The sequence below is a fragment of the Thamnophis elegans genome, chromosome 2 (genome assembly GCF_009769535.1).
Source record: "Thamnophis elegans isolate rThaEle1 chromosome 2, rThaEle1.pri, whole genome shotgun sequence".
Taxonomy (NCBI): Eukaryota; Metazoa; Chordata; class Lepidosauria; order Squamata; family Colubridae; genus Thamnophis; species Thamnophis elegans.
This window is the reverse complement of record NC_045542.1, coordinates 42015526-42087614: the sequence shown is the minus strand read 5'-3', so window position 1 is coordinate 42087614 and position 72089 is coordinate 42015526. Positions and strand designations below refer to the sequence as shown.

Sequence of the window (72089 nt, the reverse complement as noted above, 5' to 3'; positions counted from 1 at the left end):
TAGGAACCTACCTTTGGTGGAAGCAGCTGTCACTTGTTAGCAATGAGGGGGAGGGGGAGTCCACACCTCTTCCTGATCCAAGGACATGTAGAGCAGAGAGGAGACAGGCCCAGTGCCAGTCAGGCTACTTGTGAGGAGGCAACCTTGCCTCTCACGAAGGGCTGCACCTGCCTACTGAAGGAGGACTTGAGTCAAGTCCCTGAGGGACTTGAGTGTTGCTGGAGCAATGTGCCCAGTTCTGTGCCTTGTGTGATCATGCTGTGTATCTTGGCCAGTTTGATTCCTGGACTTTGCATGTGCCCATTAGACTTGCTTACCCAGTGACTCTTGCTGTACTGAGCTTGAAATTCAGACCTGTGCAATAGTGCTTTCCGAGGAATTTTTTGTGGAGTTTGAATAAACACCTGTAGAACTCTTGCCATACTTGGGGGAGAAGGAACAGGGTGGCACAGTTGCTGAGGTTATCAAAAGGCCCTTATAAATGCTTGGGGAAAATATAAATATGAACATGGGAAATGGGTATGAATAAATGGGGACAGTAGGACAGGGACGGTAGGCACACTGGTGCGTTTATGCCCGCCCCTTACAGACTTCTTAGGAATGGGGTGAGGTCGACAGTAGACAGGTTAAAATTATGGGGGTTTGGGGATGTAACAACAGAGTCAGGTAGAGCATTCCAGGCACTGACCACTCTGTTGCTGAAGACGTATTTTTCTGCAATTAAGTTTGGAGAGGTTTATCTTGAGTTTGTATCTTTTGTTTGCTCGTGTATTATTGTGGTTGAAGCTGAAGTAGTTTGATAGAGAAGAATTTGCTTTTAAATTTAGATTTTTCAGGCAGGAAACAATTCCAATGGATTTCTCATGGATTTCGTGAAGAGTTTTAGCTATGCAAATCCCAATGTGCGCGTGGAGAAAACGAGATAGATAGATAGATAGATAGATAGATAGATAGATAGATAGATAGATAGATAGAGAATGTGTGTGTGTGTGTGTGTTTCATTGCACAATAATCTGGTAAATTGCAGCCTCTCTGACTTTCCATAATACAAATGTATCACAAACAAACTTACCCCCCTGAGTCATATTCAGATGACTCAGAAATGTGGGCAGCCGTGGAGGCCACAAAAGGATGGAGAGAGTGTAATTAAGAAACAGGCATCACCTCCCCTCTTCCGTCCCATTACTTCACAATGAAGGAAGCTCAAGATGACTGCAAAAAAGAAATTGAGAGTAAAGCAGAAAAAACACTGTCTGTATTGCAAACTTTCAGGGCATCTGAAAGACCAAACTTGGCCTTGCAGTTCTGTAGGCTGCACAGCAAGCCAGAACTCCTCACTACTGAAATCACCCTGAAAAGATAAGTGCATCCCAGAGTACCAGGTAAAACTCAGAGTGACATTTTAACCGATTCATTTCTCAAAAGATGTTGACCCTCCCAGGTTACATGTCCGCATGTTTATGAGACTCAGAATTTGGCAGCTTCTCCTTCACTCCCTCCTTCATCCTGCTGTGAAATTGGTCACACACACACAGACTGACACATAGAGACTCAGACACAGATGTCTGCGCACACACACACATACATAAAGATAGGCAAAGAACTTGAGCGAAACTGATACCTTAACTGCTCTAAGGGTAAATGAGCAAGATATAAATGTTAGCTATGGAACTTCTTTGTTAATGACAAAGTTTGACACATTGCCGGCTTAAAGGCAGCCAGATGCATTTCCTCCCCACCTCATTTTCACATGTGGCACCCACACAGGTCAGCCAGAATATTTTGGCTGTCCAAAACAGTAGGGCAGTTAAATGGGGGGGAGGGGAGAGAAAGCTCTGTTATTGTTTAATTTTGGGAAAGAAGGGGGAGGGGATGCTAAAGCCTAAGTCAGTCTAAATGTCTGAGGCAGCAAAAAGGGTTTCCAATGATTTTCAACCAGTCCTTCCAAAAGATACAACATACATTGCAACATTCCTAGTCGAAATTCCTGCACTTGGGTGGCAGGCTCAAGAACAGCTGCAGGTAGCTGATTCATTGGCCAAATCTCGACTAAGGAGAGAAAAAGTTGCAGGGCCCCCTGCCAAAAATGAGCAATAGTTTTTCAAGCTGGAAAAGGCTTCCTGAATGAGATTGATAAGGGAGTGAGGTTGGGAGTGGGGAAGCAAAGTTCTGGAAGCCGGTGCATATATAATCGGATTAAAGTCCATGAGTTTCCTCAGCAAGTTCTTAAACAGTTGAGCTGCCAGCTCCTAAAATAAGGACAAGGGGAGGGAGGGGAGTTGGGAGTTGGACTGGCATTGTAAAGCAGGGAAGAAAGAAATCTGATTCAGAGTTGAAACCCAGGGTGGAATGTCTGTTTTTCAGACATTCCATCCCCCTCCCCTATTTTTCTATCCTCTTCCTTGGTTGGTTAGGCTAGGGGTCGGCAACCTTAAACACTCAAAGAGCCACAAAGATTCTAACCAGAAGCCCCTGTTCAATTCTGGAGCCGACAGGAAGTCCAGTTCCCCCACCATAGAGTCTCCTCCTAGCGTGGCATCCTTTTTCCTCTACCTGTCCTAACTGAATGCCCTATCAATTGTGGAGCCAACAGGTGACAGGGAGCCGTAGCAGAGGGATGAAAGAGCCACATGTGTCTCCAGAGCTGCGGGTTGCGAACCGCCGGGTTAGGCAATAGGCCGAGCCAAGACTCCCAGGTTCTAGAGCTAAATAATTGCATATAGCAAAGAAGATCTGGGGACAGAACAGCATCACTGCCTGCATGACAATATGAAACACTGCCACAAATTAAACATTTCATCCCACAGCGGAAATCTGTAATTTAGAAAGAGCAAAATGAGACAAGTGGATTGCAAAGCCAAAGCGTTAAGAGTTCTTCTGACACATTGAGATAAAATCTCCTTCAAAATCAAACCCCTCCCTCCCAAGAGCAATCTTCAGAACAATGCTGTCTCCTCTGTAACAGCAATCCCATAGCTCTAAAAAAAAAGATCATTGTTTGACAGGTTGGTTGGTTTATTGGCAATATAAAATATGGCTTCCCTTTGAATCATTCAAGAAGGGCTGTGCAAGTACAAGGTTAATAACGAACATAAGTATATTTTCTGGGAAAAAATAATACTAATGGTAACTGAATATGAGTTGATGAGTTTATCCCATGCACTACTTGCCCCGCCACATACATCGGACAGACCAACAGAAGAATAAGTGTACGCATTGAAGAACACAAAAATGCAATCAAAAAAGAAGAACCAACTTCTTCCCTGGTCCAACACCTCAAAGCCACAGGACATAAAATTGACTTCAATAAGACAAGAACCATCGCCAAGGCCGAACACTTCAACAACCGTATAATCAGGGAAGCAATCGAAATAGAAAAACACCCACATAGCATGAACAGGCGAGATGACACCTCCCGCCTGCCAGCCCTTTGGAAACCCGCCCTCATTAACAAACGAATCCCAAACATGAAGAATGAGACCAGGCCCACACTCACAATAGCCACACAGAATACTACCAAAAAACATCCACAAAGAAAACAACCAAAAACACAAACTGATGAGGAGGCACGACCCAGAACCAGAAGCCAGACTGCTAAAGCACAATCAGCCTCTTCAAAACCCCTCCTACCCTCACAGGAAACACAACTCCCCAAACAATCAGAACAGAACACCCCTCCACCAAATAATGACACACTTCCACCTAATCAAGACACACCCAAGCCCCCATTCAATCAGTTTTAATCCCCTACTGGCAGTTAAAACTTAATCCCCTACTGGCAGTTAAAATTTAATCCCCTACCAGCAGTTATAAGGAACAAACAGCCAAGATCCCACACTACTCCTGGAAACACCAAACCTGAAGTAGTCAGCAGCAGCCTGAAGATGACGAATGTGACTTCGTCGAAACGTCGCCAAGACATCTCCAATTCTACGCGGGAGAAAACCCGAACAACTAGAGACATATATATATATATATATATATATATATATATATATATATATATATATATATATATATATATATATATATATATATATATATATATAACAGAGAGATACAAAGTGTGTGTGTGTGGGAAATATAGTTAGGATAGATTAGCACAGGTAAGGGAATAAGAAATGATACTAAATTATAACCTATTAAATGAAATAATAAATGTATAAGAATGATAAATGTTAAAACACCTGTAACCAAACGACATGCTGTATGTGATTATGTTTTTTTCTTTTTTGTGTTTTTTTCTCTTTCTTGTTTTTGTTTTTTCATTGTTGTGTGTATGTGTTGTCTATGTAATATATATATATATATATATATATATATATATATATATATATATATATATATATATATAAAAATAAAGAAGGGCTGTGCCGTTCACTGCAGTAATTAACTGTTACAGAAATCTTCATCTTCATCATTATCATCTTCATATTCATCAAAAACAATATTACTTGCAACCTGGAGTGGGTTCCAGTGGCCTGCCTGGACAGGACTGCTCCTATGCATTTTCTCTGTGTGCCGATCCTAGGGTGCACCTTGGTTTTCTGAGGAACTCCATGACATGAAACCAAGAAGTGATGCTCGGGGCATAAAATGAATTCAACCAAACATGAGTAAGAGCCCATATTTGAGCCTACATCATGGCAATAAGGGAGGGCAAAGGTTATTTCTTTGTCCTTACTGTATCTGCCAATAGCCCTCCAGCAATCCTGTTTAGGCAGGAGATGAATGGTGTAACTGTCCTTTGATTTCTTGATCGTTCAGCAACTTTTGATATGGATGACCACAGTTCCTTCTGGGGTGGCAAAAGGGGTTAGGAGTAAGAGGTAGTAGGTTGCAGTAGTTCACCTCCTTCCTCAGTGGACATTTCAAGTTGTTATTGATAGTAGGGGAGAGATCAAGGCTGCAGCCCCTTACTTGTGGAGTGCCTGAAGCTTCAACATTCTCCCTCATTTTTATTTAATATCTTCAGAAAACCATTGGATCAGGGTGTCCATCAGTTCAAGGTTCAATAACCATCAGTATATCAATTACATCCAGTTTTATATTTTAGCCCTGGGCTGTGCAAGTGAAGCTATCAAAGTGCTGCAATGCATATAAGTGTGAAAAATGGTCATATCTCACTTTTTTCAGTGCCCTTATAACTCTAAATGATCATTAAAGATTGGTTGTAAGTTTACTACCTATGATTGGCACTCCCACTCGAAGAGAAGGGGAAGGCTCCAATCCCTTTGCACAAGCCAATGATAATTGTTACATCACCCTCTTGCCTAAAAAAAAATCAAAACTACAAAAAGCTGTGGGCTGCAAAAAGATGGTCACCCTTTGTTTAACAAAGGCAACCTTAAACACTCAAAAAGCCACAAAGGTCCTAACTGGAAGCCCCCATTCAATGGAGCCGACCGGAAGTCCGGTTTCCTCACCATAGAGTCTCCTCCTAGCGCAGTGTCCTTTTTCCTTTACTTGTCCTAACCGAAAGCCCTATTAATTGTGGAGCTGACTGGAAGCCCCCCCCCCTTGCCATAGAGTCTCCTCCTGACTTGCCCTGCTTACCCCACCCCCCAAACTGGAAGTTCTTCTCAAAATTGTCATGCTGACTGACAACAGCAGCAGAGGGATGAAAGGGCCACATTTGGCTCCAGAGCCTGCAGGTTGCTGACCCCTGGTTTAACTCAAGAAAAACAAAAACACCATATTAAAAATGATAATAAATAAATAGAAAAAATAATAGAAAAAATAAAAATAAATAAAATAAATAGGCAGTACTACAGAGTCTGATAAAACTGGTTTGACCAGAGCAGGACTTTAACAAGTGTCCATACTGCAGTCAGAGAGAGCTCCACAATGCTGGCTTTGTGTCTCTGCAAAGCTAATCTCCAATATAGCCTAAAATTGAAGGCATGCAATAAAGCGGAGGAGGGAGAGTGGAAGAGGCAATGTGCAGGGTACAGTTAATAAGGGAATTATGACAAAATTATTACCATTCCTTCTCCTTCCCCCATTCCTGTGTTTTTGGTTTAATGCACAAAATAAATGGATTTTGACATGCTCACTTCATTGGGATGGAGAAAAACATCTGTGTGCAGCATGATGATGTCACTCACAGGATGATATTGTGTAAGTCACACCAAGTTCAAGTAGAAGCAAGGTGCAACAGAGGCACAATGGCTGCTGTTTCTATCTTGTAATCACCTAAAATTTCCCTCTCTCCATTAAGTTAATGACCAATAGAAATAATCTGAGAAAGTACATTAGGCCAATTTTGGGATTTTACATTCCAGTGAACCCCTTAAACCTTTGATCGCTTCAGATTTTTTTTAAAAAAACCACTGAGCTGGTCTAAGTTCACAACATAAATAATGCAAACTTGTTCTTGTGAATCTGAACCTTAGTTATGCATTTATTTTGTTATTGAACTAAAGTTCCTTGTCCTATTTAGCTACCACCATTATTTTCAGCAAAGAAACTACATTTAAAACTAATTTGGAACATTGGCTGTCTATAGCTCATTTCACATCGATGTCTAAATTGCAGATATATGTTGGCATTTCTTTGTCATGTGATCTAAGAACGAAAGTTTTGTAGATATTACACACTACTTGAGCACACCTCTAGAATGCAACAAAGTGGGCATGTACCATTTCATCTAAATTAAAGCAGGGGTCTCAAAACGTAAAGACTTGTGCACTTCAACTCCAAGAATTCCTCACACAGTATTGCTGGCTGAAGAATTCTGAGAGTCGAAGTCCACAAGTCTTAAAGTTGCCAAGTTTGGAGACCCCTGAATTAAAGCCACCCCTTTCCCCCATGGTCACTGATTGAAAATGGGTTTATTGATGCTGATTAACAAACGCATCCATATCCTTGGATATGGGAATATAGTTCAGACTGGCTACTAATGTAGCTGAAGTTAACAGATGCTTATTTCCCCTTTTAAAGATTAAAGATACCACAACCCGATTTTTCTCATTAAAATACAAAAAGGTATTGGAAGCAGTACTTGGGTTGAAATTCACACCTCTTAAAGTTGTTGAAGTTGAGAACCGCAGCTCTAGAGGAATATCAACCAATTTTCCAGCAACATTATACATGCACACCATGTGTTATAATCTGCATGTAAGAAATGACAAGAACCCTAACTCTCATGACATGAATCTTGGGATGCAATGCATCTCAGAGGAGGTACTCAACTCTTAAACCTAATACTTAATCCTATCCCTTTTTGATGAATCTCCCTTGCCAAGGCCCCTATTTTTAGTTATCTTTTCCTAGATCAGGCTTTTGGATTGAAAAGTGGTCCAAACAAAAGAAGAGGTGTGTCCAAAGACCTTGGTATCCTCTGATCTTGTATTAGGTTCTCACCACAAACCCATATTTTGGCTTTCTGGCCTATCATCTACAGATGTAAAATTGTGACTTGAAGGTTTGTGTCCGTGATTTCATCTGCTCGTCTTCTCTCCAGGAACTCATCATAGAAGGGGAACCTGAAGGCTCTTGCTCCATTTCATACCAGAGTTGGACTAAGTAGTCCTTCAAACAGAGACCTATTCTGTAAAATAAGATCTACAGTCATCCAAATGTTTCATTTTCTCCCTAAGATACCTTCACATTCCTTCTTTTGAGATGGAGAAGGAACATCAAACCTGTCTTTATGAAGTTATCTCTCTGTGAAGTCACTGCTGCTTCTCTTTTTTCCTTTTATTTCAATTTCTTCTGTTCCAAAAGCCACATTCTGGAAGTGGTTAATGGCACATTTTCTGTTCCTCTTAGTTGATGAAAAATCTGAGCCCCTCTTTCTCTGTCTCTCTCTTTCTGTTTCTGTCTCATCCTACCATGTGACTATGGCTACTAATGCTTTTCTGATGTTGCCACTGTCTTCTAAAATACAATCGATTTGGTGGATTTTCCAGGTGCTTCTACTGTTCTGTAGCTGAAGCAGAAGGTTCATCAGCTTCTTGTGCCTACTGGCACAAATAGAAAGGCTGCAAGGAGCTATTTTAATTCACCAGCTGCCTGACAGTGACTAGCTCTCCCCCAGTCTCCAGGCAAATATGGGCTTGAAATATACTAAAACCTTTGCTATACTAAAGTATTCTGTTTGCACACTAAACGGTGTATAATGTTTGTTTCTAGTTTATGTGATTTTAACCATTATGGATTGTGTTAGGTAAGAAAAAAGTGAAATATAGCTAACTGGCAGCATCTAATTAACTTTGGTCTTGAAAATGAAAACAGTCAGATCTGGTTAATTTTTCAGTGGGAGATCATTAGGAAGCAATAGATTATAGGCTAGGCTAAAAAATAAATACTTTTTTTTTTTGGAAGAAGATAATGACTAAATTATTCTATACTGTTGCCCAGAAAATTATACACATTCATGAATTCACCAAGAATCAAGATTGATTTTTTAAAAAACTTTATTAGCCTATAAAGCAGACAGCTACCAGATGGGGGCAAAGATTTGCATCTCTAGTCATCCTCTAGATCGGTGTTTACTAAGGTTGAGAAACTATGAACTAGATTTTTTTTCAACCTAGATAGGGTAGTCCTTCCTTTATAGTTCATTCAGCAAATCATATAGTTAAAACTTTCTGATCTTGCATCATGTTTAAATCAATGGCTAGCCTGAAAGTTATCTGTTCTAAAAAACCATAATTTGTCAAGATGTTTGGAAATTAAATTAAGCAATGGACATAAATGAATGATACTACAAGTACTGGTAGACTAAAATGTTATTTCTCCAAAAGCAACAAAAAGGACTGTGATCTGAAACTCATATCTCAATTTTGTGACAAAAGGGTAGAGGTCTGGACAGGGAGGAAGTATGTAGGATAATAGGAAATTCCTAATTTTACCTATTATGAACCACTTCCTCTCCCACAGTTCCTTTTAATTTTAAATTAGTTCATCAAACACTAAAATTAAATTTCAATTTACCGGGAGCTTTGCATGCTATATTTAATGGATTGCCTGACATTTCATTTAACCATTATTTAACTTCAGGGTGATACTTATATAAGGCTTTTAAAATTAGCACCGCCTTTCAAGCTAAGAGGGTCAGAACAGAGTTTGCATGCCATAAAAAGCTTCTTATCAAAGCTTATTTCCTCAGACCTACCTTTCATCTTTTATAATATTTACTTTGCAAATCCTTGAACTTAAAAGCGTTAAACAGGTTAAGGGAGGGAGAGAGAAAGAGAAAGAGAGAGAGAGCAGAAGCAGGAGCTAAGATACATTCAATTTAGATTGTCAGTGGCCTGTAAAAAGTTGTAGATAAGGATAAAACAATTTAGGGCATTTTCAGAATGGTGAAAACACATAGCAGGTTGGAAATCCTCTCTCCTCCCTGTTAACTTCAGAGGAGAGAAGGTGCTCTTGCCTTAATGCTCAGGCATGAACAGGGAAAGGCAAATATTTCTAACTTCTTCTCTCTACATAAACGTATGGCAGGGAGAAAAAAATCCACTTAAGACTTATATACAGCTTCACAGTGCTTTACAGCCCTCTCTAAGTGGTTTACAGAGTCAGCATATTTTCCCCAACAATCTGGGTCCTCAGTTTACCAACCTCGGAAGGACGGAAGGCTGAGTCAACCTTGAGCCTGTGGGATTTGAACTCCCCAACTGCTGGCAATCAGCAGTCAGCAGAAATAGCCTGTAATACTGCACTCTAACCACTGTGCCACCACGCAGTGGATCAGTGTACTGATGTGATATAACACAATTCATATATTTTCACGAGACCATTTAGTCCGGTTTGTTTGAATTGTTCAGGGGAGTCTTGTATTGTAAATTTGCCAGCAGGTTTTCAGGTTTCAATTCTACTACCATTAGTTCCCCAATGGTTACAGTTAAGATCCTTTAAGTCACCCTCAGTAGGGCTTTCCAACCTCTTGCTAATATACTGGATCATGCGGCTTGGAATAATCCTCCAATTGCCTCTCATGTAGAACCCATTTTTGGCCACACTCCTTTGGCTAAGCAGTTGCTATTCCATCCAGCTGTTCTTTTGATATGTCATGTATCAATTGACCTATTTTGACATTCCAATTGTGTTCTATCTTGCTATGCTTGTTTCCTCGTATGCCTATGGGTTTGAAGCTTGACAGTATGGTTTATTTAAAATATACTCTTCCTACTAAAATTTGGCCTATTAGTGCTTGCCCACTTTTCTATTGTGCCATTGTTTCCCATAAATTGTTTTTACTGCTGTTTTATCCAAGTTGGCTAAGGATTCTGAATTGACAATGAGGTGGATTTCTCTCCCCCCCCCCCCATGGCTTGTTTGTTTGAGCCATGGTGCCTGCTAGTCCTATAATGACTTTCTCTTTCATTCTTTTTAATCAGATTTACACCACCACCTGTAATCCTTAAGGTTGACAGGATGCAAAGTGCATGAACTGATGTTTCTGAGACATTGACATTTTCCATCACTGAATTATATATTTGCAGTAGGCCGAAATCTGCCTGCAAATTGCTATTACTTCAGAATACATGGTGTCTTCAGATTTCACAAGGAAAGCACTCCAGATACATCTCTTCCAGTACATAAGAGTTGAAAGCTACGTATTTGTGAAAACAGGATTTGAGATTGGCTAATTTTTAGGAAAATAATATTTGCTTCCCCAAGTTTGGGAAGCACCATGCAGTGACACTGCACCGATTGGTGTACTTGCACCTGTCTTTCATTAAACCCTAAACACCTAGACATCTAGATTACTGAAGCTGAAGCTCAAATGTTTTGGCCCAGAAATAAGAAGAGAGGACTCATTGGAAAAGACCTTGATGCTGGGAAGGATCAAAGGCAAAAGGAAAAGGGGATGACAGAGACTGAGATTGTTAAATAGTGTCATCAACACCAATGAACATGAATTTGGGCATATTCCAAGAGACAATGGAAGACAGGGAAGCCTGGCATGCTATGGTCCAGAAGATTGCAAAGAGTTAGACATGACTTAGTGACTGAACAACATCAAGCCATCTAGACACCTGGACCTACCAGAATCTTATATGTCCAAAAATATTTGAAATATTTGAGGATCATCCTACTCTAATGATGACTCTTTATATTATTTAATATACATACAAATTGATCTAACTATTCTTTTATTTTGGATCACTGCCTCAAAGAACTTGGGACAAACATGATGTTCCTTTCCCTTAAAAACATCAACAAAAATATTTTTTTTATTGAGCACCTTACTCTAAAAGTCCTTCCACCATCATCTTTTCTGCAACAACAGGTGTGATAGCTGACCCATATTTGTTTACAGACATGGGTGGAGGAAGCTAATTCTAGAGAGCTTGGCAAGGTGCTCTGGATTAATCATTAATCACAAACTCTATTCTTCAGCTTCTCTGTGGATTTATCGTCTCCTTAAAGAATGTTTTGAAGTAGCCGCATTTATAATAACGGGCCAAGTGTGGATGAAGAGCAGACAGAGTACAATTACCCAACACTGATAGGACATGTTACTCACTGCACGTGGGTGGTCAGGAATCACTTTAGGCATATGCACAACTGTCAATCACACATGTGTTATTGATCAGACCCCCCAAATTTGGGGTAGACTTTAGCCTGGGCAATCCTGTTAACACATGATATTTGGCCGTGCAACTGGTTGTGCCCTGTTGAAATGAAAATGTGCACAGCTGCTGTCACATGGTCCCACAGTATCTTTGATCAAGAATTCTTCACTCACCGGGGCTAGTCTCTTAACACCTTTTCCCATTTAGTAAACCATGGCAGTATATTTATTTAAACTGAGTATTCCTGTTTTACCCTTATAATTTAATAAAATTTATTTATTTATTTATTTATTTATTTATTTATTTATTTATTTATTTATTTATTTATTTATTTATTTATTATTTATTTATTTATTTGTCTTGTATGCCGCCCACTCCCGGAGGACTCCCGGAGGACTCCGGGCGGCTCACAAAAGACAAGGAAAAGGGGGGGAACAAGACAAAGACAACATATTAAAAACAAAACCAACATGCACAATTTCTATGGAGGTAGATGCTTCTCCAATTTCTATGGAGGTAAAATGCCTGAATCAGCGAACATAGTAGTGGTGAAACACTCGCATTAAAAAAAACAGAAAAACACGTTGAAAATAAATAGCAGCAGCAGCTAGAAAATCTAGCCACCAAATCAATCAGTCAATCAAACTCCAGGCTATCAGAAAGCTTAGGAGCCAAACCATCAACAGAAGACACTGAGTTATCATCAGGGAAAGGAATGGATCTCTTAGGGTTAGAAATAATTGTAGCAGAGAAGGTCCTTTCATTTCAGAGGATATGCAGAAGGCCTTGGCTGACTTTGGTGGAATGCAAAACTCCTGTAGTCCAACTTGCCAAGTTGTTGTACTTACAGTACATTGTCAGTTGCACTTTGCAGTAGAAAGCCAAAGGGTGGGAGGTTAACCCAGAGTCATCTTCTGCTTATTTTATAGACAGTCCTCCTTGAGTTCTTCAGAAAAACTGAGCAACGCTTTTCCTGTCCATAATAAAATTAATGATGGAACAATGAGATAAAAAGTTGCCCAACCTTACTAATTCCGCGCAAGCTGACTGCAGATTTAAAAAGTTAACCTACTCTGTTTTCCTAAATGACTCATCCAGCTACAGTAGGTAGAGAAAGAAAAGTGAATGAGATTGTGGTCTAGACAAAGATCCTTTCCCCTTCGGAAAGTCATTGGCTGAAAGTGAGGCTTCTGGTTGCTTAACTGACGGTGGGGATGTACTTTCCGAGCAGGATGGTCATTTGAATGAATTATGGTGAAAAACTCCTTGGTCCTCTAATGCTGATTGATTGGTCAATTGATTAGCTGACAGAGGAAACAGATCCATCAGTTTGTGTATTAGTTACAGCTACTAAAAATATCCATCTAGTAGCTGTTAAATGCAAGGGTGAAAAATGAGGGGCTGCTTTGAAGTGAACTGCCTTTCTGCCCAGCCCTTGTTGATTCACAAGTGTTTTCTTCTCCCAGCCTGTTCAGACAGAGAACAAGCACTTCCTATGTCCTATTGCCCTCCTCCCAGCTTTCTGAAGTTGTATCCCTAGGCAAAACACAGGAAGTTGTGATCACCATGGACATCCAAGGCCGAAAAAGGTCAAAACCCAATTCTGGCTGGAGTTCCCCAGTGTGTTTGCTTTGCCTGCCCCATGGACCTTCTGACCGAAGGAAAGTCAGGCACTGACCTTTCTACTGACCCAGAACTAGCTCATCGAAGCTCCTGATTGCAACCTTCTGGGTGACATAAGCAATTTTAATAAAATCCTGTGGAGATCAGACACTTAATATGACATGTCCAGAATGCCTCAGTCTCCAGAAAAACTCTGTTCCTTCCATGAACCAATCAATCAGTCCATTTAATTAAATGTTTCAAACCTATTGGTGCTCTAAAAAGCGAAGTACTTTGGTTGCAATTCTTCTGGAGCATATTCTTCTTTAAGCTGGAGTTGAAGCCACAGTCATTTATAGAGTTAAAGGAAAAGGCACCTTGATTTGAGCTTGACTCCTGGGGACCTTGTAGATTCCTCATGTTTTCATGGCAACAATTTGAAAGTGGATTGCCGTTGTTTTTGTGGATTTCCCTCCATTTTTTTGTGGGGGGGATCCACTATCCTTCTGTTCCAAAGGTTTTATTTCTTTTAAAAAACACAAATATTTCATCATTCGTCAATCATTAAAACATTGAAGTACAATTTTTTTGTATGCCCCTCCCTCCCTCCACCCCCCAACCCCCCTCCTCCTCCCCCCCCGACTTCCCAGAACCCGTACACGGTATGGATTTTTAACTAACACAGTCTAAAATCTATTGAGAAAAAAGAAATAAAGAAATTAATGACATTCTACATTGACCTTAGCTTCTTCTTGCTGAACTAACTTTAAACAATTTAAATCATTTCTGATCTTAAGCATAGGCTAACTGGAATTTCTTGGTCCCGTATTTATTTTGTCCTCCATTTTTTAAAATTACAGCTGTGTTATTTCTGAGCAGAATCCATCCAAATGCTATTCAGTTTTGACTCTGTTTGCGTTTTTCAGTTCAGAGAAGGTTGCAAATTCAAGTAATTTTTAGGTATATATTTCAATTTTTACAACAGATAACGTTCTTGTATTCACAGAATATTACCAACTTGTTACATATCCAGTATTTTCTATTTCTACTGAATTTGAATGTGACTATAATACACTAGGGTTGGTTGATAGTCTTAGATCTACACTGATTGGGAGGTTATGGGGTTAAAGTCCAATACATCTGGTGGATGCCCAGTTAAACTAGGTTGGGCAATTCTGTACAATTGATTGCACTGCATACACCTCCCATTTGCCAGGATGTATACATGTTTGGAGACACATTTTTACCAGCAGCTTTTGACGTCATTGATGTCAAAAGCTGCTGGTCTTATGGTTCAAACTTTCTGCAGCTAATTTTTGATAAAAGATGTTGCCACATCACATAAGCTGATGATGATTTGGAGGATGCCGAGGTTCATTTAGGAAATGCTGCTAAATCAGAGAGTAGAAAATTCAAACGCAACCAAATAATCACAACAATATTTTATTTCCCTTGTGGTTAAAGTTTTTTTTTCTATTCACTGGTTCTGGTACCTTTTTTTTTCTTTGCAGCTAGTAAGATCATACTTGACCATGTTTCCATTTATTTTTCTGTTTATCACCTGAATGTAAGAGAAATGCTAGCCCTTTCACAATTGTTTTGGATTTAACCACCCCATCTCTTTTAAAAGATAAAATATTAAACCTCTGGGCTATGAGTAGCATTAATTGCCATTGATTGCAGGTCCATTTCAAGGTGCTGGTGATGACCTATATAACATGGGACCAAGTTATTTGAGGGACTGTCTCTCCTGAAGGCTCCTGAAGGTCCCTGAAGGCTCTGGAGGACTAAAAAACGTCCCTACGGACAAACCGGAAGTGACTTATGGTTTGCTTGTAGAGTCGATTTTTGTCTTGCGAAGCCTTCAGGGAAGCCTCCTGAAGGTCCCTGAAGGCCCCCGGAGGACTAAAAATGGCCCTTTGAGCAAAATAGAAGTCTGTTCCTGAACTTCCAGTTTGCCCATAGGGTCATTTTTTGCCTTCCGGAGGCTTCTGGGAAGCTCCTCAAGCCTCTGGAGGACCTCCGGGCGAGGGGGGGGGAGGCTGTTTTTGCCCTCTCTAGGCTCCTATAAAGCTTCTGGAGCTTGGGGAGGGCGAGAAAAGCATGCAAAAAATGGGGGGGGGGAGCGCTGGTCATGTGTGCATGCGTAATGGGGTCACACATTGCATTATGGGTGTGGCACACTTGCGCATGACCCCCCTGCACTCCCCCCTGCACTCCCCCTGATTTTGACACATGAGCCAAAAAAGGTTCGCCATCACTGGTATATGCTCTATGCTCTTTTACTGTAAGTAGTTTCTTGTTTCCTGTTACAGCTATATAGTTGAGTAGTAAAGCACATGGTGACTGTACTCTGTGCTCTGTGGTGCTTTATATAAACAGAATCTCTAACATTGGGTCAACATAATCTGATGATAAGTGGTTGAAAAAGTGGCAGTCCAATCTTGGTAAAGCAAGAGTCAATGGATGGGGGTTTTCTTGTAGTTTAGTGTATCTGGATAAAGGAAGAGAGAGGATGAGGAAGCACAAGGTACCAAAAACAAGTTGAAAACTCCAATTCCTTCCTTCCAATAAGGTCATTGCCTGTCTGTATCAGCCTATGTCAAATAACAACCACCATAACACCAGTAATGATATCCTCTTTTTTTCACTACCGGTTAAGTAGCGGGAGAATGCGCATCTGGGCATGCGCAGAAGGTTCATGACGACATCTGGGTGGGTGGCAGAGCCTCACACCGCCAACACTACCAGTTCGCCTGAACTGGTGTGAACTGGCATAATACCACCTCTGCATAACACCAACTGGCTGTTGGGAAGCTTCCAACCTTGCTAAGTGGGTAGAGGAGGCAAAATATAATTAGTGAAACGATCCTTTGTTTGTGTATTTGCCCTATCCTCCTCACCTAGTGACCGTTGAAGAAATCTGTAATGTCAATATCTACAGTCTGCTGATATAGAACATGTTTGCATGGTGAAAGTCCCAGATTTAATCTTCATCATCTTTAAGGAATTTCTTGAAAGATTCTTTTGAAAGTTACATACAGGCAATGTAGTCAATATTGACTTAAATGAGCTTGAGGCATAGAAGTTAACTCTATTCCATAATCAGACGCTAATAATGTGCTAATCTACTCCAGTCAAAGATAGGCCTCTGTATGGCCTTCCCATCTGGAATAGTCCCAGGGGTAAACTTTCTTCCTCTTTGTAGGTGGGCAACATAGGACGTTCCCAAGCAGCGGTCCTTGGTTTATATGTGCATATTTGTCTGAAACGGTATATGGTTTCCTGCCTAGGCAGGGGGTTGGACTAGAAGACCTCCAAGGTACCTTCCAACTCTGCTATTGTATTGTATTGTAAAATAACCCAAAGGTAAAAATAATTGGATACGGCTCTAGCTGATAAGAGAATAAGGAGAAGCAGTCTGATTTGTTCCCTGGTATCTGCATCTACCTTAGGTTGTGGACCCCTCAGCCTTTCGTGCAGTCTCAAGCAGGTTAAGTGGGAGTACTAAAAGCGATGGGTTTAAACAGTATGTAGCCTCATGCTGGGCTGATTGGCAAGTGTTGCAATACAGAATGTCTGCCCTGGGGAAGAATCAAAGGCAGGGATGCTCCTAAAGGTCACCTTCAAAGTTTTCTTTCCTCTCTGCTCTAGCCCCTGATGTCCCTTTTCTGTTGTTCCACAGGATGGATGACTGGAGAGAGGAAGAAAGCAGGCTTCCTGGTGTGCCTTCTTCCTGGTTTGCAGCCTTAGTTGAGTGCACCTGTTTACCTCTGAACTCGGTCTTCATAGTTGGTGGCCCGTATTCTTCAGTAGGATGGGAATATGGCTGGGGGAGGGGCTCTATTCCCAATTTGCTTTTCTCGTTATTTTAGGAGTTAACTGACTAATAGACAGATGGAGGAAACGGGCCTGCCACTCTCATGCTGATAAGGACCTTCAGAGTTCACATCTCTATTAGATTGCTTTTAGATTGCTTTTATTTATAGGCCGCCCTTTTCCCTGAGGGGACTCAGGGCGGCTTACAACCTATAGGGAGGGGATACACGTAATGACATTTACAGACAGTACATAATTAAAAAATAGAAGCAATATTCATTCATCATTCGGGTGGGGACGGATCCTAATCTTTAACCCCAGGCCTGGCGGGATAGCCAGATCTTAAGGGCTGTGCGGAAGGTCTGGAGGGTGGTGAGGGTACGAATCTCCACGGGGAGGTCGTTCCAAAGGGTCGGAGCTACTACTGAAAAGGCTCTCCTCCGCGTAGTTGCCAGTCGGCACTGGCTGGCAGATGGAACTCGGAGGAGGCCTAATCTGTGTGATCTAATCGGTCGTGAGGAGGTATCTATTGCAGATAGCCTTTTCAAAGAAAGTGCAAGATTTTTAGAAAAATGTTTTACCTCGGATTCTTTTATATATTGCGTATAAAAATGCAGATCTCTGTGGATGTAGTGGCGATCGACTGTACTGTCTAAGAGATCTGCATTTCCATTCTCCAGCGATGAATGGGCGAAAAGCTAGCAATTTCTGCACTCCTTTAATGGGAGTTTTATCTCCTGTCTTAAGAAATGAGTGTCTTTACACATCTAACACTCAATCAGTTAAGGACATTACTTGCTTCCTATATTATAAAGATAAAAGGTAATAGCAATAGCAATAGCAGTTAGACTTATATACCGCTTCATAGAGCTTTCAGCCCTCTCTAAGCGGTTTACAGAGTCAGCATATTGCCCCCAACAACAATCTGGGTCCTCATTTTACCCACCTCGGAAGGATGGAAGGCTGAGTCAACCCTGAGCCAGTGAGATTTGAACAGCCGAACTGCTGAACTGCAGTCAGCTGAAGTAGCCTGCAGTGCTGCATTTAACCACTGCGCCACCTCGGTAAAGGTTCCCATAACACATATGTGCTAGCCGTTCCCGATTCTAGGAGGCAGTGTTCATCTCCGTTTCAAACCCAAAGAGCCAGCGCTGTCTGAGGTCCGTGGTCATGTGGCCGGCATGACTAAACACCGAAGGAGCATGGAACGCTGTTACCTTCCCACCAAAGGTGGTTCCTTTTTTCTACTAGCATTTTTACATGCTTTCGAACTGCTAGGTTGGCAGAAGCTGGGACAAGTAATGGGAGGTCACTCTGTTATGTGGCATTAGGGATTCGAACTGCCGAACTGCTGACATTCTGATCGACAAGCTCAGCATCTTAGCCACTGAGCCACCAATTCCTTCATTATACAGCTTTACAATGTGTTAAAACAGATAGGGTCTGTAATTTTAAGTCCATAATGTCCTTAATGCAACAAACAATTGTTCTAGCAGCAGCAGCACAACACTATTAGCTACATAAAACACAAATATGAAATCAGAGTGGTTAAATGAAGAGTTCAGAAAGTAATAGCTAAATATAGATCTATATATAGAACATCCATTAATGCCATCTGGGAATAGAATATTTTTCAAGGTATGCTTAGTTGGGAAGCCTAGAGGAAATGACATTTGTTGGAATGGCCTGCCAACACAAAATGATTTGTCTAGAACATCACTAAGTTAATATTTTTTAAGGATAGGACCACTTCAGAACTTGTGGTACACTTGGATGGGTGCAAATCGTCCAAAGTGCTAGGCCTTTAAAAATAACCACCAGAACTGGATATTAAGACCAGAAAGTACTAGGAGTTGATATAGTAGTACAATGATGTTTAAATGCTTGACCTTCAAAAGCATACGGACTATTCTGTTTTTTGTATTTTAAAACGTGTTGAGCAATAACTCATGTAGATCCATTCCACTAATCCAGCCTGGATGTGAGCAGACTATGTATAATCATGCTAAGACTGATTCTTTCTAGCTACTCATGAGGCTTTGCAGAGGAAAGCCAAGGGCAAAGATATCATGTGCACCATGAATTCATCACACAGATTATGTGAATTATATCCTGTACTTTATTTGCATCAAGAATGATGTGACTGATGTAGATTACATCACCTGTGACATTTGTGTGATGCTGTCACGATGGTTTCTATTGGACATTCATGCTTTTATTTCTCTTTGTGTTGGTTCTGGATGTTGAACAGAAGGAATGAAAAAAATGGTAATAGACATTTGGAGAAAGAGCTTGTACCAAAAGCAGTGGCAGTGTCACATTTGTGAACCGTGGTTGGTAGCAAAGGTAGCATTAACTTCTATTCATTACCTTCTGGATGGAGGCTGAGGTTCCTGGGCATTGAGGTTGTTGGATGGAATGGAGTACTTTAATTTCCCATCTGCTCTGATCACCATGCAGCTGAGACAGGGAGAGGTTAGTAAGGATAAATTTTGAGCACTTGTATATAAAATGTCTTTGTGTGCATGTATGGATGGGTAGACCATAAAAATTTCTCCAGCTTGGTCCCACAGCATCCTAAAGGCCATCCATTCTTATTGCATTTGAATAGAATCAGAGGAAGGATGAGAAATTTCTTTCTCCTAAAGTTCAGAGGCCTTTGCTCTACTTAGCTTGCATATTGTGTTTGATTATGGTTTTGAGTGCCTTGGAGAGTAAAGGGATTATGGAAGCCAAGAAATTGTTGTCTCATAATGTATCCCTTCTCAAGTGTTTGCCGTTCCTCTAAGCAGAACATTGAAATTCAATATTGCCTGCCCCAGGTTCTCTCTGATACAAATGCCAGTAGAGTTTCAATCAGATGTCATTCAACTGGGCTTAGCGCAATGTTATAATCATAGTTATTTGCATTGTCCTGACCTGGAGGGAACTCCTCTAAATCTCGTGATTCATCAGCCATCAGAAATTACCAGGAGGTTTTTGAGGTAAACCTCTCTCACCCCTATGGTTTTGGCAGCAGAGGCAGCACATGGAGCTCTTGATATTCAGCAGTGAAACAATGTCATGTTTTCATCAGAGCAAGTTTGGCCGAAAACATATTTATCCATCTTTCAACTGAAACTCTCTTTTGTTAACCACTCTGTGGAAGATGAATTAGAAGAATTCCATCCCTATGATTGTGAATATTTAAGCACAAATCCCCAAAATATTCTCTTCAGAAGCATGCACATTCCCACAAAATTGGGTCAAATCAATTTGGAGTTGCTCTGGTCTTCCATCAGGTTTGAGAAAATGCCTTTTCTTTGCTCCCTATTTCTGCTGCTTTCTCCTTCTCCACACTCTTCCTCCTATATGACTTTCTCTCCTCTCTGCTACCTTCTCCATAAAGCTTTCTTCTCTGATCTCGCTAATTAGGATCCAGAAACAAGAAGTTTGAACTGCACAGGGACTAAGCCTATCACTTTACCAAAATATGGAGAGTGACACTGGAAAGAAAGGAAGCCAGCTTAATACACAGATCACACAGGGCACTAAGAAGGAACAACTTAATCAGTGCAGGGGAAAATTTGCTATTTCCACTGTGTCTGGATTTCAGGGGCAGTTATGAACTGTACCTCAGCTAAGTAGCAACATGTAGTTGACTTTGGCTGTTTTTGAAAAAGCTAAGCAGGATTAAATCTCATTGATACTTGGATGGGAAACCAAAACCAGTCCCAACAGAAATAAATGGGAAACCACTTTGCCCATAAAATAACAGGAAGTCAATAGGAGTCAAGCTTCACTTATGGAAGAAGCTTCCCAAGAATTCTAAATTTTGATGTAACATTGATGGAAAGAACATTAATTTGGACAAGTGCCTATTCATTTGTGATGTTATAACCTTGCCTTCTGACTAGTATGGATTGGATTGGGGGTGTCATTTTCTGTTGGTTGCAGTTGGCTACATTATTTGTTGGTGGATTCTAGAATCCTGCCAATATTGGTAAAGATCAGCTGTGAATTAATGTGTCCTCTACAATAAATGGATAAGAAAAAAAAGATTTATGGTATGAATAGAAATAAAACTCATGCTATTCACCATGACTTTGAGTATTATAATGATTCTATATATTAGATCCATAACTTTATTACTCTTTTGTTCTAAAAATCATTTAATTGCCTTATATAAAATGTATAATATCTTAGCTATACTAATGATATGCCCAAAATTCTTAAAGTTAAATTTACAATTTTACTTTATATGATATAATTCTGTAGGTTGTTTTACCTTAGTTGATTTGTATGCTATATAGGCTGTATTCATAGTCAGCAAGTTAAATGTTTTGCTGGTAAATGACTGAAAGAAAAGGACTGACAGACATTTTCTGCTAGAGGCAAAAAAAAGTCTGAGTTGAAGTGTCTAATGAAAAGAAAGCAAACCTGTCTTTCTTGAAAGCTTTTTATGCCAATTCCAATAATAATTTTCTAGGATCCCAAATTGCAAGGGGAGAATTCACAGAGAGAAGGTGCTTTCCATTGGAGAAAAAAACCCTTTTACCTGAAGAAAGGGATCTAGGTAGTTCAAATTATTATCCTTCTCTTACTTTTCTTCCTCGGTTCACCGACAAATGCACGCTCGACAAAAGTGCGACCGTCGAAACCGTGGCGAGAAAACCGTGAGTTCTAAATTGCGCCGACGAATGAGCGCAGAAGCGCGCCGACAACAGCGCGCCAACAAAAGCGTGCCTTCAACGAACAAGTAATAACCGCGAGTTCTAAACCTAACCCTAAACCTAACCCTAAACCTAACCCTAAACCTAACCCTGAACCTAACCCTTACCTTAACTTAAATCGTGCTTCTGTCGGCGCGCTGTTGTCAGCGCGTTGTTGTGGGCACGTTGATGACATCACAGTTTTCTCACCGCGGTTTCATCACCGTGCTTTTGTCGTGCGCGCATTTGTCGGGTCACGCTCTTCCTCAAATGTCAAATTGAACTTTGAGAGTTAGAACTGGGGATAACTATGTTTAAATTCTTCCTGAAACTCACTGCTAACATTGGGCCAATCAGATTGAAAGCAGAAGTGGGCAGATCCTTTCAAAGTTTGGCCAGGAAAGATTGCAGCTTTATGAGTGCTTCATAGAAGGTCTTTCTCATTTCTTCCTTTCAAGATGTCAACCATATCCATGCAATGGTTGCATGCTGCATGCATGCAACTTCAATTGCAGCTCTGGTCACTCCCCCCACCTTCCACAGATCCACCTGGGGAAGACAAAGTTAAGGGTATGGTCCAATCACTACCTTAACCTTGCCTACTACAAATCAGTAATGCTTTGTCAGCCACCTTACTGTGGCAGAGTGGGGGGACCTGGCCATTAGGGCAACACTGTTTTTGCCAGCAAAGTTTTCTGCTGGCTTAAGGGCTGATGCATAATACTTGAATGTGGCTATCTAAGCCTTCAAACCCTCAGAAGCTTTGCTTTTCCTCCCATGGGGTGGGTGGTTCCTTTATCCTGGACTTGATGGACAAATAGCTTAATTTGCATAAGGCAGCTTGTTATGATTTTTGTTTTAAGGGGCAAAGAGAACTATTCTTTTTTTTCTTGCAAGATCTTTTATTCCTTTGAGACAGAAGACAGGATTAAAAAAAATAAGGACTTAAAAAAAAAGTTTTTATTCTCTTCCCTTTCCTTCACACGCAAAGAGACATGCACAGTAACACAAATACACCCTGATCTGTAAAGAGAGTCCTTTTCAGCAGCTGGGATCGGAAGCGTGCCACGAGTGGGTGCAAGAGGATCCAACTGTCCCCAATTAATTAATTTTGAAACTATGCAGAGTGCCAGTTTGCATTGGCTAAAACTGTGTGAGAAAGTGTCTCCCAGATTTCTGTAGTTGTCCAGGATGCAGTTTTGTCATCTGAGGCTGCTTTGCATAACAGTGCATCGAGCTCTAATTATGCACAAAGGATGCTAATGGGCCCCAGGCATGTTGGAGCACCCTGGGAAAAGTATCTCAAGGGAGGGAGAGGGAAGGAGGAAGGGAGAGAAAGAAAGAGAGGGAAAAAAGAAAGAAAAAGAAAGAGAAAAAGAAAGACACAGGAAAAAGAGGGAGGGAGGGAATCTACCTCTTGAGACAGAGTGCTATATGCTATAAATGCACAAAGCAAAACATCATTATTATTTAATGACAGACTATATGGCCAGTATGATAAGGTATTATAACAGTCTATGGCTTCTTTAACATCAGACCCCTCGAATTCCTCCTTTTACAACCTGTATCATCTGAATTGTTGCTATAAGAATCAATTATGGAACAAGATTGAGGAAATGGTATTTTTAGTAAGAGATGAGCAGGAAGACAGACAGTAAGGGAGTTATGGAGCTAACTGGTTTTGGTGGTAAGATTGCATTAATCACCACAGGATCCTTCAAACTGAGCTCAGTTCCTGGTTACTTCATGTAATTCACTTGGCAGCAATCTGGAAATGGTTTGGCATGGTCTTCTTCTATGACGTTCTTTAGATTTTTAGCCCATGGCTGTGGGATTCCCTGGATCTCCCAGCTAGGTACTAATCACACCCAACCTCATCCAGATCCTGAACCCAGACCAGGTGACCGAGGCTACTTCTTCATGAGGCTGAAACCAAACATAGTGCAAAATGCTGAATTTCATCTAGAGGAGTATTTCCCAATCTTAGCAACTTTAAGATACAGGATGTAGACTTCAACTCCCCAAATTCCCCAGCCAGGAATTCTGGGAATTGAAGTCTGCCTAAAGTGTCCAAAGTCAAAAGTGATCTAGAGTAACAAGGGATCAATGTAAGCAATTCTGTGTCATATTCCTATCCTAAGCAGACCCATGGACATTAAAAAGTGTCATTCCTCACCCACACATTACAGTTATGCAACAGAATCAGTTGTGCTTCAACCCATGAGTGCTTGGAAACCTCTCTTCTCTCAGAGCCCTAAGGATAAGCCAATTTTTCCACAAAGCCATCCTGTGATTAATCTAGTGATTAAAATTTGGCAGCTCGGCAGCTATCAACATGGGCCATTTCTTTGGGCCGGTGAAAAGATTTCATCATCTTTGACTGCTTAATAATACGATTGGCTCTCTCTGCTTGGTAGCCTCCAAAGGATTACAAAGGCTGTGGTGAAACCGTGGCACTTGAAGTTGGGTATGGGAAGAAGGAGGGAGAGAAAAGCCAACAGTGAGGATTTGAGAAACGGTTGAATGTGGTGATGCTGACTTTTTTCTTCCTGGAAAAACAACAGCCCGACTCTGTATCCCGTCCTGCCTCCTCTGCCAAAAGATGCTTATTGGGCTGGGAGACAGATTAGAGGCCCCAGGTAGAAAGTCATCACAATCTGCATTTAAATGGGCCAGTTATAAAAGGTAGGGAGCCCAGGAGCCCACACCATTATTCTGCCTTCTCTAAGCTCAGTAATCGCTCTTTATTTTCCCTGTAGTCTGACCTGGGAACAGAGTTTCTAATTGCCAGGTCACTGCCGCTAATATTGTCATTTCCAGCCAGTGTGGGTGAAACCATGGCAACACCACATTTTGTTCCAAGTATTTTGAAGAAAGAAATTTCTCTCTTCATCTTAGAAAATAGCAGGGCATTGTTGTTGTTTTTTTAATGTGCATTAATTTTAGAGGGATTGAGGGTTATTTTCAACATATCTTCCATTCTGCCTATCTCAGTTTTGCCTTTTATTAAATCTGCCCCGATTAATTATTTTCATCTTTAGAGGCTAAAGAAATTCTGAGAGAAGTAATTTTCTCCCCCTGATATGATTATGGGGCTTGATCTAGCGATAGCAGTTTCCTGTAGAAAAGAAACATCACAATACGTTTTAGATAGTTTTTAAACAATAATGAAAAGAAAACATGATTGCATTATCATGTCATTTGATACTGACCTACAGAACCATCTATGGGTCAGTCTGGGGAGGTGGAAATCTGCAACCTTGGAGAAGAACTCCCACACTGAATATTTCTAAGGTTGGATCTGGGACTAAAGTTCAGGGTCTTCTTTAATGTCCATTGAGTCTAAAGTGACTATCGGGAGATTGGCAGGTCATGTGGATAGCAACAACAACAACAAAAAAAGACCAGGGCAGTTGTTGGAATGAAAGGAACCCTAAGGCCATTGACACTAACTGTAGCATATTCTCATACAAGAGAGAAAAAAAGTTTTAAAAATATTTTCAAAATACTAGTTTTACTGTGTTTAGGTTAAAAATAGATTGCTCTTTTCTGCAGGAAAGGGGCACAATATGATGAATTGCCCTGGCCTGCCAAAGACAACCCTCCTTGGCAAATGTAGTTAAACTATTAGATTTAAGTTCTACAATTCACCAAGTGCCCCAATGGAATGGATGAGTGAGGTCTATTTGTGCCGAAATATCACTAACAGTAATAATTGCTTCATACACTTGTCAAGATAAGGACTTTGTTATAATTGACAACATAAACCAGAAGCCTTTACTAAATCTTTGCCTAGGGTGGATATTAAACATGGTCACTCAAATGGAAAAGCAGGGAGTCTGATAAGAATATATATTAGGATTTTTTTTAATTCATCATTTCTTACTTTTATAAGCAACTTAAAGTGGCAAACATACCTATAACTCCTTGTTCCTCCTCTTTTCTCACTACAACAACCCTGTGAGGTGGGTTGGGCTGAGACAGTGATTGGCCCAAAGTCATTCATACCTCAGGCAGGACTAGGCCAGCACCTAAACCTCTACATCAGACATGGCAGATATCTCTCTATTTATTAGGAAAAGTAAAAAGAGAAAAATGAAACAAGTTGAAAACTTCTCCCATGAACAACGGGTAGAAATAGAACAAGCACACAAATTCTATCCTTTGCCCACTCTTCGACGTGTAGGAAGCAGATATTTATAATAGATCTTCAATAGTTGGAAATTCTGCATATGTTAATATGCATATGCATATGAAAAACCCTTAATACCAAATAGGTACGGGTATGCATTTTCCTTTGAAATTACTTATAGCAATAGCAATAGCAGTTAGACTTATATACCACTTCATAGGGCTTTCAGCCCTCTCTAAGCGGTTTACAGAGTCAGCATATTGCCCCCAACAACAATCCGGGTCCTCATTTTACCCACCTTGGAAGGATGGAAGGCTGAGTCAACCCTAAGCCAGTGAGATTTGAACAGCCGAACTGCAGAACTGCAGTCAGCTGAAGTAGCCTGCAGTGCTGCATTTAACCATTGCACACGGTAATTTTAAGATACACTTTTATTCATTCTGATTTTTTAATATCTAAAAACCATTTTGACAAATCACATATAGTAAAATTGTTTTTCCCCAGAAAACGGACCTAACAAGTTGATCCTATAATGCTTCCAGGAAGTTATAGGACAAAGGCCCCACGCCTAGCCTTGGCATATGACTTCAGTAAATGGCAACTGCATTTAAAGAAACAGATGGCTTCAGATCTTACCAAATACTTCCCCCAAAAAATCAGGGAATGGGCTGGTGTTACCGAATCCACATAAGTTGAATTTCTGAAAATAAAGGGGAAACCATTTCTGTCTTCTTATTTCCCCATTTGGTATAATATTTTGGTGAGTGGGGAATCTGCTCAATAGCATATGCCTAAAACCTGAAGGCACGTAACTTCCCCTTCCTTTAAAAACTTGTTCTTCCAGTAATGTAAGTGGCAAGTAGCAAGGGAATCCATAGTTCTGAACAGAACTGTAAGAGTTCAAACACTTCCATAGCAGCAGTCACATTAGGAGACAAGGAATTTGGGTCAGGTTACACAATGCACTGGGACATCTGCAACCAATTTTTCCAGTAGCAGCTACAGTTGCTGGGTTTAAACAATGGGCAATCATGCGATTTGTTTGGTTTGGGCTTAGTTTGATGTCTGAACCTTGGGCATTATAGTTTAAACTATAGTTTATAAGAGCAGTACTACCAGAGGCCACTACATCTTTTCATATGGTCTTAGAAATCTCCAAAATGTAGTGTAAAAGTCATCCTTATATAACTTGTAATTTTAATTTCATTATGTAAAAAAAATGGTGAGGTTTTTTTCTTAAATCTCTTCCTTCTTTTGGGATTTTGGCACCTGGCTGCCACTCAAAAGCTAACCGTGATAACCAGCCTAATAAAAGTGCATCAAGATTATAGCTTTGCCTGTGTGAAATAAGTCATTATACATCATTTAACAGATAATATAGTTCAGTGCAATTATGAACTAGTATGAGCCAAGAATGTTGGAATACTGTTGATTGAGTTAAGAAGCAGTATGGCAGCTGAGAGTGGTCAACTTTCAACATTACCTTGTCATCCAGAAAGGTAATGTTATTTGCTCCATACAGGGAAAAATAAAAGCATCATGCAATCAACTATATTTTTCACTCCCATTAGCACATAAGGCCATGAACATTGAGGACAGCAATTGAGATCAGGAAAGTAGCACCAAGCAAAATTTAAATTCAGCAAACCCCTCTTACTGTTTTCTTCATCAAATCAGCTATCCCTTACTTCCCACGATTGCATTGATTGAGAAATCTGTCATGATCCCCCAGCATAACAAGGACTTTGGATCCATGTCCTAGCGACTTTTGGTCACTGAGCTGAGCTCATAATATGGATCATTACATGGAGATTCTGCCATGCCCTTTTCAAGGGGTGCCATGGGAATCTAAGCGATTTAAGAAGCAGAGCTGGAATCACATTGGTTGTTTTTTCCACCGAAAGGGAGTAAGTTAATTTTAAACTGCCTACTGAAGCTTTAAAACTTCTGTCCAGTCCTGTTATTAGCAGCTTAAAATTTATGAAGTGAGACTGTGTGTTGATAGCGGTTTGATGGTCAAGCAACTTGATGTAATTAGTCCCCATATCTAGGGGGAAAGCCCAATTTCACACTTATACCATCTGTTTCTTAACATTTTCTCCAGAATGAGCACAGCCCTAGGATTACTATAAAATATCAAGGAGTGAGGGGAACTAAATTCTTTGTATAAAGTGTTTCCTTCAGCAGGAACAAGGATACTAGGTAGGCAATCTAATGGCACAAAGTTGTTTCGGAGTACTGCTGAAAATCAGAAAGTGAATACAAAAGCTAGGAAGGTCACAGGAAGGCTATCTCTGCAATATATGTATTATTTAGTGGTAATGGTAGCTTTGTACTCAGGTCTACTCTGGTGTCATTCAGATGTAGATGTGTACTAGAGCAGTCTCTGGTGCATGCTTACATGCATGCTTACAACATAAGCATTAGCATAGGCCACATTTCACTCTGATGTTGTCCTTCTGAATCCATTGCACTCTTAATATCTCATCAAAGTCTCCTCCCAGTTGGGTCTGAAGGTAATCTCAAATGGAATCAGCCGACAGAAGGGGTGTCAAACTCAAGGCCCGGGGGCCAGCTCCAGCTCCCGGGGTGCTTAGATCTGGCCTGCGCTGGAAATGGGCTGTGTTGCTTTTTGCCAGTGCCCCCCCTGGAAATGTAATGGCCTGAGGTGCCCCTGCCATGGAAATGGTCCATGGTGCCTCTGCCAGCAAAAATGGAGCTCAGGAGGGCTGCCAGTTCTCAGAAAGGGTTGTAGCATGGTCGCTTGCAGGGGGTTGCAGGAGGCTGTTGCAGCTGAAAACGGAACTTGGGAGGGCCATTCCCAAGATGTTTAACTTAAACAAATAGGTAATTAGAATAGCAGGATTGGAAGAAATGACAACTGAAATGAAAATAGGAGTGTGTGGTGTCATCTACATATGACTTGGCTACTGGAAAATAAAGAACTCCTAGAAGCAATCATGAAAGTAAATTGATTTTAATGTTAAATATATATGAAATTCCAATCAGCCTGCTTAGTGAATTTACAGTTGACAGCAAAGATATGAAAGTTATATATCATTGTTTTGGGAGCTTAAAAATAGATTTGGAGAATACTTGGAGAATAAAGAGATCAATTCCAGCGAAGAAGGGATTAATAGATATACAAAAGATCATGAACAACAATGATAAGTCTATGACAACAAATGTAGTGATACACACTTGTGAAAACTGGAAGCTCAAGATCATTGCACATTTGCAGGGATAATTTGAAGTAATTGATATTTGTTCATAGAGTTGTTAGTCCAACTCAATATACCTAACTAAATGGATTGTTTTTACAATGGAAGGATGAAGATTGCAATTTTGTTTGAGCAGTTGAAGCATATGGTTGCAATAGAGCAGAGGTCTTCAAAGTTGCCAAGTTTGAAGTCCACAAGTCTTAAAGTTGCCAAGTTTGAAGACCTCTGTGATAGAAAGCTTCTGTTGTAAATTGTAGTAAGTCATTAAGAGCCAAGGTGGCGCAGTGGTTAAATGCAGCACTGCAGCTACTGCTAGATCAGCAGGTCAGCGGTTCAAATCTCACCGGCTCAGGGTTGACTCAGCCTTCCATCCTTCCGAGGTGGGTAAAATGAGGACCCAGATTGTTGGGGGCAATATGCTGACTCTCTGTAAACCGCTTAGAGAGGCCTGAAAGGCCTATGAAGCGGTATATAAGTCCACTGCTATTGCTATTAAGAAAAGGACTAAGGAGAAATTGTGGGCAGCTATGGGCAACAGCTGTAGAAAAGATATTTCTATGATGGTATCTTTGGGGAAAGAAATCAACAAAGGACAATATCATAACACTTTCATACAGATCACTGAGGTAATTTTATCATTGTGCCTAATTCTTGCTAGTGCATCCCACTTTGAGATTTTTTTAGAAAAAATAAATAAAAATTTAAAATATATAAGCAAAAATAAATAAATAAGAGACTTGGAAAATGCAGAAAAGAACTGCAAACAGGATCAAGAAAATAATGCATAGATGTACAAATTGTGGTTCTATACCTATTATAAGCTTCTCAAATTATCTCTAGAGGTTCAGAGAAAAGGAAACAGGATGATTACGGTACTAGAAAACTGTATTTGATATTGATTGAAATATCTGAGTAATTCTGCTCTTGAGAAAAGAAGACAAAGGGCATATAGCAATGGTGGGATTCAATATTTTTTTACTACAGGTTCTGTGGGCGTGGCATGGCTTGGTGGGCATGGCAGGGGCAGGATACTGTAAAATCCCCATTCCCTCCCCACTCCATGGGAAGGTTACTGCAAAATCCCCATTTCCTCCTGATCAGCTGGGACTTGGGAGGCAGAGAATAGATGGGGCGGGGCCAGTCAGAGGTGGTATTTACCAGTTCTCTGAACTACTCAAAATTTTTGTTACTGGTTCTCCAGAACTGGTCATAACCTGCTGAATGTCATCTCTGACATATAGGGTAGCATTCTTCAAATACAGTGAAACCGCATTTTAGCAAACTAATTTGGTGTTTGGTGTTTTTGATTAATATCCATTAAATATAATAGTACAACATTGTGGCAATATACTGTACATCATTACATTCTTTGGTATCAAGGGCTGATAAGGGTTTACTGTACCTGAAAGAATGTTAGAAGAAGATAAAACCTGATCCCACTAGTTCCAAGTTCCGCCTCAGGCGACTTATGGACCCTTTGGGGTTCCAGACGGAACTTGGGGTTACTCTGATACTCTCGCCCGCAGTCCGGCGGAGACTCTGGTTGCTACCTGGAACTTGGCAGCGACGAAGTCTCTTAACCGGATTGCGCCACTACGGCCGCTCCGAGGCAGTGGATCCCGGAGGACTCCTTGGTTTACTGAGGAACTCCGGGAGAGGAAGCGCCAAAGGAGATGCCTAGAGCACTTATGGAGGTCCAGTAAATCCGAACCGAACCGAGCACGTTTAACAACCTGCACCAGAGAGTACATTCGAGCAATTAGGACAGCTAAGAGAACATATATTGCCTCTCTGGTTGCGTCTGCTGAGTCACGCCCAGCCGCCCTGTTTAGGATAACCCGTTCCCTCCTAAATAGGAGGGATATGGGCGATCCGCTGCAGGGCAGGGCTGAGGATTACGTCCAATTCCTCGCAGACAAGGTTGCTCGGTTCTGGGCGGACCTGGACTCCAATTCTGCAGAACCAGCCGAGGCACTAAGGGATGATCTGGTAAGCCATCGCTGGGTTGAGTTTCAAGCTGTTACCCCTGAGGATGTGGACAAGGCGATGAGAGCTGTAGGAGCCTCCACATGTGTGCTGGACCCGTGCCCCTCCTGGCTGGTTGTAAACAGCAGAGAGGTGACACGAGGCTGGATCCAGGCGGTTGTTACTGCCTCTCTACGGGAGGGGGTCTTTCCCCCCGCTTTAAAGGCGGCGGTGGTGAGACCCCTCCTGAAGAAACCATCCTTGGATCCAGCTGTTTTAAATAACTATCGTCCGGTCTCCAACCTCCCCTTTGTGGGGAAGGTTGTTGAGAAGGTGGTGGCCTTTCAGCTCCAGCGGTCCTTGGAGGAAGCCAGTTATCTCGATCCTTTCCAGTCAGGCTTCAGACCTGGCTGCAGCACAGAAACCGCTTTGGTCGCGTTGACCGATGATCTCTGGAGAGCCAGGGATGGAGGCCACGTCTCATCCTGGTGCTCCTTGACCTCTCAGCGGCTTTCGATACCATCGACCATGGTATCCTTCTGCGACGACTGCGGGAGGTGGGGGTGGGAGGCGCTGTTTTACAGTGGTTCTCCTCTTACCTCTCGGACAGGTCACAGTCGGTGTTAGTTGGGGAGCAGAGATCGACCCCTAGGCCCCTAATGTATGGGGTGCCGCAGGGTTCGGTCCTGTCCCCCCTTCTTTTCAACATCTACATGAAACCGCTGGGTGAGATCATTCGACGGCACGGGATAAAATACCACCAGTATGCGGACGATACTCAGTTGTATCTGTCCGCCCCGTGCCAACTCAACGAAGCGATGGATGTGATGAGCCAGGGTCTTGAGGCTGTTAAAGACTGGATGGGGGTCAACAAGCTTGTGCTCAATCCGGAAAAGACCGAGTGGCTGCTGTGTTTCCCTCCCACTAATTGGCCAAGTGTTCCATCTCTCAGGCTGGGGGGTCAAACTGTACGCCCCTCAGACAGGGTTCGCAACTTGGGAGTCCTCCTGGACCCACAGCTGACCTTCGAACATCATTTGTCAGCTGTGACCAGGGGGGCATTTGTCCAGGTTTGCCTGGTGCACCAGTTGCGTCCCTACCTGAACCGGGAGGCCCTCACAACAGTCACTCGTGCCCTTGTGACCTCTAGGCTGGAATACTGCAATGTGCTCTACATGGGGCTGCCCTTGAAGAGCATTCGGCGACTTCAGCTAGTCCAGAATGCGGCCGCGCGAGCGATTGTGGGTGCACCTCGCTTCACCCACGTAACACCTATCCTCCGCGAGCTGCACTGGCTGCCTGTTGATCTCCGGGTGCGCTTCAAGGTGCTACTTATCACCTACAAAGCCCTTCATGGTAGTGGGCCTGGGTACTTGAGAGACCGCCTACTGCCAATTACCTCCACTAGACCGATATGATCGCATCGATTAGGCCTCCTCCGAATTCCATCTTCCAGCCAGTGCAGACTGGCAACTACCCGGAGGAGAGCCTTCTCGGTGGCTGCTCCGACCCTCTGGAACGAACTCCCCGTGGAGATTCGGACCCTCACCACCCTCCAGTCCTTCCGCGCCGCTTTAAAGATCTCGCTGTCCCGGCTGGCCTGGGGTTAAGACTCTAACCCCACCCGAATTGTGTGACTGTTGTGCTTCTTTTAATATGTTGTATTGTCTTCATGTTTGGAAAATTGTTTGTCCTTCCCCCCTCCCCTTTTTGAACTGTGAGCCGCCCTGAGTCCCCCCAGGGAAAAGGGCGGCATACAAATAAAGGGAAAACTAAACTAAACTAAAGTTATGGAATAATGGATTTAAATTTCAGGATGGCAGGTTCTGACTGAATGTTAATAGAAACTTCCTAACACTAAGAGCAGATCAGCAGTGGAACCAATTGTCCAGACAGGTGGTGAGCTTCCTTCCTTACATAAGTTGCAACAAAAGCAGACAGCCATCTGTCTGGGATATTTTAAGTTGGTTCCTGCACTGAGCAAGCAGTTGAAATTGTTAGCCCAAATTTCCCCATCACACTCTAGCATTCTGTCATACTATTGGGCAAACCTTGGTGTTATATACTCCCCACCCCGTCTCCTATCCCATTTTTTTCAATATATCCCCTCTTTTAGAACAAGCTTCCCAAAATGATTTTTCTTAAAAACAAAATCTTTGTACGAGTTGCAAATTAAAATGCAATAAGCTCATAAGCTATCAAAGCAGTAAACATTTTGGTCAAACAGGTTCTGAGGAAGGTTTGTGACAATTTGCCATGGCCAACTTGCTGCAGGACAAGAGTTACACTAATAGAAAAGAAATAATGGAATACAATTATTAAAGAAAGGATGCAAAAGGAGGGACAGAATGATATATGAATGGCCAAAATTAAATAGAATTGTTAAATTGCCCTGCACTGAGTTGTCCCATGTCGAGTTGGCCATGGAAAGTTGTTCTGCTAGTGAATTAGCCATGGTGAGTTGGCTGTAGCAAATTGGCCACAATGAGTTGGCTGTGGCACGTTGTCCCATTCCCTCTGAAGGATGTACTCAAAAGCAGTTAGCAGTTAGACTTATATACCGCTTCATAGGGCTTTCAGCCCTCTCTAAGCGGTTTACAGAGTCAGCATATTGCCCCCACAGTCTGGGTTCTCATTTCACCCACCTTGGAAGGATAGAAGGCTGAGTCAACCTTGAGCCGGTGAGATTAGAACCGCTGAACTGCAGATAACAGTCAGCTAAGTGGCCTGCAGTACTGCACCCTAACCACTGCGCCACCTGGGCTCCTAGCTGTAAGAAAGGAGTTTCATGAAGTTTTCACTGTCACAGATTGAGGCCATTACATGAGAGATCTGTACCATAGTATCTTAAGATTGACTTAAGGGCAGGGCAGAGAACAGGTTCTCTGAGAATCATTTAAAGTTATGAATAAGTACATAGGGAGCATGTGAATTCCAGTGTGGTGCCCTTGATTCTTCATTTAAAATAATTTGCAAATCCTTGTCTGATTCCATGGGAGATTAATTTATCTCTATCTACATCTACATCTCTATTAAGCCTGTGATCATTTTTGTTTGTTTTGCTTTGAAGATTGTTTTCTTTCACGAAAAGAAATCAGGATATGAAAATAGTCAGAAAATTATGATGTTTGCTATTGGTGATATTTAGAAGCTGATTCCCTCAAGAAATGTAGCAGCATCACTGGTTCACATAATCAGAAGGCTGCTACATTTTGCACAGGTGATTTGGATTTGGAAATATTTAAGAGTCATCATAAAGCAGATGTTGTTGAAGATTTATGGTAGTTGAGTCAGTTCTGCCTTTTAAACTTCATTTTCATTTTGTGCATTCATATGGTTGATCCTTTACTTAGACTTTGGCTGATTATAAATGTACAAGCTATTTTTCTTTAATGGAATATCTGCAGTGGAATTATTAGCCTTTAAAACCAAGGAGCGACATAGAGGTTACTGCACCAGCAGGGAAATCTTTATAGTGAGAGATATTATGGGACAGATGTTTGTTTCGGAATTTATGAGAGTTGAAAACTGTCTTGGTTCACACCTTTGAATTTATTTAGGTTTCCCAAACTACCCTAAAAATTGATAAGGATATTAGCTAACAAACAAATATGAATCCAAAACATCATTTTGAAAGAGACGTTGCTGTAAAAGCACTCTATTTCTATAAGCCAGAATATACATTTCTCAAGAGAACACATGTCAGGGTAACATCATTTAAACTCCTGAAATAGACAGTCTTTAGAACAGATCTAGGACAAAAAGAACAATTTGTTTTTCTGGCTTGGCCCTTAAATGTTATTTGCAAAATGGGATTTGACACAACAAGCAGCATGAAGATCACTGATTCCAGTTTGAATATCTGGCATATTATTTTGATCAGAGGGTTTCAAAACTCATTCTGAACACACCAAATCAAATTCCTGGTGGTAGGTTTAGTTGAAAGTTTGATTGTAAGAATATAAGGATTTTATTTTAAGCAGGAAAGGGCTGGACTTGCCCAATTAACCGAATTTGGCTGATTAGGCATCCCTATTAAGATCTCAGTTAACACCCCCCCCCCCCCATTCCCTGAAGCCTGGCCCTTTCAGAGTACAGTAATGAGTTGGTAGTGAAGAAAAGAGACAAATATGGACAGCCAGACATCCTAATTTTGTTGGGAGAGACCAGAATTATTCCTCTATGTCTGTCACTCTCCATTTTTGTGTGCATGGGAACATTCAAGGTGTAATCTGGATGCAAACTGATCCCCGAATAGATCCTGTTAAATTTCAGACCACTAAATTGGTTTTCTAATAACAGCGAGTGTTGTTTTCTTTTCAATCAGAATACCAAAGAATATGTATTTTACTATGTGGAATGAAAGTCATTTAAAAATATTTAAATGTATTTAATAACAATGTGTATTTGCATGCACAATGTATAAGTTTAATTAATAATAATATAGCTGCTTATTTAGCTGTAAGTAACCAGGTAATAATAATCATTCAATTCTGCAAAAGGGAAAAAGAAGAAAAATATTGCTTATGAAACTTTGGAGAACGCTTCTTACTTAGTGGGACCAAGAATGGACCAGTCATCTGATTTATGGGACCACTTCCTTCATGGCAATTAACAATTCTTACTTATTTCTTTGCACTGTTCAGTGCAGCCAGGCTTGTAAAATACAGCATCTTTTCTATCTTTTTTCTGGCTGAGTTGGAACTTAGAATAAACTTTTGGAGTCTTGGATAGGGAATCAAAAACAAGGAGATACAAAAGAGAAGGTAGAGTTGGAAGCAAAATGTCATGTGATAAATGAAAAGGTGTCAGAAGTTCTCTGTTCTTAAATTGGAGTCATAGATGGTACAAAGTTAAAGGACTACCACAGAAAGGTGGAGGATTTCATCAAGTTCTTGGATTATTATCTTTTGGTTTGAAATAACAGTTTTTGTCAAAGATTTTACTTAGATGGTCTGTTAGATGGTCTGTTTCTCCAGCTAGGATATGTTTGTCTCCCTCTCTCTCTGGGCTTAAGAATTTAAATAATAAAATCTGATTTCTTTCTTTCCAGATACATTGGCCAAATTAAAGGGAGCTAGGATTTCTTTCCAATGTTTTCTAGCAAAAGCAAGTAAAATAATGGAATAACAGCATATGTCGGAATAGTTCCTGGGCATTTTATAGAAGAGGTTCGGAAGAGGGGAAAATAACAATAGATGCACGTCATCATCATGCTACTGGTGCAACTTACCTGTGACAAAAGAAAGGATACAAATACATAATGATGGCATTTGTCTGATGGTATCATGAGCATGCTGTCATTGTGGCTTAACCATGATTTGCTACAGATGCCGCTGCTGCTAAGGATTATTTTTGCATCCTTTCTTATCAAGACTGGTAACTTCTCCAAAACATATTGCTTCCCTCAATGTTTGCTTGTTGAAACTCATCTGTCCTCATTTTTTTAAAATGAAATCAAGGCAGCTGTCTGTCACCCCCCCCCCCCCCAAAAAAAAAGCACACAAAATATTTTTTTCTCTCTTAACAACAGAAGCAAAACTAAGCAGTGTGGTTAACAGTCCACAAAAATTGGCACCAAATCTAGGTCAGTGATTAGTTGACTTGATAAAATAGATTATGTTGTTTTCTCCTTAAAACTGTTTACCGACATTTCTGGCTGGAAAAGACCACCAATGTGGTGGCTTTACTGCAGCTCTTGGATGGAATCGTATCTTGCTTTTCATGGGCAGCTAACTTTCTCTCTGTTGTTCATGTCACGAGTAACATCTGTGTGGGGAGAAATTCCACCAATGCTTTGAGAGCAAGAAAATCACTAAGCAGCAGCAGTTTAGATTAAAACCCAGAAGTTCACGGAATGACCTCATATGTTTGTTTGGCTGGAGAGGATTTGCAAGCCTGTATGATCCTGTGAACTCCCTAGGTGATTCATGCCAAAGCAAGCAGTCTACCTTGTATCCTTCCATCGTCATTACCTTCAGCAAGGCAATGTGTCACTTAGCTGGGGTTCTGTTCCAGGTAGCCACCCAGCCTAAAGCTGGCAAGTACAAGTCTTTTTGAGATTTGTGAGGCCAAATATGGGCTCCTATTGCATTAACCAGGCAGAATAGCCAAAGACAGATCTTATGGAGGATGAACTCCAAAAGCATCTGAAAGGCACCCTGCTCTTCTCTTCTGATTGGCTGCCTCAGCCATCAGCACCATCCATATCTGATCATTTTTTTTTGAATGAAGGCTGGTAGAAGGGGTCTTAACCAATGGGTGTGGCCAGTGGTCCCTATGAATTACAAGTGGAAGCAGGAGCCAGTGAGTGCATGCAGTTTAGCATCCTTTGCTCATAAATTGGTTGCCTTTACTCATTTTAAAATATTTTTAATTGAACATTTTAATTTAACCTTACACTTCTCATTAGAAAATACATGCAATTCCTATAGCAGATAAAGGAAAAAAGAAAGGCAGGAAGAAAGAGAAGCAAGGAGAAAAGAATAAAAACACAAAGTGAATAAACAAGAGGTTTACAAGCATCACATGAGTAAGTAAATTAAGTACACATCCTGAGGATAAAGTTTAGTTCTAAATATTTATATTTCCTATTCTAAATTGCCCCTCTGCCTCAGAGATTAAAGTATCCTATGTCATTTTGAAAATATCATTATTATAAAGTGAAAAAAATAGTCTTTATCTTATAAAAAATCTAGTTTGATTTACAAAATCACCTATGCCTTAAATAAGACGAGCCTAGACTTGGTACAGATATGGTACAAGTCCATGGGTAGAATTACAGTCCAAACCTAGTTTTCACATTAAATTGAATTCTGGGTCAGATTTATTTTTAAAATGTGAAATCATCTTAGACAATGAAGCATACTGTGTTTGCTCTTTATCTGCTATAGAAATTGTATGTATTTTCTAACGAGAAGTGTAAGGTACCCTAGATGCTTTTGGCAGGTAGAAAGGTAATTTGGTATGCTCTGTAGAAATAAGTTTTAGTAATATTTGATAGAAGGATTGCAAGTTGGAAAGGAAATTCAGCTTTTAGAATCAGTTTTTCTTTTAAAGATTTTCTTCCAAATTTCTGGGCTTTATAGTACATTACCATTAACATGAGGGCAAGATCTAACTTGATAGTTACACTTCATATACCTTTTTTTAAAGAAAATGTATTACTATCTTTAACAATCCATACTGGAGTGGTATATTATTTGCAATACATTTTATACCAGTTTTCTCTAAGTATGATATTTACTACTATTTTTTTTTATTCCACTGTAATTCCCACTGTTGTTCATATTGTTTTCAATTTACATCCATTTAATTATACAATTTTTAATTGAAGTTTCTGAATCATATTTCCTTAGCCATTTTAAATAAGGCCCAGCAAATGTTCCAAATTTTGTATTACATGGTCTTGAATCATTCAGGCTTGTTTTTGTAATTCCTTTAGAAAAATGCTGTTTGGTCAAAGATGTTGGAACTGGTCAGGTATTTTTATGCATTCTGAAGACAACGAAACTAAGTTACCATAATCTATGTAACATTGTCCAGGATATGTAATCGTGTACTGAAAAGAAAATGGTATTTTCAGATTTTGTAAGAAATAATATGTTGGAATGTTAAAAAGAAAAATAAAACCTCCGGTAGTTTTAAATGCTGGGACATCCATGAATTAGCAAGCAACACATCTAAACAGACTCTCAAGTCCAAAAGGTGGTTAGCTAATTTTGTGATAATTTGTAAACTGATTTGAGTCTGATAGCTGTTATTATAGAATAGGGTTGTACAAGTCTGTAGACCTAATTCCAAAACTACTATGAAGAATGTAACACCTGTTTCTACTATTTAAACCAGTTGTGATTTTTCCAAATTATGTGTTCCTAGGAAAAGATGCAGTTGCTTTAAAGAGTTGTAGATGGGTGATGTTGTACACTCCAAATTCGACTTTGGTCAGAACAGTGTACACATTTTCCAATATACTGTATATAGGTTATGTCACCAGTAGATATAATTGCATCAAAAAAAACTATGCATCTTCACTAAGGTAGTTAGGATCACTTCCAGAATTGCAGCTAAAATAGCTCTTTCATTCCAAGTTTAATACAATGTATATTTATTGCAAACAATAATATACAAAAAGATAAGTTTTACAGAGACACAAAGGGTTTGCAAACAAAATGACTGAAAAAGTGTTCTTTTATCTAAAACTAATCTTTTTGAAAGGACATTATTTAAGTTACACAAATAATTTCAAGAGATCTGCTTTTTTTTAATATAGAAGTAGAAAAGATACCATATGATAAGAGTGCTTTAAGTTTTTCTTCTACTGAATTCCCTATAAAATAATTAACAAATATAACATTTTAAAATAAAAAAAGTTGGGTAACGTTTTCCAAAAGCAATATTTTAACTGTTTGGCCATAAGTTCACCAGTGTCGCTTTCTCTAATTTTCCTCCCAAATGAAATGAAAGGCTGGTTAGGCAAATTGAGAAGCATCCATTGTCTGGTGGTTCCAACAACATCCATTCATTTCTACGGCATCTTCAAGGGACAGATAAAATCTTAATGGAAATGTGCCACTCCCTGCTTTGTTGGTTTACATTCACTGTTGCTTTGCTTCACTTGGGCAGAATAAGCCTAGGCCTACCCAGAGGAAAGGATAAAGAGGTGGAACCTTAAGGCAATACAGTGGATTGAACCACTTTGGATAGCAATTTAGGGAATTTGTTAAATGTTCCTTCATGCAAAATGAAATCCCTGCAAGTCAGTCATCAGCATGTAAAGGAAGGTTTGCTGTTTGGCTTTAAAACCTGGGGAATTTTTCACAAACGAAAGAGTGGTTCAAGTCCACTCTTACTTTCTGTGCTCTGCATGCTGTTCTATTAATTTAGCCCAGTCCAAATCATGAGTCTAAAAGTATTCAGGCAGAAATAACTCAGTGATACACTAATTAGCCATGCTTTGTTTGTACAATGAGGAAAACAACACAAAAGCTTTCCAGTTTATTCTGACCAAAGAAATAGAAAAGATAGAAAGACAAATGGGAGCCAGGTATTTGTACAAACCTAAGACACATTCCGAAGGAATAATAAAATACAAAAACAAAGACTGAGAGATAAATAAAATAAAGGGTTATTGATTTAGACCATAATTTAACAATTAGGTACCATATACCCTCTGAGTAAAATGCTGGTATTTCTGTTTACATTACTAAGATTTCTAACGTGGAAGGGGGAAATTGAAAAACAAACCTCTTGATTAAAAACATCTTTTTCACAAAATAAATATATATAATTTTAAAAGAAGAAAAACCACCTACTACTGTCATCCATGAACCTTGCTAAAGCTGGTGTTCCTGTGTCATTCCCATCTCCTCCTTTTGTAAGCTGTCTTCATGGAATAAAGTATTCTAGTTTTTCATGCAATTTACAGGGAAGACTCTTGATTTTTTGACTGACTGCATTTGTCTCACAAATATTGGCCTGGTGTTGGAAACTGAAGGGATCAAGGTAGAGAATGTGGATTCTGGCTTCATAACTTGGTGCTTGTAGTTGCAAATAAAATAATAATAATAATAATTAAAAAGCTTCAGACCTGTAAAACTGAGCTCTCTTCTTGGGAGTTCCATATTTTCCCTTGGCAGGTTGGAAGATAACTGTGCAAGTCTTTTGGAAGATTTCACAGGATTTTTTCTTTAAGGCGTCTGATAGTGTTACTTTAAGGCTCAAGGTTTCCTTGCTTTTTCTTTCATCTTTTTTTCTCCCCGTATTTTATTTCCATGCTAGAAAAATAGAAGCCTCTTTCCAAATTCCCACAATCATGTTAATGAGCACTTCTTTCCTTTCCTCAAAATTTTCTTTTCCTTGATTTTTAATGCACACATTTTAGTCTCTAAAAATGACTGTTAACTATAGAAAAATACCTCTGACAGCAGGGAAAAAAGCTAAGGCATATTCTTTTGCTAAGTGTGGTTCAACTGTCCCCATCCCACCCACCCACCCCAAAAAGGAAAAAGCAGTTTTTAAAAGTTTCTCTAAAAACAAGTACGTATAAATTCCATCATATTGGTAACAAATCATACACAATACATACTAAAAATATTTAAAATAGAGAATATTCCTCACAGAGGAATACTTTTGAGTTTATATTTTTTTCATTTTTTTGTTTTTAGTTATTGTTAAAAATAATTAACAAGTTCATACCTATGCAAGCTAAGCTGGCTGTTTGAAGAAAATAAAAAAACTGCCTTCAAATCAAAGTATTTAGTCCATCATGGAATGTTTCTTGATTGAGAATAATCTGGTCAGTTTTGAAGGGATGCTGTAGTGCACAATGCATTCTGGGATATTTTTTCCTCTCTTCCATTCACTTTTAGCTTAAAAATATTTTTGTAAGTCTGGGGAATTGACACCATTCTTCAGAACTTTATGGTCTGGTGAGCTGCGTGTAGACTGGCTGTTCCCAGTGTTGTGGGCTATGGGTTTGAGGAATGGAAGGTACCCCCGTAGTGTCTGCAATTGGGGTGTACATGGGCCTCTGGGTGGGGTTCATGTAAGTGAATGTAGAATAAAGGCTGGAACTCTGGCTGGCAGCATGGCTGTAATAGGTATTGGAGCTCTGATGGTCTGTGTAGTCATACTGGGAGCGAGTGATGGTCGGGTAGGAAGAGCCATAGTGCTGGAGATTGAAGGAACTGTAGCTGATCTGCTGAGGTGAATGCTGCTGTTGGTCAGTGTAATGGCTGGGACTGAGCTGCTCGGTCTTAATATGTGTCCTCTGCTGAGGCTGGCCTGGTTCACTACTCAGGGTGGTGAGTGTGTGCTGCGGCGGCGGTGGGGGCGGTGGTTGTGGCTGAGCTTGGGAGGGTGGCTGCTGAGAAGGTGGCGGCTGCTGCTGCTGCTGCTTGGACATCCAGACATGCCCAGTGCCTGCTGGGGTAGCTGTGGTGCTACTGATCCCGTAGCTGCCTGTGTAGGTGACTTGGCCAGGCTGACCATGGGTGACTGGAACTCCTGGGTGGCCATTGGGTGGGAGATACTGGTCAAACTCATTAACATCAAAAGTCTCAATGTTAGAGATGACGTCACTGCTGAGTTCCCCAATGTCCACGTCTCGGAAGTCAATATGGGGCGGCTGTCTTCCTCCTTCCTGCAGTGGGCGACCTTCCCGTTTCAGGTCCTGCTTACCAGGCTGGACATCTGTTTTGGGAGTGGTAGGAGGAGTAGGTGGCCCTTGAGATTGCCCTGTAAGGAATATAAAGGAGATAGTAGTTGTTACAAAGGGGACAGGTTCTCTTTGATGCCTTTGAAGTCACAGGGCAAGCAAGCCACACCTGGGTCTCTTTCCCTTCTGATAACAGGCACAGCCAGAGGGCCATAAAACTCCCACCAGCGGCCACTTTTAATGAGCAGAAGGTGTTGCATGGCAGTGATAACTTAGCTAAAGATTAACTCTGGATGGATGCAAAAGAGACGATGGAGAGCCTGCCAAAAAGAATGAAATACCAATGCAGATTGTTGCATGTAGTTGAAAACTGGCTGCTTTATAAGGCTACAATAACAGGTGTTTATAGTTTATAAGTTATGGTAATACATTGAGATGAAAACTAAGATTAGTACTATTGGTGGAATGGCTCAGCAAAGCAATTAAGTTGACGTTGAACTGTTGAAGGATGACCTATTTGAAGACCTGCCTTGTAGGTACATGAAAGCTATTGCTTTTTACCAATAGCTATCTAGCTCTTTTATGTTTCCTTGGCAAACTGCTCCAGAAAAGCAACAGGCTGCTAACTGGACTGCCTTTAGGAGACCTGTCTACACCGGATGTTCTTCCTCTTCTTCTCCAAGGAGGGGAAGTTGGCACACTCACCAGAATGCTCTCCAGGTGAATGTACTTCACTCATGCTGGATGAAGACTGGGGCGAATCTGCCTGCAGGGCCTTGAAGATAGCATTCGGAGAGATGTGGGTCTGCTCCGATCCTTCCTCTTGCTCAGCCTGTCCGTTCTTCACGGACTTTCTCCTTCGTGGCTGGTACTTGTAGTCTGGATGGTCTTTTTTATGTTGCACTCTCAAGCGTTCAGCCTCCTCCACAAATGGGCGTTTCTCGCTCTCATTCAATAACCTGAGCAATTAAAACAAAGCCATGCATTGGTTGATTAAGTTCTACCCAAAGCTTAAGCTTCCTGATTTTAGTACATAGAGCACCTTCGATTTGCTAGAAATTTACCCTACGTTCCTGCCACTGCACCTAGGCCAGCATCGCTGCAGGCAGCTGTCAGAAGACCCAAACTTGGGTAGAATGAACTTCTGATAATGCAAAGGACAAAATAGAAGATGTATAAAATCCAATATAAAATGACAGGCACCAGGAAAAGCAGCCTTTAGCAGTCTGCTATTCCTGAATTTCCCTCTGGGTAGAAACACACTGCAAAATTTCCCAGAGCCTCTTGCAAGAAAGAAAGAAAAAAAGACTTAAACCACTCCTTTCTCAGCAATTCTTCCAAACACTCTGGGGCTTTATTCCCTTCCTTGCAAGAAAGAAGACAGAAGATAGCAACCGGTCTTCTTTTCTCATCCTACTCAAACACTATAGACACCTGCACATAAGCAGCTTCAGCCACAGCTCAGATACCAGGATTTCTCGATTTGGGGGATTAACATCTAAACTCACTCCAAGCATATTCTGCATCTACAAAAGTGGCTCCCTTAGCCTTTTTTTTTTTTTGCAAGTCATTAGCTTATGCTTCAGCCAGGTGACTCACTTTCTCTTTTCTCCCCACCCCACGTTTCTCTTGCTAGTCATCCTTCCAAGCCAACTTCTTATTGGTTAGCGCTCGCTAACTTGTGCCAATCATCATTACACCCAAGATGTGCTGTTTTTCTCCAGAGTGGGGCTCAAGTTATTAACTTTGTCATTTCTGGTTTTTTTTCAACCCTAACTCAGTGATTTCTACTCTTTGTCTCTCCACTCCGCTCCTAAAACAAAATTAGACTGGAGGAGAGAGAGAGGGGGGGCAAGATTTTGACCCCAGATCCCCTTTTTGAAAGCGAGTCCCGCGCAAAGCCCAGCGACCTCCCCATCCGTGCGCCCAGGCTCGCCCGCCTGCCTTCCTGCCCAGTTCCAGCCTCCTGCCATCGGACTAGACCAGTGGTCCCCAATGTGGAGCCCACACCCCACAGGGGGGCAATTTAAACCTTGTTTAAAACCAGGTTAGTGGTCTTTTAGGCTTCCTCCACGTGAGTAGAGTTCACTTTTTGAGTAAAGTAAGAATTATATGTTTACAGGGGGTGGGGGCATCAGGATTTTAGAGATGCTTAGGCTCCTGCGAGGCATCCCTCAGGAATCCCAAGACCTGGCCCCAAAGGAGAGCCGAGCGAGCCATCCAACCACCCAAGGGAGCCACCCTAGGGCTGTCCAGGTCCCTCTGGCCGATATTGCAAGGTCCCCAAACTTGGCAACTTTAAGCCCTATGGACTTCAACTCCCAGAATTGTCCAGCTGGCTGGAGAATTCTGGGAGTTGAAGTCCACAAGGCTTAAAGTTGCCAAGTTTGAAAGACCTCTGCCGTGCGAGCCTTCGCGCCCTTTCCCGGGAGCAGCCCCGAGCCGCTTCCGAGCCGGCTGCCCTCGCCCCAACTTTACCTCCAGAGCTTCCCCAGCGTCTTGCTCAGCTCGGCGTTGTGCAGGTGCGGGTACTGGTCGGCCAGCTTCCTCCGCGCCGCTTGAGCCCACACCATGAAGGCGTTCATGGGGCGCTTCACGTGGGGCTTGTTCTTACTGGATCCGTTCACCCGGACGGGCATGGGCACCAGGGTCCAGTCGTAGCCCTTGAGGACCTGGCTGACGGCTTCCCGGATGCACACCGGGAACTTGTCCTCCTCGCTCTCCTTCTTCAGGTCCTGGTCGCTCTTGGGGTAGGTGTTCTCCTGGGGCCTGGTGTTCTCGGCGTCCGAGCCGGAGCCCGAAGGGCAGGGGGACCCCGCGGAATCCTCCGACATGGTCGGGCTGGGAGCGCCGGACAGACACTTCTCCTGCTCTTCGGTCATCTTCGCGAAGGGGTCGAGGAGATTCATGCGAGAAAAAGGGCGAAGGCAAAAAATATAAGCGGGCGGGCGCGGGGGGGAATAAAACAAGAAAAAATGGAGGCGGAGGGGAGAAAGGGGGCGGGGGAGGAGAACGGGGAAGGGAGGGGGGGCAAGAGAGACGTCTCTTTTAAGACAGGAGTGGAGAGGAAAAAGCCCCCGCGCGCGCGCCCCACAGGCTAAAGCGTCTCGCGCTCCTAGCGCCAAAAGAAAGAAAAAAAAAGCCGCGGTGTTTGCAGAAAACTCGGCCGGCAGGCGCGCTTGGCGAAGTCGCCACTGGAGGAAAACCCCGCTCTCAAGAAACGCGCATGTGGACTGGCTTTTCCCGCTCCGTCCGAAGCGGAGTCGGTGAGAGGCGAAAGTTGAACGAGGTGGAGAGAGAGAAAAAAATATTTCCCTACTGAAAGAAGGGAGGCGAATTCCTCGGTTTGAGGGTGCGCGCGTGTGTGTGGAGAGAGGTGGGGCACGCGAAAAGTCGGAAAAGCTCCCCCCGAATCGCCTGTCGCGAGGCTCAACCTCGGCTCTCCTAACGCTCACTTGCGGCTCTCTTTAATAAATACCTCGCCTCTGCTCCCATTTCGCCGTAGAAACGCCAATGGCAGCCCTGGCTGGGAAGGGCTGGCACGGCGTTGATTGGCTGGAAAAGTTTTTTTCCTCCCTCTGAAGAGGGAGGGGGCGCCGAGGCGAAGGGAGGTCTCTGTATTTCTCTCTCTCTGTGTGTGTGTGTTTGTGTGTGTGTAAGAGAGAGAAAGTTGGTCGCACGCTGCAGTTGGCTCTTTGTAGTTTCCCAACTGTTGCGGGAATTGTGATACCTCCCAGTAAATTTCTCCTGCTTTTTTTTTTCAACCTCCCCCCCCCCCCTATCGATCGAAGCAGATCTTTGGGGGTTGTTTGCAGAGGGGAAGGAAGGGCTCGACGCCTCGCTAGCAGAAGTATCTTCTTTCTCCGAGGTCCCGTTTTTTTCGGAGAAAGAACTTGGTTCTTTCTGTCTCTCACCCTCCTCCTCTTCCTCCCCCCCCCCCAAGCCAGTGTTTTGTGACTCATTCTCCTAGGGGAGGGTTTTGTTTTGATTTTGCTCATCTTAATGCTTCGCTCGTGCTGAAAAGTTTCAAGACGAAGAAGGAGACAACGCGCTAAGCTGCCGTTCGCGGGACGGGTGGCGGTATAGTGAGAGGGAGAGGAAGAAAAAACTAGATACTTGTATAAAGCGACTTTTTTTTAGTTATTTAGAATAATCTTCCTAAACAAGCGGTTAGTAACCTCCTATCACGCTTTGTGCAAGTAAGGCTAGAGGCCTATTTGTCTTTTTTTTTAAAAAAAAATGTGTTTAAATGACAGCTCAACCTTCTCTAAACGAGGTTATCAAAATGTGCTTTCTTTTATAGAAGCATATATGACCAGACTTCCCTTTCAGATTGTGTTGACTAAGCATTTGTAAAGTAAAAAATATAGCAGGTATATACCTAGGTTAGACTTCCGATTTAACTTGGGAATTAACCTTCCTTTGCATCGAGTAGGACTGAGTTAAACCGCACAGAACGCGGACTGCCTACTTTTAGGAAATGGGAACAGACTACGCTTGCAAAAGGGAATATACGTATATCATAATCAGAAGTGCAGGGTTTTTTTCTTTTAAGCCAAGTCCTTTCTATTAAAGATCTGAGTTTGCTTATTGAACGTATTGATAAACTTCAGATCAGAGTGTATATCTTCCACTGACCTCCTTCCCTCAGAGAGGCGAACAATTTTACTAAATTAGTTGTAAGGGCCACGAAAGTCGTCGCTGATTTCAGAGTGCGAGACTGAGCTTTTAAAATCAAGGGCTGATCCCCGGAATATTTTTTCTTATTCTAAAATTAATTGAGGCAGAGGAGGAAAAGTAGGCCACTGACCAGACGATTAAGTTGTCAGTGCAAAATCCCAGGGCAAGTGAGGCGGAACAGTAAAACCAAGCAATCTGAAAAGTCAAGGTGGCCCAAAAAGAAACCGGGCACACTTGGTGATGGATTGGCCTCTTGATATAATCGCCCTTTCACCGAGGCTGGAATGACAACGCGGGCATCTTCTGCAAACGCAAGGTCTCTTAGGGACCCCGTCGGCGATGGCATTGCTTCCCGCATTGTCGATTCTTTAAATCATTAGCTGTCGTGTTGTCTTGCCTGGGAGGACAGGCGCCTTCCCTTGGCTTGGTTTGGCTTGTGCTTTTTCCACTCTCCTTTCAGTGTCGTTTTTTTTTTTTAACTTGGAATTTAACAGTTATTTCTATATAAACAAATCACCTTTGCGGCAGATAAAGTGTAATTCCCAGTTCCATCCAGAGGGGGCGCCATAGGCTCAGAAACTAACCGCCTTGGTGCTTATGTTAGAGATGTTTCTTGAAGGTTGTTAAAACGCGCGCACACGCACACTCCTATGCATGCAGAACACGCCCCCTCCCCACCGCGCACACTAAAACACGGATTAAGTCTCGGACGATTTCATCAGTCGGCCTCCAATGTCATATATTTTCTTTTGCCCCGTTTGCGATTCAAGGATGAAATGAATGAAATCTGCTGATGAAATCGCATTAAAGTCAATGCAAGTGATAAACTTATCAAGCCTTTAGAATAATGGGGCAGTTCTTGCTTTCAAAGATGTTTATAAAGGTGGCGGTGGCGCTGATGCGGAGAACGGAACTTCCTCCTGGCTCTGGCTACTTCAAATCACCTCTTCGCGACCACCTCCCAGTATTTTCTTAGGAGTGCGACAGTGGCTTCTTTACATTATCATCCATTTACCACGCTCCCGCCTTGTATTTAAGGCTGCATAGATATGCGCAACATTGACACACAATTGCGTATCAGTAGGAAATATAGACACGCGGGGTGCCCGATGAAGACGGCCATAATTATTTACCTCGGAATAAATCTCGTGGAAAAACAACTTGGGCAATACTAAGGTGGAAAACGTTTGGTTGACCTCAGTGGATCTCATTTGCCAGATTACATGACGAAGTAGCACATAGACATGTGTTTCTCCCCTCCGAATTATTTAAAGGAAAGCCATTTTTGAAACCCAATCCCTCCCAGTTGCCAAAAGATGCTTATTCATTCCCCCCACCCCAGTGCGCCAAGTGAGGTCGAGGTTGAAAGGGATACGCGCAGCCGTTTCCCCGCAATCCCGAGAGAAGAGAGCGAAGGAAGGCAGCTGCCTTGCCGTCCCGAGTGAGAACGGGTGAAGCAACTGCCTGCCGCAATTTGCCTGCACATCTTAGCTTCTCCGAGCCTGAACCAACTCACGGACGTTTCAGCCGGACATTTCTTAAGAGAGATGTTCGGTTTCGAGACACTGCAGTCTTAAATTGAGATTGCTCCAGTTTGGCTAATTCGTTTCGCAGACTGCAGAGGTTGGTTTCTTAGGTGCATTAAAAAAAAAATCGTTTCACACGACCCTACGATTAAAGTATCACAATTCCCATTGTAATATGATCGCCATTTACATCAATACAGGGAAACATGAAAGAGTGCCCTGTTTGAGGTTTGTTTTCGTCCTGTCCGCTTTTTTTTTGACCTGCTCTCTGCTCTTCGCTCAACGTCCATACTGGGGCCAGAGTTTACACAAGCTCTGAGGTTTTTTTTTAAAATCCCCGTAGAACGGAGTTGCTCTCTTGCAAAGGCGATCTGCATTGACTCCGCGGCCCCTCTGATGAATCCGCGCGCAGCTCCAATTCCCAGTTGTCTGCATCGAAACTCGGCTTCTCCTCTTCCCGCTCTTCTACCCCTATAGCTTTTGTGCTGCTAGACCATTCCCAAAGGCCACTTGTATTTAGGAGATTCTGCGGGTTTAAAAAAAAATCCCAACGGACTGAATGGCTCTAATATCCGATTGAATATTCTATTTAGATGGGGGGAAATTGTTTTAAAAGGTTTGAGTGAGGTACAGAATATAAATGATGAGATCTGTTTATTTAATCACCACGACAATATAGTAGCGTCTCCCTGCCCCAATATATTTAACAATTAACGGGTGGGGGGGGGAGAGTTAACCGATCTATGAGGGAATAGGAAAGGGGGAAGCTTTCACAAGGGGGGAAAAAAACGCCCATGAAGTGAATCAATTGCTTTGTATATTTTTTGCAACATTTAACAGTACTTTTCACTCCCTAGTTCAGAGGGAAACAAACGATTAGTTTGGCACTATATTTGCCAGCAGTTAATTATTTCATTCCGTTTAAATCTTAGTCCTAAATGCCATCAGGAAGGCTAATTCTCTTCTTTCGTTATGACTTTAGGGCACGAACACTTTTCTTTAACGGAGAAGGTGGTTGTGAGACTGGAAGCAAGAATTATTGTTCAGGGCTTCTTCGGCGGAGCAAAAAGTTTCACTTGTGTCAAACTACAAACTCCCCCCCACATCTCCCGGAAAAGAAAAGGGGGAAATATCAGATTTTATCGAAAATTAAGAGATCGGGAAAACTAGGTAGTTTTGCGCGTTTATACTGAATAGGCAGGAATAAACAAAAACAAATTGTTTCGTTGAATAACGTTATGAGAAGCAAGCAACGAAGGCTAACTGTCTTCGTTCTAAAATACCAGTTGCCCCAAAGCAGAAGCAATATTATCGTGATCACATCTCCATCCCTGTCTATGGATCTATATTTCTACTCACCCATAAACTTCATTTTAATCTGATTGAGCAATAATAATAACAATAACAACAACAGCAATAATAAAAATAAAATGGGTGTTGGAATCATACCCTATACCAATAGAGAGAGGACATGTAGACCGTGCCATTATCAATGCTTTATATTTGGACTTCCCGATGGCTGCGGAGATGGATCGCAACGGCTACTATCTCCCCTTTTATTCCTGTGTTTTTACAGCCAATTTGGAAATAAGGGGAAAAGTATCGAGTTTTCTGAGAAGTTGCATTTTCAAAAAAGCGGCGCGGGGGAAGGAGGGGGCCGGCGGCTTTATCCACGACCGCATTGCTGCCCTAAAGTTTTCGGAGCGCTTCTTTGCCGCGCTACCGGAGGAGGGGGGTCAGGAGGGATGGTTAGGACCGCTATGGGTGCAGATCAGGCGAATCTAGGTCCAAGCGGGTTCGCTGTTGCTAGAAAAAACCCGATACTCTTGGGGGTCCTTGTGAAGTGCTATAAATTGGCATCCCGGGCTAGATTACGAGTTTCTGGAGTTACTTGCAGGATTTGCAAATCCAGCATCCTCCACCACCACCCCGCCGCCTCCTTCCCTCCCCCGCGCTTCCCAAAAACTTTTTTTGTAATGCGTCTCGTTCGTTCCCTTGGGCGCGCTGAGCCCTCGGGCCCCCGAGCTCTTGTTTGCAAAGCATGATGTCACCCGCAAACCTGCGGTGACGAAGCGGCGAGAAGGTTTAAAGCAAAAAAGAGCCAGACAGCCGGCCGGCGCTGGGGTGAGGGGTGGGGGGAACACAGCCGTGGAGAGAGGCGCGAGGAAAGTTTTTGGTTGGGCGATGCCGGTGGGGAGCTGGGAGCTCTGAGCCGCCGCGGAAGGAAACTCCGATTTTTCTAACGACTGTAGCGGCCACTACTCTCGAGACATCAAAGGCATCTATATTAGAGACGCACTGGAAACCCTTTCTAAAGACACTCAGGCACACAATAGGGAAGAGAGGATCCTGGATTTTGCTTTATGCAAATCTCGCCTAACTAATGCATTTCAGCACCGCCAACCCCACCATCCCAAAACACCTCACGTCGGGATAAAATAATTCCGTTTGTTTCCAAACCATGCAAATCCACTTTTAAATAAAGTGTGATAGGAATCATTTTTTTTGTTTGTTATTGGAAAAGCTCACCTTTAATCCGTTAAATTGCTTTTATCAAAGGCATTTTACCCCATGTCAGTTCCTTCCATAATGTTTTATTTATTCCACCCACCTACTCCAGGGAAGATCCACGGAAATACTGGAGGCTGGATGGAAATCCAAAGGCTGTGATTTTCTTGTGCGCAGAGAAAAGTTTTTAAATGTATCCAAGAAGGGGATAGTATTTCCATTAGATACTTTAAATTGTTCTAATTTCAGAAGGCTAGAGGGAGGAATATATGGTACATCCTGATATCCCTCATTCCCCTGTTTCTTAATAAAAAGAAGGACAGATATTTGTTCCAAGTACTCTGAATAAAGGGACAAGAGCTAATATCTTAAAACTGAGCTTTTATGCCTTTCACAGTTGACACCACTATAAACAGAATTGACTCCAGTTTTAGTAAGCAGTGAAGAGCAGCTCAGTCTTACATCTTGCCAGCCAATCGAGAGACAGCAAGTGAGTGAGCAAGTGCTCTTTGTGCTTTACTATAGTGAAGAAAATTTGGCTGGCTGGCGTTGTTAGACTTGTGTAGAAATTGCCTATCATAGAACAATTTCTTTTTATGAGATCCTGCTCATCCTTTGTTTGGCTGAGCTTCAGGTAAAGTTCCTTCCTTAGGCTCAGCTCTAGCTAATCAAAAAGGTAAAGACACCCGATAAGTCAAGCTTTACCTCTGGTGACTTGCTGCACAAAGTTATAGGTTAACTGTGGGAGAAATCAAAGGGTGATCAAAGAGACATCTGTAATCGAATGCTGATCTCTGGATGATGGGCAGTAAGCTGCTGCCAAGAGTTTTTGACTACCCACAGTTTAACATTTAACAGTTAATAGGAAGTCATTTAATTGTAGGAATTATTTTAAAATTGATATTTAAAACAAAACATTGCAATGCCTTATACTGTCATCTTCTACTCCTGGTATTTCCGTTTCTTTTTTAAATGGTTGTCTTTGACCAGGCCTGGTTTTAATAGCCATTTTGAGAGTATAGTATTCAAATCCTGAATCAAGGGCAATAATTTCTTTGACCACCGTCTGTTTAATAAGCCTATTGATGGTATAGGGTGAGCCATTGACTCATCTTCCCTCTGTTGTTGTTCCATTTAATTTTACCTGGGGCTTAACTTGGAGTTTCTAACTGGTTTTGATTAATGGGTTAGTGATGAGGTGCTAATAAGAAATGCTGCAGATCCCCAAATCTGCAATGTCATCCACTTCTGATTTAAACTTTCAAGTTCCACTATGCAGTGTGTTTGCTCCACATCTGAACATCCAAACTGTTTCTCTGTGTCATATAATATATGTAGGTATATGCATAATTTTGTATGTATTTATTTTGTCATGTTTATGTAAGGTATACATAACCCTTTGAGAGTTATATGCAATGAAATTTCATTTTGATGTACACCGATTAGTGTACATTCAAAGTGACAATAAAGGTAGTCTAAGTCATCCATTGTGGCTGCTTGTTCTGCAAGGCGCTGAAAGTCTAGCTCAGTCACAATATCCATTACCACAAGTTTGCCAATATAGCAAAAGAGATTTTTCTTTTGCTTATTTTGCATTTTGGTGCAGAAAGAAATAGAGATTTATAGTTACCTGATTCATACATGTGCATGTGCATCAGTGGTGGGATACAACGGGTGTACCGGTGCCTGTTGGGAGCACCAGGTACCGTTCCGGTACGGTGTTCTGGATGGCCCACCCACTCACCCGCCCACTCTCCTTACCTCTATTTGAGCTGACCGGGGCATTTGCGCATGCACAAGGGGCATACGGCGCCTGTGCAACGCTCCGCCGAGCAGCTGGAGTGTCATGGGTGGTGGATATGCATGCGTGCGCTGCGCACGTCCACTTGGTGGATGCCCAGCCCCGTTGCAGCATATTAGTTGCAATGGGAGTCAGAACCCACCACTGATGTGCATATACATGTACATACCTATAAGTAATACATATACATATACATATATGCATGTGTGCCTGTCTATGCAATAAATATTATGCTTAGGTATACTCAAAAGCTGCCCAAGGAGGCAGATTCTGAATGTAAGAAAATTAGTGAAGTGGAATAATTTAGGAATCTGGAGAGAAAAGTTTTATAGAAGTAAATTATTCTACAATGAATTCTAGTATGCACCAATTAACATCTATAAAAACCCACTTCTGGAAATTATTTCTTTGATATATTTTCTTAGCCGTTTTGGCCACTTAGTTAAAAAAAAAAGATTAAGAAAGACTTTTGCATTACAATAATTTCACTAGGATGATGAATCACATGCTAAACATTTTACTACACTGCAACATTTTGCTGCACTGAAAGATACTTAATTCGCATTGGAGTATAATTACAATTTCCAACAATTTCTAAGCCCATTAAAATTGTGCTTTCAAAAGCCTGATCTTCTCATTACCTTTTTCTGTATTTATTTTTAAGAGATATAAAAGGTTGCAGTTGCACTTCTGTGGACGTAAAATGATATACAAATAAAACAATAAGTTTTATGTCTTGATTTTATACATTTAGAGAAAAGAGTCACAATCCTTGTTTCATTCATTAAAAACACTACTTTGTATTTCCATCTGCCAATTTGCTAACCTCCAAAATTCCCAGCCATGTTGGGAAGTTTGCTTTCTATGCATAATATCAATCCCCCAAATTATTTTATTTCTTGTTTTGTTATATTCAATGTTTTCTGCATTATGTTAAATAAACATTTTTTTAAAAGTCTCTTTTAAAATTAAGGATCAAATTTAATAACAGGATATAGTTACATATTTATTATATTGATTTCACAATGCCACTGTATGGCTACCAATTTGATTTGCACTTTTGCAAAAATATGATTTTCAAATATTGAAAAAACAACAACATAGTTATTATTCAAAAGAAACAACTTCACCATTTAGTAGCAAGAAGACTAATGCATTCTATGTAAATGGTTTCTCTTGAAAAAAATTATGAAATAATCCTACACTCGCTTACCTGGAAATCTCCCTTTAACTCTGTAGGAATTTACTTGTGAGTAGTTACACTTACCGGTAAGTTTTTTTCTGTGAGTAGGGATCTCAGCATGAAACAGACAGAGTCAGTAGAATGGTAAATGAAGAGCTAGTGAGGGATTTTTCATCTACTTCTTGTAAGCAAATCAGAACTCCAGTAAGACTGATGTGTAAACTTAAGAATTATAACATCACACTGATTCTATCAGAAAACTTTCTTATTGAGGATTTTTGAACAGTTCTAGTGCCTTTTTGTCAGAGTTTGTAGGAGCTGTAGATTATCTGAATGGTTTAAAGGATATCTAGTACAGCAAAATTATCAGACATTGAGATAAACCAATGTGCTTTCTCCAGGATTTCTTGTTTTTACATGTGGTGGCAATATACACTGTGAAACTGAATAACTAATTTATGGAGGTTTAGTAAACTTTGTCTATAGGTTTATTCTATTTTCTGCTTCTTTCCTGCTTATAAATAAATCATTTGTCAGATATTTGAAATTTGCAAATATGTTTAATACAGATAATTTATTCCACATGATGACCTAACTGAATTTGTACCATAAAACAATGAATTGACTAAAACAAATAGGCAACATTGCTTCTTTAATAGACGCTATATAGTAAAAGGTAAAAGTAAAGGTTCCCTTTGCACATAAGTGCTAGTCTTCCTGACTCTAGGGGACAATGCTCCTCTCATTTCAAAGCCGAAGAGCCAGCACTGTCCAAAGACGTCTCTGTGGTCATGTAGCCGGCATATCTAAATGCCGAAGGTGCATAGAACACTGTTACCTTCCCACCAAAGGTGGTCCCTATTTTTCCATTTGCATTTTTACATGCTTTTGAACTCCTAGGTTGGCAGAAGCTGGGACAAGTAACAGGGACTCACTCCGACCTTTCTGATTGACAAGCTCAGCACTTTGGCCACTGAGGTACCACGTCCCTAAATGCTATATATATTGTAGTAAAACTGAACTAAAAGTGATTTCCTTTTAGTTCAGTTTTAGTACAATATATATAGTATCTATTTTTTAATGAGCACCTTTGCTGGATATTGGGACTATGTTTCTTGAATCAAAGGCTTGTGTTGTACTTACCATAGTAAATGTGAGTTTACCCTGGATTGTTTTTAGTTACAGTAGTCTCAGCCAATGGCTTGGAGAACCTCTTGACCAGCAAAGCAAACTGTGAATATGGTGATGTAATTTAATGAAGAAAAGAACAAATCAAAAGGGTGGATATTAAGGCAAAACCAGCAGGAACTTGCTAGTTGCTAGGTAGGATTGCTTTCTTCCCAGAAGAATATGCTAAACCAAATGTACCTTGGGAGTCCTCCTGGATCCACAGCTGTCATTCGACCATCATATAGCGGCTGTGACCAGGGGGGCATTCGCCCAGGTACGCCTGGTGCGCCAGTTGCGACCCTACCTGAACCGGGAGGCCCTCACAACAGTCACTCGGGCCCTTGTGACCTCTAGGCTGGAATACTGCAACGTGCTCTACATGGGGCTGCCCTTGAGGAGCATCCGGCGACTTCAGCTAGTACAGAACGCAGCCGCGCGAGTGATTGCGGGTGCACCCCGATTCACCCGCATTACACCTATCCTCCGCGAGTTGCGCTGGCTACCTGTCGATCTCCGGATGCGCTTCAAGGTGCTATTGATCACCCATAAAGCCCTACATGGCAGTGGATCTGGATACTTGAGAGACCGCCTTCTGCCAATTACCTCCCTACGACCTATAAGATCCCATAGATTAGGCCTCCTCCGCATTCCATCGGCCAGCCAGTGTCGGCTGGCAACCACAAGGAGGAGGGCCTTCTCAGCAGTAGCCCCGACCCTTTGGAACGAGCTCCCCGTGGAGATTCGTACCCTCTCCACCGTCCAGGCCTTCCGCACTGCCTTGAAGAACTGGCTCGCCCGTCAGGCCTGGGGATAAGGATTTCTACCCCGCCCGAATGTTGTGTGCATGTTGCTCATTATTTTATTATGTGTTGTTGTCTCAATGTTGTATTTCCCCTTTCCCTGGTTTTCTGTGAGCCGCCCTGAGTCCCCTCAGGGAAAAGGGCGGCCTACAAATGCAAATAAAACCTCAAAAACCTCAAAACCTGTTGCAACACAGGCTTGATTCCTTACTGGAGGAGAAGATGAAATGATCGGAGACCTTCTTCTTCAGGTCTCATTTAGAAAGATGGAAGAGACCACAGTTATTGCACAGAGAGATTCCACAGAAGCCCAGAAAAAAAAGAGCCTTCTGAGAAGAACAGGGCACATAAAGTTATCTAGAAACCGAGAAAATAGGAGACGGGTATCAACTGGTTAAAAAGATGTCAGCAAGAATAATAGGATGCTTGGAAGAAGCCTGAAAGAGTAATAGAATGGATTCTTGGGAGGCTCATAAGGAGAGGGGAAAATATATTTTGGCAAGAGACGTGCAAAGCTGACTTGGAGGGATTTAAACTAAAACTGAGGGGGGCGGGAAGTGCTGGGCCTTAGGAATATGGTGGCATGTGATAAGGAGGTATGAAACAGGAAATGGTATCAGAAATCTTCAAAACATGATAGTGAACATAATAACATTGATAGTTTCCAGTGCTTGTAAACAAAGGGCCAGAAAACAAATGGGGTGGACTGAGGTACTGAAAGTCATATGGAAAAACAAATGTGATATTTATCGTCATACGAAAGTGATAATTATCACATAAGATGATGGGACAAGAGTCACAATTAGAAAGTAGAACTTAAAGGATACAACCTACTCAAAAGAAATAGATCCAGCAAAAAGGGAGGAGGTGAGAAACTCTGTGTATGTGTGTGTACGCGCGCATGTATTTAGGTAAGATTGAAATAAGTAGGAAACTAAAAGGATATTAATGTGAGAACTTACTATAGATACTTATCCAGACAGAACATGAGGACAATAAATGTTTTTTAAAACCAACTGTTTTAAAGGGCAGGCTATAGCAATAATGGGAGTTTTCAACCAATTTGAAATCCCACAGACCAGGCCTCCTCCGAATTCCATCTGGCGGCCAATGTCGGCTGGCGACTCCTCGGGGGAGGGCCTTCTCTGTGGCTGCTCCGGCCCTCTGGAACGATCTCCCTGTGGAGATCCGGACCCTTACTACCCTTCCGGCCTTCCGCAAAGCAGTTAAGACCTGGCTGTTCCGGCAGGCCTGGGGCTGTTGAACTATCCAGCCCCATTCGAGGTTATGGCTGTTGTAGAATTTTAAATTGCTGTTCTTTATTTTATTTTTTGTATCCCCTCCCTTTTTATTGTTAGCCGCCCTGAGTCTCTTGGGAATAGGGCAACATACAAACTTAATAAAATAAAATCAAAATCTGAGGGAAAACTAACTCAGCCAAGCATGGAAGGCTAAAAAAATTTCTGATGTCTCTTGCTAACCACTTCATTTTGCAGAAGTGGAAGAAGAAATTAAAGGTCAGTAATTCTGGATTTAATACTGACAGAAAAATACTGGTCGATAGACAAAAGGTGTTAGACATCTTGGGGAGAAAAGCAACAACTTCATTGAGGACTTCAAGACAACAGTCAGAAGAAACTGATGAGGTTATCTAGTTGGGTAATAAAACATCTGCAAACAAACTGCCAAAATCAGAAGGCCAAAAATGCCACAAACTGAGATTAGTTAGTCAAGTATCTCAGCCTTCAGAGAGACCAAATTTATTGACTTCAGGTGCAATGTAGGTATGCTATTGTTACAATTTCTTAAAACATAAGTTAAAAGGAAAGGGGATCCTGAAAAAAAATGAGAAAAGCTTCAAGATGCCTATGTGGATGAATAAAGAGCTTACTAACCAGATGAACACAAATGGAAATTAGGAAGGCTAAAATTTTAAATGAGGTTAATCTGGAGAGGAAAGCAATTTAAGAAGAAACGTTTGGGTAGAGTGTATTAATAAAATAAGCCTGAAGGAACATTTTTTCTTAAATTATTAGATTTTACAATTGGTTTATTACTCTAGATTGGATTGTTAAAATGAATTTTTTTAAAAAAAACTTTGGAAATGTAAGGAATTTGAATCCTTTTCTTCATATAGTTATAAAGCATAATAATATTGGAAAATGATTTATTAAAGAAGGGAACAAATTCTGAAAGTTGCAATACCATTGCAACCTCAGATTTTCTTACTAAATTTCACTAAGACATATATCTTTTCAAAATATACTGAATTGGCATTGCAGCAGCTACAAGAATTATATACACTTTTCCAATAAAAATCCTTTTATTCTCTCTTTGGAAGAATGTTTAATTAAATTTTGGGAATATGATTTGATGTCTAGAAAAACTTTGCATTTGAAAAATAAATGCAATATAGAGTTTGATTTTAATTGGAAGCCATTCTTGGGCTGCAATTTTATACATGGAATTGCACCCTGTCCAAAATCTAGATTTTAAAGTGCATGTCTTAATTTGCTATAAAATTCATAGCATTAATTTAATGCTTGATTTAATATTTTAATGGTCTTATATAATGAAATCAGCTGTGTCAAACAAATATTTTAGCTGTAAACTCAATGTCTCAGTAAATCTCTTACAATAAAATAAGATTCTAATGATCCATTAGAAAATGAAATATACTATATAGCTGTACTTTTGAGTCACCTTTTGACCCCTGGAGACCACCTGGGCAAGTCCCTGTTATTTCTCTATGTCTGCCTGATTTTCAGTCTATTTAAGAATAAAATAAAATTATACAATGGCAAAATAAATGGTGCCAAGCAAGCTATTAATCTGTTGCATATAAAAGTTAAATAAGTAGTATCAGGTCATATGGAAAATGTAAAGCTACTTAACATATTCTTTGCATCTGCCTTCTCTCAGAGTCCTACAGATTTTCAATGTTTTATGTTTTAACTGATTTTGTTTTTTAGTTTTTAACATTATGGTTAATGGTTTTTAGCTGCAGTTTTTATTCCTTGATTGGTAGCTACCCAGGGATGGCTGAAAGATGGGCGGCTATATATACATTTTAAATGAACAAATAAAGTAAAGCTCTTCCTCATATGTTCCAGGAAAGGAAAAAAAAACAGTTCAGAATTGTTAAAATATGCAAAGAATCCACATTGCAATCTTATATAAATTTGTGTATCGAGGAACATATGAATTATATTCCAGGTTTATGAAAGATCTGGTAAAAGTGATCATAGAATTGATGCCTGTAATCACTGAAAACCCGTGGAAAACTTGTGAGCTGCAGAAATTGGGGAAGAGCATGTACACTTTTAATATTCAAAAAAGAGAAAAGGCTTCTAGTGGTGGTGGGGCTCTGGAAGAGCTCAAAGAAATTAATCTGGTGCCTGTCCTGGTCAAGAATAGATAATCAAGCAGTATGAGAAAATAAAGGGAGAGTATTTGTAGCTCAGTGGCTAAGATGCTAAGCTTGTCGATCAGAAAGGTCGGCAGTTCAGTGGTTCGAATTCCTAGTGCTGCGTAACGGAGTGAGCTCCCGTTATTTGTCCCACCTTCTGCCAACCTGGGAGTTTGAAAGCACATAAAAAATGCAAGTAGAAAAATAGGAACCACCTTTGGTGGGAAGGTAACAGCATTCCATGTGCCTTCGGAGTTTAGTCATGCTGGCCACATTACCCCAGAGATGTCTTCAGACAGTGCTGGCTCTTTGGCTTTGAAATGGAGATGACCACCGCCCCCTAGAGTCGGGAACAACTAGCACATATGTGCGAGGGGAACCTTTACCTTTACTTATTTGTAGCTCAGGGTTGAAACAAGGAGTCCATGGTGCTCTCTGAGCTTCTTTGTCTCCTTGCAGACATTTCACTACCTTAACTAAGTAACTTCATCAGTGCTGATGATGTTGCCTAGTTTGGGTAATGAAACATCTGCAAGAAAACAAGCAAGCTCAGAGAGCACTAAGGAACCCTCAATATGTGGGGAGGGGGGGAAACTACAATTCCCAGGACCTAACATGTAATTTCTGAAGAACAAATATGGTAATAACAGATGAATCTTTCCTCCCCTCCCCTTTTTAAAAATTGAATGACAAGGTAAGTAATGTGGTCAACCAAGGTACTGATCTAGATGTACAGCTAGTCCTCGATTTACAACCGCAATTGATCCCACAAGTTCTCTTGCTAAGCAAGGCAGTTGCTAAGTGAGAGGTGCTCCATTTTAAAACCTGTTTTGCCACGGCTGTTAAGCGAATCACTGTAGCTGTTAAGAGAATCACGTGATTGTTAAGCAAACCTGGTTTCCCCCATTGACTCTGCTTGTTGCAAGCTGGCTTGGGATAGTTGCAAATGATGATCACATGGCCTGGGGACAGTGCAGCCAACATAAATACATGCCAGTTGCTAATTCTTGAAATTTGATCATGGGGATACTCTGATGGTTGTAAGTCTGAAAAAACATGTCATCAATCTTTTTTTTTTCCAGTGCCGTTGTAATTTCAAACAGTCATTAAATGAATGGTTGTAAGTCAAGGACAACTGTAATGTATCACTCTCATGAAATCCGTGTGGGACAAGGAGGAGAAATGTAGCTAAATATTACTAGGTCAGATCCAAATGTTTCTTTTAATAGTTCTGCATCATTTTGGAATGAAATATTTGGTGAAATCTCCAAAATCTTCATCCTTGACTCACTGCTATTCAACTTCTTTATAAATGGATTGGAGGATGAAATGGAAGGGATGTTTATCAAATCTGTTTAAGCCATTAATCTAGGATTATTAATGATTTAAAGAACAACATCCTAATTAAAAATGACATTGGCAGCCTTATGGTAATCTTAACAGGCTCAAACTAGTGTCCAACAGGATGGTTTTCACTTGTGACAAGCCTTTTGGTAGGAAACATCAAAAGCATAATTAGGGAGTGGGAAGGTTTGATTTTTGGCAATGCAAATGACAATCTATGAGTACCAGTGTCCTGCCAGCAGAACATGAGCAATTCCTCTGATGCAACAACACTCCTGGCCTGCATTAACCAAATCATTGCATTTGGTTCACCAGTGGCAATCATTCCATTATACTTGCTAGATCGTATTTGCAATGCTATGTCAATGGATATGGAGAAGCTGAAGTGAATTCAAAGGAGAGTTACAAGGATGATAGAAGTTCTGGAACTTATTACCTATGAAGAATTGTGAATGGAGTTTGGCTTTTTACAAAAATAAAGACTGAGTGGGATGGGGTGATAGTGATGTACAACTATATAACAATCCCAGTAAACTGATATTCTGTCAACATAATGAAATGTGTGTCGTGTGGCATGTAAGCTTTGCATCTTACATGCCCGTGTGAATCATAATGGCTTATATATAAAAGGATTTTGCATTATGATAGGATGCACATTTGATTATTTCCCCCTGTAGAGGTCCATGTGAAACACTGTGAAAGGGTATTCTCTATTGAAAGTGAAAGCAGGGTATGGACCAGCGGCCAAATTAAAAGAAAGGAGCTTAAGGCTAAAGGATTTTTCTAAGCTTTTAGATAGTGAACCTGTCTTCCTGGAATAATTGTTGACTTCCCACTGCTGAAGGTTTTCTAATGGGGACTGGGTGGCCACTTCTCAGAGACAGTTTAATGGATTTCTGTGCTGAACAAGAGTACTGGATTCTACTTTAAGTACTCCTTCCAACTAATAAATTCCATAATTCATTCTAACCCACTTTGCTGCAAATTATTTTCCTTAGAATAGAAAGTTGTCTTCAAGCTGACATAAGGATGCAGTTAAAATTCTTCAATGAAACTTTAGAGTGCCAAACAGTAGTGCCTCAATGAATTTAAAAAAAAAACTTGAATATATAGGTGTGCAAAATTCTGACAATCCCCCCACTCTACACATGCACTTAAAGCAAGCTTTGAAGAGGGAAAAAATTAAAGTGTTTGCTTAAATATTTCCTCATCTTTGTTGATCACATTACTTTCCACAATTCCCATTCAGAACATTTTGGGCAGTGTCCTAAGATGTAAACAATGATGCCAAGCAAACTCTTGACCATGCTTCCTGCCTGAATAAGCAGCGAATCCTAAGCACTTTATGGGAAAGGAGAAATACAATATTTTTTCTTAATATTCATCACATTGGAACTTTTTTTAAACTTAAGAAATACATGCATAGAATCACTTGCCTAAATAAACCTTCCTTTCTTCTTTCTTTCTTTCTTTCTTTCTTTCTTTCTTTCTTTCTTTCTTTCTTTCTTTCTTTCTTTCCTTCCTCCCTCCCTCCCTCCCTCCCTCCCTCCCTCCCTCCCTTCACTATGGACTTTTTGGAAACAAAATGTAAAAGATAGGTTTATGAGCAGAAGCAGGCAGGTGCTCTGAACTACAGCCTTCGTTATCTGAACACCAAAGCATCTGGAAAATATTAGCTTTTCTAATTCAGTTTACCTTCCATTCAGGCATATTAAAATTATTCTGATAAGAATGTGTGAATTCATCACATTCAAAACGGCCTGGCAATGAAGACAGCAGATTCCCTTTATAAAACAAAGATGATTGTGTAACATTTAGGGAGGATAATCAAGCTCACATTGAACACTTTTATTTTCCTTTCACTTAGATAAAATCAATGGATTATCAAAGCATTCATCTGAAACTGGATTATATTCCCTATTGCCATGTGTGTTGAGAACGATATGATAAAGCTCTGCTTATTGCAAGTTCAGTGAGTGTGTTCACATGTACACATAGAGTCTACCTGGGCAGAAACTTCCTTAGCCAGCAAGGACCTTTAGACATAAAATTATCTGAATAGCTTGTTCTGGGGGAGTCATCAGCATTGAGCTTTAGAGCAAACACAAAAGGAGAACTTACTTTTTCCAAAGTCCTATTGATTCCAGTGCATTTCCCTCCCCCCCTTAGTTTTCACAATAAGAAAAAATTCTAAGGAGTTTTGTGTGTTTGACTCAAAAGGGAGAATTTATTTATAAGCAATCAATAAGAATACCTCTGCAGGTTTATGAATGGATAATTTCATTGCAGTTGCTGAGTTGAAGGGTACTCAGTTTGACTGTTTAAATCTCATTGGTCCCTTTCCATCCCAAAGACCTTTATCAGGTTTAAATCTTGCTGGGGGAGGTTACAACAACTTTGTTGATTTCAACATGATGTTCATAAAAGTTTTATTGGTTTGAAGGGGGAGATCCCTGACTTTCCCAGTATTTAATCACTTTCTCCGTATGACTGATTATAACATAAACTATTAACAGTCTGACCTAATAAGGGCATATTGGAAAAGCTGAAGGTATAATTTATTTTTCCTGATTTCCTCCTTTTTTTTACTAGTTCAGTCATGGTATAATTTTTATTTAGCATTACTGTGTTTATTTTCAGGATTCTATGGTAGTCTATCATTTGACTGCAATATTTTCAATATTCATGCATGAATACGTAAGGAGAACTTTTATATATCTCTACTGGTTCAGAGTACTTAAATTGCAGATAAGTGATTTAAGTCTTAAGTACACGGATTCTTCTCTGTTCAAGAAATTATTACAATCTCTCATCTCAAGCAATTACCAGTGGTTCCAAAATTAAATTATGTTAGCAATGTTGTAAACCAGTCTATTTTACATTATACTATTATTATTGCTCCAAGTGTTGATTTTTCTTATATTTTGCAAGCAGCTGTTAAATTATGACATGTACGTCAAAGCTAACATCCTGTGAAAATTATATATGATGTTTCATAGCAGAGATAAATAAATGACAGTAAGTTAAGGCTAGCCATATTCTGTTTAGAAACCAGGATCGTGTTAAATTACTGCCAGGGAATCGTTCAAATTACATGCCCAAGCGATGGCTTGCGAGAAATCCATCAGAACTGGAAGAGAGAATAGAACAGCCATTCTCTCTACCTGTTTGTGTAGTTTCTTGCTAATGCAGGACAAGCCAGACTGTTTATTTGCAGAAGTAAAGTTGTGGAAATATACTTGCAGAGTGTAATATGGATAGCACGTGTTCCTATGAGCTACCTGAAGTCTGTGTCCTAATCGTTTGCAGATGTCTCTGGGTCATTGATTTCCTATGGGCCAAAGAGCACCCCCCTTCCCTCCCCTTCTAGTCCTTCAAATTAGAAAGAAAGAAAGAAAGAGAGAAAGAGAGAAAGAAAAGAAAGAAAAGAAAGAAAAAGTATTCATTACTCAAACTTATAAAATAGTTCATTTGAGTTGCTTCCAAATATGCCCCAAATATCGAATCCTTTGGATAATCTAACTGCCAGGTCCACACTCATTTGGAATAATGATTTATTTTAGAAATAGAAAAATCTGTTCAGAGATTGCTTGAGGTTTGCTCAAGGTGGGGAGTTTGTTTACACATGGAGAATTTGTTTTAAAAACTCAGATTTCTTTACTCCATAATATGTACAGATTGTCAAGTATATGGCTATGTATGAGTGTAAGGAGAGACACAAATTTATACGCTACTGCTATTTAGATACCACTGGTTTGTATGCAATAACATTTTTTTCTTAGTTATTCATTAATTCTAGATGATAACACCCATATAGTCCATGATAAAAATCCTTGCCTTTCCCTGGATGATTGATGAAATTAATCAAAATCTCCAGGGAAAGTCTATAACAAGTAGTAGCATAATGAAATTAGGACATGCTTAATCAAAAACACTGATTAAAAGAAATATCTGAAGATACTAATAGAGGCTACTATTGTATTCAGCATAGTAAACTAATAAACCAGCCTGTAGCTTGATAAACTGCCTGGAATTGAGCCTTTTGATTTACAGATTAGTTCATCTAGGACCTTCCTTTTAAAAGCTGCAAATGGCATACGGGATATTTGCCCTCATCCCAATTTTATTGTTGGAACAAAATGGTAAGGTAGGGTAGGCAAAAAAAAAAAAGAGACTAGTTTTAATACCGACTTGAGTTTATCTCTCTGTCACAGAATATAGAATCAGATTGGAATGATTTGTGTTAGAGAATATAGGAACTCATTTTGTGAAAGACCGAATCTCAGTTGTGCACTGCACACCAGTGTGGTAAGATGACAAGGGTTCTAATTCTGCCTCTCCAGGGGTAGATCATGTGCCTGAGAGCAGTAAATGTTTGTGAGCGTATGCGATAAACCCAATACCCTTGGGCTTGCAGGCATACCTATGCCCATAAGTTGGAAATAAAAATATGATTGTATAGTAGAGGAAGGTAGGTCCTGGCAGTGCTGTGGACAGATAGCCTAGTGTAGGCTAAAATTTTGGGTTTGAGCAGCCCCTTGCCCTTGGAGTGCTACGGTTGGAAAGCTCAAAACATCTGGAGCACCCTAGTTTTCCTTCTCTGATCTGAAGACACACACTCTCTCTCACTATTTTAGAAAAATTTGTTGAGACAGTAATCTAATAATGGTCTTCTAATTCACAATTTATCATACTCTAAATCTGAGCTACAATTTCTGTTTTCTCCCAATTTCATAGCATTTAGAGCTGTAGCTGCAGATGCCTCTGATATACATGAGCTCGCACACACATACACATTCACCAACATATATTTGTTCGGCTGTGTCCTTCATGCCATCTGATGTTTTAATAGGTGGAGAATATTATTCAAACAAAAGGAGCAAATACCGTATCTCCAAATAATGACAGGGAACAAAAACAGCAAATATATCATTGCAGCTTCGATCAAAGGAGGACTCGTTGCTACCCAACTTTTGCAAAAAACATGCACATTTATTCCTATGGCTTGGGAGCTATCCCAAGCCCCAGGATAATCAAACATGGGTTTACCTAAGAAGTTTGCACAGTCAAGTTCAGATAAATAATACTTTGGCACAATCATGGCTCCTGCCTGGTTTTATTGTGTCAGGTGTCATAGATACCTTTCCTAGACATTCCTCTGAAGTGGAATAACCTTATATCAGAAATATCTGTTATGAAAATTGCAAGTCCCTTAAAATATGATAATTATAAATGAAAATGTGGCATATGATGCTACATAACACCAGAGAATATAAATTTTTTAAAGAGGGAGCATAGATTCAGAAAGAAAAAAAACATAAAGCCTTATCAAGGATTAAAAACAATTCAAATATACATTATTTCAGCAAGCTGAATACCAAAATGGTACAGGGACCAACAGATCGTTATTTCTGTCCTGCAGAAGAGTGGCGATTGACCAAAATTGTCCATATAATAATTTGTAGATCGGAGATCTGAACTGGGATTATCAAGGATTGCAGCTTTCATATTGATCTCCAACACATAACAGCTCTAGATCTACACAATTTTTTCCAACAAGATTTTTAACGTACTGTCTCAGAGGAACATATTAAAGGGGGAAAATGTCCTACCACCCTCAAGACTTTTATAGATGAAAGATCTCTCTGAATGAAGGAACGAAAAAGGGATAGAAAGAGCACCCGGGATGGGGGAACATACCTTGATAAGGAAGACTTTGGTCTTGTAATTAGGAAGCTGGGCTGCCTAAATGCTTGTTTGACAAGAAGGGTCTGAAGAAGGAGTTCCTGCATGCTGTGTTTTAAAACATGCTTCGAAACTACTTGGGATTATTCCCTCACAAAGCTGTCCCCAGGTAGTTAACATTCACCAAAATATTGATGACAGTCACCTTTCCTGCCAGTGCTTATCTGAGACGAGTTGAGAAGCAGTTTGGCAGAGCCTGAAAGGATCTATTGTATTGCCTTTATTTTTTAGAAGAGAAAGGCGGGAGGGGGGGAAGAGAAGGACAGGGGGGGTGGGGCTGAACGAGTACAGATTGGAAACAAAGGAAGAATTTGGCTCTTTTCTTGCTATGACAGGTTCATGATGACATTCCTTGAGAAACAGCTTATTATTTTGCCCTCAGAAACTGCCTGGCAGTGTCAAACATTGCTTTGGCTGGATCAGAAGGAAAACAGGGTCTTTGATGATGCCTTCGGTGACTGGTGGTTTTGAGGAGCAAGCGGCCCATAATTACAAAATGGGGGTTGGCAGGAGCAAAGGGTGGAGTGGTTTGGAAGTGGGTGGGGTGTAAAATGGCAGGAAGCAGATTGAATGACCTTTAGCAGGGCTGATGTTAGAGGTGGAGTTCAAGGCTAAGCATCAGTGCAACAGAGTTCTGTAAGTCCAGTGTCAGAACAACTTAAGATCAGTGACAGCAGCTAAGTATCTCTCCCTTCATGTGCGATTGATGGTCCTCATTATGGAAATTTATTTTACAGTGGAGGTGGGCATGTCCACATAGTTTTCAAGGCAACAGAATAAAAACTAGGATCTCCTGATGGTATCCCATTCAGGGACAGATTTGCTATGACCTTGATTAGGTGTTTTTTTTAAGTTTAGCCACAGTCAACCAGAGGCTGCCACCTGCTGTGACATTTTGGCATTAGGTTCTCTAGAGGAATATGTACAAAAGGTAGTTCCAAAGCAAATTTGTAGAGGTGTTTGGGACAGGAGGGTTACAAGGAATCAAATGCATCTGTACTATTTGTAATATTTATTTGCAGGGCTGCTGAGTCCCATGTCATCCTCTCCTTAATGCGTGAAATATGTCTTACCCTTTGACTTTCTCAACCGCTGTTTCAGGAGCAGAGGAACCCAAAAGATTCAATATGATGTTTCCTTATATTGTACCCCAGTTATACTGGGTTCTGTGATTCTACTAGGTCCCACACCTGCATCAAAGATTATTAGGCAAGGAGGCCTGTAATCCTCCAAAGAAATCTCCAAGAAATCTCCATTGGCATTAATAAAATAAAATAAAATAGAAGGGTGATTTTACATTTCCGTTGGCTCCTCAGATCTCCCAAAAACATATGGATAAAAGGAAGTCTGTAGCAAGGCTTTTAATAAATAATTGTCCAAGATTGTAGTTTTGTGTGTTTCCTTATCTACTTTCTCTGTGTGTATATACACACACCCAGAATCACTGCAGCTCATCTGTGCAAAATGACTCCTCCAAGGAGAAAGGAGTTAGGAATGAGCCTGCAATTGGGATCAAAATATTAGGTTACAGACCGTATCCCTTAAACAAAGGCTAATAGAAGCAATTCTATCTTAACTTATCTGCCATCATTAGGGACCTGGTATTAAGGAAAGGAAAAGCAGAGCAGTTATGGAAAGCAGGATGGCTGATTATCTTCTTCTTCATGAAGTGAAAGGCCATTGTCTCAACCCCACTGGACAGAAGATGTGGGGGAATGGCATGTACAATGACAGCAGGGTAGCAATGCATGGTGGACAGCAGGCTTGCTAAGGGTATACAATTCAGACTATATGATATACTGTTCCCTTCAGCGGTGGAATGCTGCCGGTTTAACAACTGGTTTGGTGAGCCCATGCTTTGCATGCAGTGCTGAAAATGGAGCATTTATAAGTTCAGCTGCTTACCTTCCAAGTCAGCAACAGTAAGTAGAACAGCGGGAGGGAGGGGCAGAGAATCAGCTGTGCCGCACGACTGAGATGAGGTAGAAAGCAGGACATAAAGGGCAGAATAGGGCAGGTGTGGGTGGTCGGGGCCAACTGATCATTGGAGCTACCGGTTCACCTGAACTGGCCGGTCCGAACTGGCTGAATACCAGCTCTGGTTCCCTTACCTTGCAGCTGTTTCCCAACACTTACTATCTACCACCAGGCAAGTAGCTCAGTTTGGCTGATGGTGGGGCCTGATCCGTTTATATCATACAGCTAATCCCCGAGAGAAAAAGGAAATAGGCCTAACATGCAAAGATGTTTTGGTATGCATATTGCATCATATTTTGGTAGGACACAGTATTGTGTGAGTGCTTTGATTTAACTGGCTTAAGCATGTTTAATGTTGCCCATGACTGTGGCCAGGACGCCAGTTTTGCAGTAGGTTAGATGAGCCCATTGAATGCAGATGTCATCAAGAGTCCCATGTTCAGAACCTTCTTTCAGTTAAGAACTGATCTTACCTAGCCCCTGCCCAAATTCTTTCCTGTCAATCCGTAGATGCTGGTTAATTCCCAATATCTTGTGCCTGACTTGGGGATCTAAGATCATTGACTTGGAAAACAGGAAAGGTCAGTTTGACTAACATCCAGCCCAGAGGCATTAGGCTTCACAGCCAAAACAAACAGACATTGCAGAGGATGCACCCTCCCTATGTTGCAAGAGACTGAATTAAAGACACACACACACAAAGAAAGTGTGCAAACACACACATGCAAAAAAGTACAGGGCTGGGAGGGGGGAATATGTGAATTCCCAAGCACGGTGCTATCATGAAGTGATCTGTATTAGCTGATTTTTCTAGGAAGCAGGTAATGATTGAGAGCAGACGAGAAGAGAAGATCAAAGGGCAAAGCAGAAGACAAGGCTAAATGGAAAAATAAAAGAACGAGGCAAAGGACCGTTTTTCTTAATTAAGCGAGTAACACGGTAATCCTCCAGAGATCCGAGACAAATAAAACATTTTATTTGGGGGCAAAAGACGTTGGTTTTAATCCTCGTTGAGCAACAAGCACCAACACCCTCCTCCCGAGTTTCTGAAGGAATGTTGGCCTTCCCAAAAGAGCAGGTGGGAGGCAGCCCAGACGGATCAACAGAAGGGAGAAATTCCCAGGGCTTTTACAGAATGACTGTCAGTTCAGTGTGGTGCAGACAAAAAGGATGCAGGTGTTTGCTTAAGTAAAAGAAAAAAAGAGTCACCATCCACTTTGTGGAGAGAAAGGATGTGTGTAGATCAGATACAGTTGATATATCTGAACCTGTGAGTTATACTTTCCTGGCTCACGACTGTAAATCATTTTTGAGCATTGGATAATGACTGACATTGACCAATGTAGCCTTTTCATGTGACAGCCTATTCCATTTAAAAAAAGGAAGGCTGGCTGAAATAGCATGGCCAGAGAGTTTACAACTGAACTGAAGTTTGAGCCACTGATTTCCACTCATATTCTTGAAGACATCAGAGACAGTTATGGGGTTTAGATCAGGGGTGAAATTCAGCAGGTTCTGACAGGTTTTGGAAAACCGGTAGCGGAAATTTTGAGTAGTTTGGAAAACCGGCAAATACCACCTCTGGCTGGCCCCAGAGTGGGGAGGGAATGGAGATTTTGCAGTATCCTTCCCCTGCCATGTCCACCAAGCCATGCCAATAGAACCCGTAGTAAAAAAAAATGAATTTTACCACTGGTTTAGATGAATATAGGCCTAAGAACATCAGACTACACTTTCCATCTTAAGCATTAGAGTCTGCAGACACAGTAATATCCTTATAGCAGGAGTGTCAAACTTGCGGCATCACGTTGTCGTCATGTGACATATCATGACTTTCCCCCCTTTGCTAAACCTGGGGTGGGCATGGCCAGCGCATGACACATCTGGCCCATGGACTGTGAGTTTGACACCCCTGCCTTAAAGCATACTACCCTGGAGTAACAGTTCAAATGACTTTAGGGGGATAAATACAAAAAAAATCTCCCTTTTTATGAATTTGTAATCCCATTTAGGGTAGAGTTGGGATGTCTGTCTGAACTGCAACTCCCAGAAGCCTTGCTATTTATCACAATGGTTGAGATGATGGGAATTGTAGTCAAAAAATCTGGAAAATTATTTATCCCCCTTTAGCAAACATGTCTAATGCTCCTCCCTCCTCCTATTCCTCCACCCCACAACCATAACCCTGTGAGGTGGAATTGGTCTGAGAGAGAGAGAAAGGGACTAACCCAACTGGCTTTCATGCCTAAAATGGGATTAGATCTTACTGTCTCACTCATAGATTTCTAGCCTGATGCCATAACCACTAGACCGAACTCGCTCCCAAATGAAGAGATTGGTGATCTGCTTGGACAAAGCAAGCCTGCTCTTCACAATTTCTGAAGCTTCTTCCTCCATGCACTCAAAAAGTCTGCATAGGAAACCTTCTTATGTGATTGCTGGGCAATCCATCTGAATACCTAAAGCTGACCTTTGTACTGCCTTAGTATTGGGCTAGCAATGAGGTGGAGGCTGCAATTTAAGAACATATCTTCTACAAAGGACCAGTGAGCCTTCTTCATACCAAGTCCTTAGACGGTACTTCAATTTTTGGTGGAATCTTAACTGTTTTAAAACAAAGATTATTAAAGTGAATGCCCTCATTTTCTTGAAACCTCTGGTACTTCCTCTAATATCAGTGAGTCAACAATGTTGTAGTGTAATAGTTCAAATATAGGTGTACAGGAACATCTGTCCTGCAGTTTGGTATATGCTCCTGCATATTGAAGAAAAGGCGTTTGACAACACTTCCTACTATTTTGATACATTTTACATGTTCATACATCAATTCCCATTGCTACAAATCTTTATTAACATTCCCCTCCCATCTGTGGTTAAAACAATAATGTGGATTCTTCCCCATTTCAAAATAAAACCCATCTGTCTATCTGAAGAACAGGCCACAAAGGTATAGGAAGAATATATGCCTAAATGTCTAGTTCTTTTATAGTTTGTCTTGTGGTGCATGTCACAAAATGTGATTTTTGTCTCTGTTTTTGGCAATGGCAAAGAAACAGCCAAGGAAAAGTTTGTCCTTGCTCGAGGACACAGCCTAATGAATAATGAGGCCAGCTTGCTGGCATAATTGCTCCATGTTTATATTTGAAATGAGATAGCATGTTTCTACTACAATTCCACCATCCCAGACCCCTTCCCTGCCTCCCCATAGAGATTAGATTTCTAAATAATCTAAGACATTAGAGAGAAATCAGTAGCTGATTAGCCATCCCACTTGACTGCAATCACACCTTTCAATATTAATTATCCACTCCTTGAGTCTGATGGCCCTGAGCATTGGCGGCAAGCTCTGCTCAGTGTTTTGCATCATCAGTCTACAACAATGATTCAAAGGGACAAAATGACCTGGGGAGCAGGAAATGAGAGCGCATTTGGAATGTGATTGGACTGAACCCAATCAGAATCTTCAGTACATACAGCCTGTGGTTGACCAGTCCAATAACACAAAGAGTAAAGACTGCAGATACATAATTCAGCAATATAACATTTATTATTAGATGGATCAACATTACAGGCAAAGAAAGGACAATTTCAAACAGAACCATTCCTCCCTTGGGGAGATAATTGCCCACATACTGAAAGAAAGTATGCATTTATGCATCCCGCCTTTGACAATGGTAAGATTAAAGGACTTTTTAGTGTTAAGCATATCAGCCGAGTGGAGGACAGATGATTACGTTTCTTTTGTAGCCTGGTGGATTTCTCTGCCAGGTGAATTAGGTTGTCAGACTGCTAATTTGTTGGCCAAAGTCTAACTGGAGTCTTCAGCA

At 41.0% G+C, this 72089-nt stretch overlaps 1 protein-coding gene across 2 annotated transcripts; it reads right to left on the bottom strand.

Moving 5' to 3' along the window:
* Positions 1 to 39556: 39556 nt before the first annotated feature.
* SOX9 (SRY-box transcription factor 9) lies at positions 39557 to 66336 on the bottom strand. Of its 2 annotated transcripts, XM_032209951.1 has the most exons (4): positions 66241 to 66336; positions 44598 to 45001; positions 42825 to 43078; positions 39557 to 42199 (listed from the first exon to the last, which is right to left on the bottom strand). In XM_032209951.1, exons 2-4 carry the CDS (start codon positions 44999 to 45001, stop codon positions 41382 to 41384), a joined length of 1476 nt encoding a protein of 491 aa, XP_032065842.1. In that variant the 5' UTR covers positions 66241 to 66336; the 3' UTR covers positions 39557 to 41381. The 2 variants fall into 2 exon arrangements, with proteins under 2 accessions (XP_032065842.1, XP_032065841.1); XM_032209950.1 differs by lacking the exon at positions 66241 to 66336 and having other exon boundaries at positions 44598 to 45895.
* Between the last annotated feature and the right edge of the window lie 5753 nt (positions 66337 to 72089).

Coding starts and splice junctions, on each gene's coding strand:
- SOX9 (XM_032209950.1), bottom strand. CDS start 45,028: ATGAATCTCCTCGACCCCTTCGCGAAGATGACCGAAGAGCAGGAGAAG. Junction 43,079..44,597: donor ACGCTGGGGAAGCTCTGGAG/GTAAAGTTGGGG, acceptor TTAATTGCTCAG/GTTATTGAATGAGAGCGAGA. Junction 42,200..42,824: donor TTCACCTGGAGAGCATTCTG/GTGAGTGTGCCA, acceptor TATTCCTTACAG/GGCAATCTCAAGGGCCACCT.